This window comes from Ammodytes marinus (genome assembly GCF_949987685.1).
Source record: "Ammodytes marinus genome assembly, chromosome: 7".
Lineage (NCBI taxonomy): Eukaryota > Metazoa > Chordata > Actinopteri > Uranoscopiformes > Ammodytidae > Ammodytes > Ammodytes marinus.
The window spans coordinates 15,299,398-15,371,486 of record NC_137211.1 but is presented as its reverse complement, the minus strand read 5'-3'; the positions used below and the strand labels follow the sequence as shown (position 1 = coordinate 15,371,486).

General features: G+C 40.9%; 2 protein-coding genes across 2 annotated transcripts; both read right to left on the bottom strand.

Moving 5' to 3' along the window:
- Positions 1–58,464: 58,464 nt before the first annotated feature.
- On the bottom strand, positions 58,465–67,289 carry dhx35 (DEAH-box helicase 35). The gene is made up of 21 exons (XM_080031828.1): positions 67,241–67,289; positions 66,685–66,812; positions 66,479–66,571; positions 65,719–65,796; positions 65,481–65,585; positions 65,326–65,387; positions 64,962–65,031; positions 64,729–64,788; positions 63,752–63,864; positions 63,565–63,661; positions 63,231–63,389; positions 62,775–62,985; positions 62,502–62,626; positions 62,154–62,208; positions 61,825–62,015; positions 61,667–61,744; positions 61,359–61,488; positions 60,965–61,046; positions 60,777–60,848; positions 60,496–60,607; positions 58,465–60,173 (listed from the first exon to the last, which is right to left on the bottom strand). The coding sequence occupies exons 1-21, from the start codon at positions 67,278–67,280 to the stop codon at positions 60,135–60,137; spliced, it is 2,100 nt and encodes a 699-aa protein (XP_079887954.1). The 5' UTR covers positions 67,281–67,289; the 3' UTR covers positions 58,465–60,134.
- A 560-nt stretch (positions 67,290–67,849) lies between these two features.
- Positions 67,850–71,767, bottom strand: rab5if (RAB5 interacting factor). Its single transcript, XM_080030851.1, has 4 exons — positions 71,501–71,767; positions 70,174–70,277; positions 69,927–70,056; positions 67,850–69,370 (listed from the first exon to the last, which is right to left on the bottom strand). The coding sequence occupies exons 1-4, from the start codon at positions 71,606–71,608 to the stop codon at positions 69,329–69,331; spliced, it is 384 nt and encodes a 127-aa protein (XP_079886977.1). The 5' UTR covers positions 71,609–71,767; the 3' UTR covers positions 67,850–69,328.
- Between the last annotated feature and the right edge of the window lie 322 nt (positions 71,768–72,089).

Genomic DNA, 72,089 nt, shown 5'->3' with positions numbered 1-72,089 from the left:
TTAACAAAATAAACACTTTGTGACTTGTAAGACAAGGATGGTTTTTCATTATGTATATCTATATATAGATGTCGGTATGGGGACAGACATATAAATAAAGATGTGAATACGGAGACAAATGAATAAGTGGCAGTGTAGTTCTGGGTGTCTGATATTACTGCCACACTGCCAGCTCCCCATCCATCACTCGCTAACCCTGTGCGTCTGAGTGTGTGTGTGTGTGTGTGTGTGTGTGTGTGTGTGTGTGTGTGTGTGTGTGTGTGTGTGTGTGTGTGTGTGTGTGTTTATGAAGGAGGAAGAGGAGGAGGAGGATAAGGAGAGAGGAAGAGGAGAGGACATTGGAGGCCACAGTGCAAGTTCCTCATCCATCATTCTGTAAGCCCAAACTTCAGAAGCAAAGGAAGGGGGGAGGGAAAAAGGCAGAGAAGAGATGTTTTCTCAGAATGATACTTTGCTTCCTTCCCCTTTTTCCTCAAGTAATCAATGAGGCAAAACGGTGCCTGCGTTGTTTCTACAGCACGGCCAGGAATTCCTCTTTTTCTTTGACTCCTCACCCTCTCAGACCAACAATCATCCCTTTCTCTATTCTTCCTTCGGTCGGTCTACAGACAGACAGGGGGGAGGACGGAGAGAGACGGAGGGAGGGGTGAGTCACGACAGGACAGGGCCTTTAGTCTAGAGATCATTACCTTTACATAATTAATGTATGGCCAAACCACAAAGGACATTCAGACAGACAACGAGGAAGAGAGAAACTGCTTCCGTGCTCTCTACAGTGAAACCTAGAAGGAACTACTGAATTAAACTTTGTGCCCTGCCCCCTAACTGACCACACAAGACATCCATTTTTCCCAAATCTTTCTATGGATGCTTTATAACAAAATGATATCCATATATCTATATAATTATATAATTAATGCCTGGCTTGGTATGAAACCTGAATAATTTTTTGGACCAAATTTGTACATACAATCAAACTGGCAATTCAATTTTGTTCAAATGTTTAATATTTGCTCTTTGGAAAGTTCCTGAATTCAGTCACAATTTTGTTGAAATGATTGTGTTTTAACAACATTTAATGTTAAGAAGTTTGGCTTTCCAAAAGAATATGTTGAAATGTGTTGAAAAGGTTATACTATACTGGCATTAGTGCAGATTTTATATTATACAAATTTTATATTATTATGAATAATATTATGATCATTGATTGTTATGATTATAGATTGTAGGAAAAAAACTAAGCAGTTTAGTAGACACTCATATAAGATATTTATCAAAAGATAAATACAGTAAAAAAAAGTATAAAATTAAAAATTAAGTAAACATTGGCAAAAAGTGAATAAATAATAAAAACTGTGTGCATGTGTCCATGTGTCCATGTGTGTAGGTGTGTGTGTGTGTGTGTGTGTGTGTGTGTGTGTGTGTGTGTGTGTGTGTGTGTGTGTGTGTGTGTGTGTGTGTGTGTGTGTGTGTGGCAAGCCGGTTTGGCAGACACTGGTAAAGATGCGAGCAGAATTAAAGAGTGTGCAGTGTGTTTCATTAAATGCTCAATATATCTTGTGTTTTCTGGATCATTTAAGCCCCATTACAGAACAGTGGCACTGGTTTAATTTCTAAAGTGCCTTTCAAAAGGCATCACCTCAGGCACTTACTCCTGCTCTCTCACACACGTATGCATACACATACATTTTCTATGTACTATATGTCCGTGAAGTCGTATACACACTTGCACGCACACAGATGCAGACATTTGTGCTACCATTGCAAGAAATGGGGACGTGCCCACACACCTGCATTTCAATACACACATACAACAAATAAAACAAAGCTTACGTGGGACTACACTGTCTGCTTTTGTTCCTCTATGTGACTCTCTATGTAACAGATGACAGCATCCTTGCAGCGGTTGGGGCCTCTGTCTTGGCTGCCGGACCCATTTGACTTGCCAGCTTGGCCGGAGGATGAACCCCGGCACAAACTGGAGCCAAGGTCAGATTCTCTCGTTGTCTGTCTGTGTGTGTGTGTGTGTGTGTGTGTGTGTGTGTGTGTGTGTGTGTGTGTGTGTGTGTGTGTGTGTGTGTGTGTGTGTGTGTGTGTGTGTGTGTGTGTGTGTGTGTGTGTGTGTGTGTGTGTGTGTGTGTGTGTGCTTGCGTACATGCGTGTGCATTTCTTTGTACACAGGGATGCATTTGTCCATTTAGTTCAAGGTGTAGGTGCTGATAAAGACTCCGTACTTGGTTACAGTATATTCCCTGTACAAAATGTAACAGGACATTTGACTGAGTGCTTGCATGTGAAGGTATGTGAGAAGTGTGTGCTGAGCCAGCTGCAGATTGAAGGGAGTTGGAGGTAAGGGGAGTGTTGTTCAGAGCAATTGATACATTGCAAATAGAGCGGGCTTCCTGTCCGGGTTTTGTGGCTAAGGTGCTAAACGCTTCAGGAAACCAGATACACTTGCACATCCTCTAAAGAGATAGAGGGAAAGAGGGTAAGGAGGGGGAAACATGAGGTGTGGGAGAGAAAGAGTAAAAGAAAAGGGTAGAGGGAAAAGCCAGACATCCAACTGTGTCCTGTTACTGTGACACTACTTTACCTCCCTATAATCTGAGATTATTCAAACGGAGGGCACTTCAGCAGTAGTGATCGCAGTTTGAGGGGTTCATTTTGCAGAGAATGCTTTGGTCGTTTGTTCTCCTTCTACACTCTAATGAGATGGAATATGGCTAAATTAGCAGCTGAGAGGCAAAGCTTCATTTACAAGACAATCAAATGATCCTTTACAAAACACACTCAATATGCATTAGATGTCGGCTTTGTGAATATAGGATGGCCTCCTTATGCACTCAAATGGGTAGGGGGTGTATGTGGATGTTGCGCGTTGTTGAAAAATGCCAAACTGAAATCATCCATCACAATGCAAAAAAAAGGCCTGCAGCGCTCTGAGTGGGTGAGAAGAGTGAGATGTTTGTGTTGGCCCACTGGGTTTCCCTCGGTGAGGTAGGGAATGTGTAAATGAACGTGTAAATGTTAAAAAATGTTCTTTTTATTAGACGAATTGCATCATTAAATCACATTATAAAAACAAAAAATGCACCATTAATTTCCTCCCCAAACAGCCGTAAGTACATGTCTCTCTGTCCCTGTGCCCATCTCTGTGCAGCCCCATGGGGCGGCAATTCCAAAGCTATTCCATTTCATTATACAGATCAATCAGAGGAGATCTATGAACACATGTTTGTGGGCTGGATGAGTCAGAAGGCAAAAAAAACTGCTTCTTCTTAATTGTGAGTAAGCACGTTTCAGTAGCCCGGTTTCAATTTAAATGTGAAGCGAATCTTTTGAAAGTTCGCAAAAAAGAAAAAATGCCAATATGGCGTGTTTCTATCAAGTGGTTGTATCGGATAAACTACACTACTTTCTTTGGAGGATGGTGGTGTAGGCAACGTACCATAACATATATAAAAAGTTTAATAAGTAGCTGTTACATCGTAACCCTTACAGGAGCAATTCAATTAATCGCGGAACGTGCATCTTTTCGGGGACTTAGAAATCGATACAAAGATCCAATATTGCTAGTCTTTTGTGTCCATATTATATCCATTACTGACTTGGTATTCCCATTATGCAAGCCAGTTACCATTGATGGTCAAAACAGCTTAGCTAAGCTTACGTTAGCATTTCGCAAATAATTGTTTTTCCTTCTGAGATTGTGCAAATGTTGTGTTATAGAAACAAATAGTCTATTCTTACCCCATATATCTCTCTGTATTGTATTCAACAACTGTGTTTCCAACCCTTTTAGAACATTAATTAATCAACACAAGATCTACTTTAAGTATTAGGCATTTGCAGCACCGTGTGTAAAAGCGCTCACTCACGTCAATTCAAACTGACGGCAAACTGCGCCCAGCTGCAAACGTTGTTGGCGTTTTAGCGACGGCATATACTTAGTGCAAATTCCATTGTGAAAATGGTACTAAAACGGGGCAGATTGCGGGTGCGATTTCGCCGCAAATTATGGAGTTATTCTCGCGCAATCCATTCTTAGTGGATCTGGTCCTAACTCTTTATCACAAAAGCCCAAAAAAAAACTCGAGTGAGCATCAACATTTTTTGCGAATTAGAGGATTTTTTTTTCGTATTTTGCAGTTTCCATCATCCTTTAGTCATGTGATACTTCAAAATGTGCATAAAAGCAGAGTGATGGAAACCCAGCTACTGCCTACAAGCCAGAGGTCCCATCAAATAGGTATTGTCTCCTATCCACTTTTTGCCCTTCCTCTATCAGAACATGAAAGGTAACATGAATAATGTATGAGGGTGGTGATGAGATCAATCAGAGGCCATCCCTCTGGGAGATAGGAGTGGACAGAGTAGGACGTAGATCTGCACTGGACTAGAACAGCAGACCTGCTGTCAGAGATTGCGTGCAGAAGTGTAGATAAGCACTCTATAGACCTGGACAACTCGACTAGAGAAGCTTTATTGCAAATATATGCACACAGCAGAATGAGGAGGAAAGGAAACTGCTATAGCGCCCCCCCCCCCCCCCCCCCTAAAAAACATACATACACACACACACACACACATCTCATCATAAGCTTGCATCCACACCCCATCCCTGCATGCACTGACCCTCCGCACCTCAGCATCACGTTCTCACATCTGTGACAATGCCACCGCAGCATGACAAATGCAAACAAAAGGTTCACCTATTCATCACTGTTGGGGAAAAGGGTGGGGCTAATTATACAACTGTGAAAATTATGACACTCTGTTGTTTTGTTTGTCCTCTAAGATATTACAATGCTGAGGATGGAGGTGTAGAGGGGGGAAAAAATTGCCTCGCAGCTTCTCTGTGAAGAGGGCACATGACGGGGCGGACTCACACAACACAAGCTCACAAACACATGTGCACGCACACAGCTCGTGTCCCTGCCGCCTGTACCCCGTCTTTGCTTGCAGGCGTGATTAATCCAGTGCAGAGTGGGAAGATTTTGACCCTAAACAGAAAAGTCCTGTTGAGGCTGCGAGAGGCACTGATTTATTTAGGTAACACTCCATCCACATTAATTATCCACGTGCAGGTGCAGGCCCAAATTTCTCTTCCCCCAGCTGTAGCCCTAGGCTGTGACACACACACACACACACACACACACACACACACATACATACACAAACAAACAAACAAATAAATAAATAAAGTAAGCACATGCAGCCTGCCCCCATTGCCTTGCCAGGCTGTGCTTACAGTGTCTGGGTGGCACAGAGCATGCTGGCCGTCACAGTGGTGAGGGATAACGCCCCCAGATTTAGCACAAACGCAAATAACAAACCAAAAGCAAACACAAATACATGTCATGGACGCAAACAGAGCTTGTCCTGGAGGGTCCTCTCAGGCAGCGCAGGTTTTCTTGCTTCCACTTCTTCAGTTTCTCTTGCTCTGACCACGGCACTACAGTATATCCTTTACTTACGCAGCTACACGACAATGGAAACATACTCTAATACAAATTAAAGTACTGTACTGGGATTTCACATTGGATGTATATAGATGTAGGTTTTTGAGAGCATTAAACTCAGCTTTAAGATCCAAAAAACTTTAAATTAGTGGTTTTTAATTTTGTGAGCAGTATTTCAATATTTTGAAATATAATATTTTTGGTTCTGGTGTTGCTACAATAAACTACATAATATTCTCAATAGTAGTTTTAACTGAAGCAATCTGTTTTATTTTTTATCTTTGAATGTAAAATCTTACATTGGAAAAGTAAGAAGCAACTACAGCAGCTTGATAAAAATGTAGTAAAATATTTAGTAGTAGTAGTTATTTATCTGTTATATGTATGAGTAGAATTACACAGTCCACTATGTTCTTAGAAACACCCCAGTTCTGCTCTCTTAAACTTCATCCACCAAAACTTATCACCACCTGTGTGTGTGTGTGTGTGTGTGTGTGTGTGTGTGTGTGTGTGTGTGTGTGTGTGTGTGTGTGTGTGTGTGTGTGTGTGTGTGTGTGTGTGTGTGTGTATGTGTGTGTGTATGTTTGTTTGTGTGTGTGTGCCTGTGTGTGGGGGGCGTCTGATGTGTCACTGAGAGATCCACTCATTATGGCCTACATTAGCACCCTACCTCGCCCCGATTAGTCCCCTGCTGAGCTCTAATCCAAAGTGGAAGAGTGTGTGTGTGTGTGTGTGTGTGTGTGTGTGTGTGTGTGTGTGTGTGTGTGTGTGTGTGTGTGGCCGTGGGAGCCAAGAAAAGAAAATGAGTGAAAAAGAGATAGAGAGACCCTCCTCCTCTTTAGGATTAACACTGTCTCTCCATCCCATTGACAGCTTCCTCATTTCTCTAATACAAATGGCTGTCAGTGCTGGTCGGCATGCATCAGGGGCTTTGGGAGTGGGACCCATCACTGCTCTTCTGTCGCTCTCATTTATTACCCAGTTTGTTTGCACTCTTATCTGCGGCCTTGCCCTGCCAGCCCATCCATCAAAGACAGACAGACACACTTGGGCTGACATATACATATGTCGGCCCACTGACTGTCAGCACCTTGCCTTCCTGGACATTGAGACACGTACATACTGCTTTGCGCTTGCATGAGCCCTCCCACACTTGTCTCTACGCCCACATATGCTGCCCTAACGACACACACTTACACGTTTAGTTCAAATGGTAAATTCTCCCAGGGTTCTTTTTCCTGTCACACCACTCCATCATTGTCGTCCATTCTTTAGCTCCATTTCTTCCTTTATTCATTTTCTTTCTAGAGACACTTTCCCCCAGTCACAAATCCCCAAGAGGACAACTGTGTATAAGAGCTTGGCATTGATCAAATCCTAACTCATCAATATCAGTCAATATGCATAATCCTATAGATTCATCGATCAATACGTTTTACAAATGCTTGGGCCCAGCCTATTCGTGAGGGGGTCTGCAGCAAAATAGTACAAAACAAAATAAAACTGTGTAAAACAAGGCAACAAAAAGGGAAACCCCTTTATTTTGCAATTGCATCTTGTGGAAAACATTTTTTGAGGGTGACACATGGAGGAGACTCTAAGTTATGCTTACTTTTCATAGATGATCATACATGTAAACAATGTGGACCTTTTAAGCCCTTTTAAATCTAAAACTGACAGCATTCATGTTCATTTTGTGGCTAAGTGTAGACAAAACATCTCTAAAATAGAGCTGCAATTAATCCTCAATTATAAGATTAGTGGGATTGAGCGTTCATTTATGAGCAACAACTTTGATAAATCTAATGTAGTTTAAGTACTTTTTATAAGCAAAAATATATATTTATAACATATTTGGACAGTTTGTTGGATAAATCAACACATTTAATAAACTCCCCTTTGACTCAAGGAAAATCTGAGCTGTATTGCCTATTTTATTTCTGCTGGTAACAAATCTGGCTGGCAGGAATACATTATTATATAGGTATATATATTTGTGTTAGCCCTGGTTGTAATATTAAATTACTTCCAGTACTGGGCATAACCGTGTGTTTACCTGTTCAATGTATCTCTTATAGTAGATAGCGCTAAGGCCACTACATGGATTTTTACACTGTCTCGAGGTCACAGCACCTACTAAAACCCTTCACCTTCCTGTAAAATGCTACTTCGCTAATGCCATATTTATCTATTCCAGGGATGGGTAAGCCAGAGATAATCAATACTGTTAATTCTTACTGGAGGACTCACTTATCTTGGCACATTAAGTGGAAAATAATAGAAATATACAATGTTGATATCTTGAGTAAAACAATTTGCATAACCAGTTAGGACAAAACTTTGTGTTGGGTAAATTATCCAGTTATTCAAATATTTTTGTTTTATTTACTCTCATATGCAAGGTAGATGCACCAGGACATGTCGATCAAAAATACTTATCTGCTTCATTAGGCAATGAGATATTTTGACAGACACTCAAACAAACCACTGTGTGGGCGCGCGCACACACACACACACACACACACACACACAAACACACACACACACACACACACACAAAGGTTTGGGGGCCAGCTGCCAGCAAATGAAGGATCTCCCTCCCAATTCACTTGTTATTGTGCTGTCTGGGTGACAAGTATACCTATAGAGTGAGTATTTATTTCCGGAATGTTTTGTTCCGTTTTCCTGCAATGATGAATGTTTCTTTTATAAATCCATCGCCAGGCCTTTTAAACCATAAACAATATTTCTCCAGCCCAGATTCCTTGTGCAGCAGTCTTGGGGAACCTTGAGATTTCCAGGCTCTGATTTAATGGCTCGTAATTCTTGAAAGGCAATCCTTCTTCACCCTCCGACGCTCAGATGCACCATCCTTCCGGCAGCCCACTGCGCTCGGCCTCTGCTCCCCTCTGGATCCCCAGGCCAGTCCAATGGCCAGTTAAAACTACTCAGCTGGAAACAGCAGCATGCCCCTTCTGTCATTGGCATTGGATTATCTGCTATGGGCTGACAGTTCAGAGCATCCTGTTACAGTTTTCTGTAGATTTGTGAGTAATGCTACCAAGATCCAGGTCGGCTCTTAGGTCCTTTCTAGAATAGGTGCCAAGAGGCAGCTGTTTTGGATATGGGTGTTGTGATCTAAGGATATCTTGCATTCTCTTCTGGTTTTAACACTGATGAAAAATATCCATCAACAGTGTTACATTCATTAGGAGACAGGCAAATTCATGAATTACTGTGGAGCTTGTCTGCTCCTTTTAAATAAGTGTGTCCTTCATGATTTACTGTAAGTGGATTACTGTAGTGTCTTGTGTAATAATGAGAAGAGAAATAACATTACAAGGTACAAGTCTAGTACATCAAGACTCAGATTTAGTCATCTTTATTGTGTGCCTGACTAGACTTTGTACTGTACAGTAAATATACTGTGCACATGAACCCTGCAGAACATTGGGAGATGAAGAGATTCAACTCATATAGACCCACACATCAAGGTGGATAAGCAAAGTAGAAACTTGAATGTCAGGTTATAAGGCTGACCGTCAGTCAGATGCAGCAGCTGCAACTTTGACTAAAGTTGAGGACATTGGCCTAAGGTTATGCAAATTGCATAAAATCAAAGAACAAGAATGTGAGTATTTGGACAAAGATGAGATTTCTCTGCAGGGTGGCTGGGTATTTACAGGGCACAAAAGGTAAAGAAAAGATTTCTGGCTATGATATTAGTCATTTAAGGTGATTAAAATACATAGAATTACCATCCAGATGTGTCTGCCTAGAGAAGCAACAGGCACATAATAAGTAAGGGAAAGTGGTTCACCCATGACAGACTGCCTGGTAATGCTTTTAGACCCTGCATGAGCAGCTCAAAGAATTCCTAGAAAGCTCTGCTTGCAAAGTAGTATGTACTGTATGTACGGTATGTAAAAGAAATACTGTTTCTTTTGCAACTGCTAATATATTTTTTTAATAGAGATTATGAGTGATATGAGCTGGTGATGAGTTTGACCCAAAGGTCAGCCTTACTAAAAGTTACTCAAAACTAAACTCCCACCTTTCTTAAATGTCATATATCTACATGCTAAAAACAAGAAGCAAGCTGCAGAAGAACTATCAGCTGCAATGGTCAATATTTCAAATTGGTTAGCAAACTCCTGTCTGCATCTAAATGTTGAAAAAACTGTATGTATGTTCCTTTCAAAATCTGCAAACAGCGATCCAGATCCAGACGTGACAGTAGAAGGGAGAAGACTCAGTGGTCCAAGAAATCAAGTACCTTGGAATAATGATAGATTCTAAGCTCACTTTTAAAACACAAGTTAAAAAAGAATAATTTAACTACAGAGGCCTCAAGGTTGTACCTTCATGCTATGATTTTCTCACATACTAATTACTGTCTTACCAGCTGGTCACAGGCAGGACGGACCACATTATGCTCAGTTGAAACACGTTTTAAACAGGCCTTGAAAACGCTAGATAAAAAATCAAATTCATATTACCATTGTAAAATCTTGATAAAATATGATTTGTTAAACTGGGAAAACATGATTAAGTTGGCAGACATTCTACTTGTATATAAAATCTTTCATGGTATGGCTCCCCCTCCGCTAAAGGAATTTGTTAAACAAAATATAAACTCTTCCACCAGAGCATCCACAAGAGGGGATTGTAAAATACCATATAGAAAAAGTTATTTTGGGCAGTCAGCCTTTTCCTATCGAGCAGCACATACTTGGAATACCATACCCACAGAACTAAGGAACATTACATCACTCAAATCCCTCTCAAAATCTATAAAAAACTGGTTACTGACAAATCAAATATGCATCCATAATCATCTGGGATAGTGTGTTTGTCTTTGTGTTTACTAGTTGTGTTTGTGTCTGAGTATTGTGCTCCTTGTCTGTATACCCTTGTTTGTGCTTATGTGTTTTGTCTGCATTCATGCCACTTGTATGCTCAAATACTTATGTGTTTTAATCGTGTTATATGTTCATGCACTTTTATCTGTTTCTGTATGCTTCATGTTTTTCACACATCGCCAACCTGTTATGTGCTGGAGAAATCATTGTGTCGTTTTGTTTGTCTGTGCTTGTGTCATTTTGTTTTTGTGCTCATGTGTTGAATTTTTGTATTTTTCTTCTTTTAATGTTTCTTTTTTTCTTTCTACCTGCCAGGGACTACAGGTGAAAATTAGCCTGCATGGCTAAATCTGGCACATTTACATGTTGAACTTTGGTGCTCATGTCTATTAATGTGCGCTGTCCCTTTTAAATAAAGAAATCTAAAATGTGTTTCAGTGTGGTGGCAAGCAGAATAGGTTAAGCTCATTTTAAAATGGCCGGTACATGTACCCCTGCTATTCAACTAAGTACAAGGGAGAAACAACAGCAAGTTAAAAAAGCAATCATTAGGCTGGTATCTCTAATTGTGTTGCTTACTCTCCTCATGTATAATCCCTGGTTCCTCGCTGTGCCTTCATTAACAATGGATGAATTAATTAGAAACCTTCATAGGATTTCTGCACAGTGAACCCAGGAGATAAAACGCATCCTATCCCTCAGACCTGCTCCTTTCCTTCCATTTTCTTTTTTCCGTTCTCTCCTCCCTCTCTGCTCTTAATTGTATTGTTTGCTTGTTGTGTCGATAGCAGGATTAATTTCACTATAGATCAGGATTATTGACCTTCTCGTCAATGTTATTTCATTTCTGTAAGGTGCTAATTATAGGGAACAGGGGAAAGCAAATTGCACTGTAACTTGTCTCACTTGCTTTCCAATAAAACAGAAAGAAAACAACATTAATTCCCTTTTAGCTGCCCTCCTCGGTAAGCTAAACTCAAACACTTTCTCACTGTCTCTCTGTGGCATCTGGTAGGGAATCTGTTAGCAACTGCTGGACTTGATTGGTTGAATTTATATTAAAAAATACTGTTGACTGTTCTGACCCATACCGCACCACCAAATGCCATTCTTGTCACACTCACTGCTCTTTTCTCGGTTCCCTCACTTCATTTGAGAGAGGGGGAGGGCACAGTTCATAAACAATTAACCGGCTGGATAAGTGATACACTCAGGCGCTAACAGACCTGAAAAACATTGTGTTATAAATTCTGGTAATTGAGTGGAGGGAGGTGTGCACCGGGCCACAGAGACTGAGTTGGCACCGTCTTAAAGCATTTGCTAGAAGATCAGATGGTCGGCACTTTTTGATCATTATCATGTAATGAAAGACAAGAGAGGGCAAACATTTTGAGAGAGAATAATGTACCCCACTGTATGCAAGTCTTTCAAAAGAAAGTCAAACTAATCAAAAAGCTTTACAAGTGCAGACATTTGCCTCCATTATGTCCGTTTTGTGATCGCGTCTACTTCCAAAGGTCTACCCAAGTACAGCGAGCCCTAAGACCCTCTTATCCAGCCGTTTCTCCCTCTCTCCACCCCTCCCTTCTGCCACAGTCCTCTAATGAACTGAAAGGTCAGAGCACTAATAAAACTATTAGCAGAAATGAATCTCTCAGATGTGTTAATGCACTTTTAATTCCTGTTAGCAAATTTCATCCCCCAGCAGTTTGCTGGCCGCTAATGAGAAATAAAACGCCCCGCTCTAGGGAAGGGGGATGGGGGGGAATGGGTCGATGCTCCGGCTACTCCAAAGCAGACTACATAGACACACGCACACACAAGCCATATACACTAACATTGCACCTTACACACACCCTGGATGTGCTGGATGTTATTCACGGACCGAGGCCTGTTTTCAGCCCTGTGATTCTGCAGGGTTAATTAAAGAGCACATCTCCATCTGTTCTCATTCAGCCTCAGCTCAGTGTCTTCCCCATCAAGCACACACACACACACACACACACACACACACACACACACACACACACACACACACACACACACACACACACACACACAAAAGGAGTAACACTTAATTTTTTTTCTCTCTTTTGTCATGAGCGCAGGGACAAAAGAACTTGACAGTAAGGTGTTCACAGGACGCAGATACACATGCTCTGACTTAAAAGACATGATCTGGCCTCTCCCCCTGCTTGTCTAGTGACCTGCCTAATGAGGTACAGATAGGGCTTGACCCTGATGTCTAGAAGCCACCAGAGAATATCAAGCCATTGTAGGCAAAACATTCAGTGTGTTTGTGTAAGTCAGCTCGCTGACCCCTCAGGAAAGTCAAGGTTCAAAAAGTATTCCGGGCCAACTTTTTTCCACTTACAAGGTGCACATGCTAGTGGAAAAAGGAAAATTCCAGGTCCTCAATTAGAAAATAGTTAATGTATTAATTTTCTCTGAACTGTGTGGATTATGTAGAGAGAAGGAAATAAATAACCACAAATGCCATACACACATCACCAGAGTGCATAATTGTACTGATGTTTTGGAACAGTGAGCAGTCTTCTTTGTGTAACACATTTTGATAGAAATTAAACAACAGAAAATGTAGTGAACAATTATAGAAAACAACTGATCTGCAAACAAATGTAACAAAGTAACACATATGCTATATTAATTTGGAGAAAGTTGACAAGTTGACAGCTTCATGGTCACCAGTTTGAATAAATAGACCAAATGATAAACTTTGGAGCATGGATCTACCTTCTAATAGCAACCACCTCGGATTGATCCCAGTGACAGTAAATAGTGAAATACCAAACAGGTTCTGAATTCAATTTACCAGTTCTGAATGTGTACAGTTGTATGGATGGGATGCAAGTTGCTGTCATTTAACTTGCCCTTCACAAACAAAAATTTAATAAATAAAAATGTTGTTGCGTTTATTTGTAATTTCACATTACTATTACTGCTTTCACACGCACATAAAGACACAGATTATATAATCTTTTTTAGTGTAGCTAGCTATACAGTTTACATCATTACGGTTAACCATCTATTTATCCTTAGCTATAGAGGGGGAACTGATTTTTTTTTTTTTTAAAGCCAAGAAAAGCCAAGCCAGGAGGGACAGAGACATTCTATTACCAAACTAAGCCTTTTAATCAATAAAGAGATAAAATATATTTTAATGAAAGACATATTTCCTTGTTTGTCTTAATGCTTCTGCCGCCACCGTGCACATAATCTTTAAATGCTGAAAAGGATGCATAATGCTCTCCCAGAGAGCCACTCATCCATATAAACACAAAACAAGAGCAGTCAGCAGAAACACACACCAGCCCGGCCCAGTGCACAGACACTCCATAGACGCCAAATTACATTAGGATGGCCATATTAAGGGGAAATTGCATCCTGTAAACTAGAATATTATTTCTACACACAAACACGCTGCTCCCACACACACACACAAACCATTTTTTTTTTTTTTACAAATTCCCTAGCCCTGTGCTTACGATTCAGTAACAGATCCATATAAGTATCGTTTTATGCAAGTGCGTGAACACACACACATACACACACAAACTAAACATAAACCCAAACAATGATGCTATTAGTGTGTGGGCCGTTTGTCGGACATGCAGGCATCCGCTAGCCGTGGCTAAAACGCTCCAATGAGATTAGAGTGGAAACCGGAGCTCTTCCAGGACCACTGAACTGAGCTCACACAGGGCTAACAAGACCAGAGGTGGTGGGCAGGCTGGATCAGGTTCCAGGAGCTAATGGGTAATATACCAACTGACACTTAATTGAGTGATAAAGTGTGCACATTTAGGTGTGTGAATGAGTTTGTGTCTGTGTTACATTCCAGTATTTAAAGATTTGTTTTATAACAACCTAGGTATGTATGTATGTATGTATGTATGTGTGTGTGTGTGTGTGTGTGTGTGTGTGTGTGTGTGTGTGTGTGTGTGTGTGTGTGTGTGTGTGTGTGTGTGTGTGTGTGTGTGTGTGTGTGTGTGTGCGTGTGTGTGCGTGTGTGCGTGTGTGTGTCGTACACTACTGTACTTACGGTGCATCAGAGTTTGCACATGTCTGCCGAGCATCGGGGAGCAAGCAGCAGCTCCAGTAATAGTGATTCATGCTTTCCGTCAGGCCCCCTGACAGGCCGGGTTCGATCCCCTGCTCAGCGCGCTGTAGCAGCAGTATCAGACGCCGAGGCAGGCCCAGGACCACGGACATCATCATAACTGCTGAGGGAGTGTTGGGCTGCTGACATATTGATCGGCCCTCAGTTAGAAGATTTGATAGATTGACCTCAGACTCTTGACTTTAAACAGTAAAGAAGAGGAGGGCGAATTCAGAGAAAAACAATTGAGGCAAAACCGGAAACGAGAAATACCAATGACTGAGATAGTTATTCTATGTTTCGTTTAGGGCTGCAACTATATACTTTTTTCATAATTGATTAATCAGCCCATCATAGTCTAATCAATAGATTCCACTTTTTGTCTAAAAAGTGTCTGGAAATGTATCACCATTTCCTGGAGCCCAGGGTGACATCTTCAAATAACTTGTTTTTCCAACAGTCCTTTGCCGAAAAACATTCAACTAACAAAGATATCAAAGAGAGAAAATGCAGCAAATACTCACATTTTGAGAAAACAGCAAATATTTGTTTTTTTCATAAAAAATTTAATCAAGGGGCGCCCTTAGCTCAGTTGGTAGGGCGTCCCCCCCATGGGCCTCGGCCAGCAGCGGACCCGGGTTCGATTCCAGCCCGCGGTCGTTCTCTGCATGTCACTCCCCTCTCTGCCCCATTTCAACTCTGTCTCTACACTATCAATAAAGCATAAAAATGCCAAAAATTTAATCAAGCGATTAATACTGTATATAATTGTTGAAAAAACATTTTGTTTCAATAAACTTATCAATTCATCAAATGCTTTGAAATTGATTTCAGCCTTAAAATATTTAAGTGAAGTATGACCCTTGATGAGATCTTCATTACCCCTTAATTATGTATAACTTTGCTCTTCATAAAAAATAACCTACTTTCTATCAAAAGCTCAGTCGCATCGCATGACCAGAACAAATGTATTGCGTATAAAACAAGCAAAGAGACAAAATATTATATCCATGAACCCACATTCCTTACTCCCTGCCCCCATACCAACGGTCTTCGAGCCAAGCAACTTATCAGACCATCAGGCTAACCCTAACCCCAAGCCTCTTTTGGGACCAGTGGGACTCAGGGGCCAGGAAAGACCAGAGAGGGTACGAGCTCACACTAACGATGGAGGAAACCGTGTCCAGTCGGCTAGAGCCTGAGACGGAGCAGAAGACCCTGCACTATTGTTCTGCCAACACGCTGACAGCTGGTGATTTAGGACCGGGGCTGCCCAGGAGCGTTAGGGGAGGGACAGGAGCGAGGGAGGTCAGAGAGAGGCTCCACAGGCACCCTTCAACAATCCTACCCGAATCCCTCCATCCATGAGATGGCAGAATGAATCATGGCTGACCCAGCGCGAGGCCTGGGCCTGGCCCTCTCTCTACCACCCCCTATCCCCGCCATCGACCCCCTCTGCTCCCTGGACAAACATGACAAATCTGGTGTTTATTTACTTAAAAAGACCTGGAGAAAGAGCAAAGGGGGGCAGATAAAAAACTGTGTAAAATCAATACAGAGTTAGTAGTTCCTGCCCTATTGCTGGTCCTTCCTGTCTGTGCGGCTGAAGAAACCTAGGTTTGGTTCTAATAAGGACCCCAGGTGGAAAAGCGACGCAGGTGGCTTAAGTAAGCTGCACATAACAGGAGGGAAATGTGGGGTAAAAATGGCCAGTAGAGAATGAGGAGCTTGTATAAAATTTACCTAAAATGTACTTTGCTAAAAACCAAACCAATGACTACTAAATTGCACTCTACTAGTACTATTTCATTTTATTGACCGTCAAATGACTCCAGTCTCTAGATGAATTACACATGCTGAGCATTGAATGATGACATAAAGGAGGAAAAACAACAGCCAAAGACTAAGCTGTGGGTGATGTATGTGTGTAGTTGGAGAAATGTGAGATAAAAATTGCTTTCCAAGTTAAGAGTCCAGACAGGAGAGCATTGAATCTACAGAGCCCTCTGCCTGCCCCACATGACAGGGAGAAAACAGATAAGGCTTGCTCTCAGGGGAGAAGGAGGGTGGCCATCAAGCCAACCCCCTAAAAAGAAATAGCAGCGGCGAGCTGTCAAGGTTTCTGTCATATCCTACATCAAGACAGCCGCCCAGTCTATCCCATCGCTGGCAAACCATGCACGCTGTTGTGGCCAAGGATGAAAGTGCTGGAAAATGGGAGTCATTGTAAACCATTTTCTGCCCTGGAGCCCCCACCACCACCACCTCCATCTCCACCCCTCTTCTTCCCGACTGCTCTTGAAGACAAATGGGTCCAGGGCAATGACAGAGTGCCTGGTCCACAAATCACCGGCGGCCGGTTTGCTCGTCCAGTGCTTCCTCCTCCCCCGCTGCCTCCCCCTGCGCCCAACCTCGCCCCTCCCTGTCCCCTGACCGTCCATTAGTCATGTGCACATGGGTAGCAGCCAGCAGCCGTAATTAGACAAGGACAAATCGCCAGCTACGGACACCGACGAGTCCGGCCGCTAAATAAGGCCCCGTTTCCATACCGACCGGTGTGCGGCAAGTAGGGCCAAGGAGAGGACTGGGGGGAGCGAGAGAGAGAAGCGAGAAGGGGTCGGGACTGTCCCATACACCTTGCCATCTTCTTGGCCTGGCCGGGCAACTCATTCATTATACTACAGGCCCATAGCTTGAACCCACCTCTAAACCACTATCCCAACGTCACCTTACCCCACAATCCCATTCCCAATCGGAACCTAATTGTATTCATGTCCAGACTGTTCTTAGTTCAAAATCTTTCTCTGTATGGTTTGAAATGGAATGGCCTATGACAGTGGTTCTCAACCGGTGGGGCGCGCCCCCCCGGGGGGGCGCGGACACTCTACCGGGGGGGCGCGAGGGGGATGGTAAAAAAAATAAAAATAAAAATCTTAATTTTTTTTTTTTTTTTTTTTTTTAGTAATTTAAATTTTTTTCCTGATATGTAGCCTAGTTCAGAGATGATATGTATTTTTTTTCTTAACTTTTTTTGATAGGTAGTTGCCAAGTTCATCACACAAACACTCCAATCCACTGATATGAGATCAGTTTGCAATTTTCAAGTACTGAATTAATGGTAGAACTGTGGCCACTAGAACTGGTCTCTGGTCAGCAAAGGTCTTGAAAACAGCATAAGTGTGCTTGTGACATGCGTGCCACCCATGCATGTGTATGGGCACGTGTCCCAGCAGATTTTTGAAATCTGAATAAAAAAATGTAAGTTTGTAGTTAGCAAGTTTAACATGTTCTTAGGGCAGAATTTCATAAATAAAGGTTTATTTTTTTAGCAAGATATTTGGTCAAAAGCTAGTGGTCATCCGTCCCTCTGTGCAGTTGTTAGGTATCTGGCTGCTAGCAAGTTATGTTGTCTTGCTAATTTTACTATTCATCTGAACTGAAATAAATATTGACTTTTTCCTTTATTATCTTCGCCAGAATGCACCAGAATGCTTAGATTACATGTTAAAAACACAAAAAAATCTTCTGGGGGGGATGCCCCCAGACCCCCCTTCAGGGGTTTAGTTTTCTGACAAACATTACAATGGATACTAACATGATTTGGGCATTTGGGATTATAAATCATCTTTGAATTGGTTGTACAGCATATCACATGCTATTCATTCAGGGGTGCGATGGCCACCCCACTCTAGCTCTGTGGCCCACCTTGGCCACCCCCAGTCAAAATTTCCTGGAATCGCCACTGAGACACACACAACTCCGCGTTCAGGCTGCACAGCACATTAATCGCAGGTAGCATTTTGAGCTAAATCTGGCCACTTTCCAAATCCAAGACTCAATAGTTGAAACATTCTCTGAACTGGGTTGTCAGACAGCAGTGTTTCCCATTGATCATAGACTTTGTTTTGTGAAGCTTTTTCATAACAGGTATACCTATTGTAGAATTTATTCTGTGTATGTTCTATTTAGGCTACTATTTTCTTCTCTTCTAAGGAGATTTAAAAAAAACAAAAACATTTCCTCAGTGTCTCATTGATACAATCTCATAATTAGCTTTTAAAGTGCACCAGAATTTAACGTTAAAATATAAGAAATGTCCGGACCCCAACCCTAAACCCAATGTTCAACTCAAAGGTGCGCCACTGGCCTAGCCCTTGTGATAATAACAATAATAGATTATCTATCTATCTGTGTAGGGTGGTGTGTGTGTGTGTGTGTGTGTGTGTGTGGGGGGGGGGGGGGGTGTCACGGTCGGTGGGGGGGCCCAACTGCAATGACCCAGCTTTGGGGGGGCCCAGCTTGCAGAAGGTTGAGAACCCCTGGCCTATGATATGTTTTGTGTGTGGCTGAGTTTGGAAAGCTATCATAAACTAAGATATAAATTGTTTTTAATTATTCTTCTTAATGGCCAAAAGTGTAAAAATCAAGATTTGAGTTGTATACTGTATACAGAATCTGAACACAATCAATCATCTTCGAAGACATGGGCGAGACAGAAACCTCATGCAACTCCCTCACATTCCTGTCAGTGAAACACCACTACGTCACTTGTTTTTGTGGTGGAGAAAAAACAACTCTAAATAAATAAATTAAGTAAGTAAGGCAAAGCTGAAGCAATAAAGCGCAATAAAGAGGTTTCAGGGTACATTAGGTGTAACATTAGAAGGATTGAATTAGCAAAAATGAGAACCCATAGAATCAGATTACACACGGACGGAGAAACCGGCAGTCAACAAAATATAAATTACAGCCATATGAGGGTTGAGCAGACTGAATCCACAGAGGAGTATCAGTAACAATTGCTTTGGCCAGGTCAGAGCTGCAACACACTCCCTGGGTAGAAGGGAACTGACCGCCCCACACGCACGCACGCACGCACGCACGCAAACACACACACACACACACACACACACACACACAGAGCATGCTCCACCAGAGCAAACCTTATTGATCTGCCTCCTAATTTCCTAATTAGTTTTTATTGGATTTCATAATCGCCATCAGGACACATCAAAAGAAACTCAAAACCCCAGCAAGATTTTCTGCCCTACTCAACATTATTTTTTTCAAACTATGAAAAGGAAGCCATGTATTCAATTCCAAGTCACCATATGTGGGAGCGAACCTGATTTTCTTTTTTTCTTTCTTTTTTTTTTAAACATCCCCACCAAAACTTCTTGGATAGCAAACACTGCACAAACACACCATTTCTCCCATGCGCAGTAACTGATGTTTAGCATTGCACATTTTCTGCATGATCTGCTGCTATTTGTCACACTTCTGCTTTCTCCTCAGTCGCCTCTCACTTGTAGAACTTATTAAACATACTGCAGAGCAAGGCGCAGAAAAATGTGGGGATAAAAGAAAAACTGACGCTGATTCTGGTCATTGGGAGTTATAATCATTCGCTTCCCGTTGGTCTTTCATGGCCTATATAACTTCTAGGGCTGGCCGAATTATAAGAATATCCGAGTATTCATTTGTTAAATTAGTATTCGGAGTATTCGTTTTTTGTTTTTCAAAAGTACCTCAAACTGCAACATATTTTGTCAGCAAATAATAGTTATACAACAATTGTAAAATACAAATTAGACATTCACTTGAAATATATTATCGTATTATTTGAACTTTGAGCTAGTTGGCCGCTGACCTTTCAAAGCGCAACCGGTGATATCAGCTGTAGCTACATGATGTAACCAGAGCGAGGTATGGCTGGGCGGTATGACGGTATCATACCGTGGACGATATGAAAGTGTCTACCGGGAGAGATTTGGCCATACCGTTTATATTGCGGAGAAAAAAAGTTCATGTGGCGTATTACGATTTCGACTATACAGGTCTAATCTAAATGAAAAGCTATTATCAAAAGTCTATGAGTTATGTCCTCTCAAACTCCTGGTAACCAACTTGTGGCACAATGCTTTAATTGTCTATCATTCCTCTACAAAGAAAACTCTCCGCTCACCATAGTCCCCTGTAAGAGACGCGAACCCCGGCCTCCTTGTTTAAAAACGCGGCATTTACCCTCTAGACTAACCTGAATTTTACGTCTAAATAAAGTACAATGTCCAATATATAACACTGTGTTTAAAAATCCCTATTTTATCAGAGTCACCTCTGCTTATAATAAGGTCGACCTCCGCTAAACTATAAACCTTTTCTAATATTGTTATCAGAAAATCCTTCTCCCGTGTTCACGGAAGGTTTCAATATTGTGTATAAGTTATTAGAAACTTATTTTGTAACCCACCCTCCTAATAAAATAGAACAAATATACTATTTTCAGAATATAAACATCTAGTTTAATCTGGGAAGGTATTTATGACCTATTCTTTTAGTTTAAAGATTAGGTGTATCAACATATTCTCTCTTTACAGAGAAGTTAGTTGTATGAAGTTGTGTGTGTTTTAAATCAGTAATGTGCCGTCGTGTAGAATCATACTGAACTTACCTCCCCGGGGACAAACCATCTCTTTGAAGAAAAAACACTATACCTAAGGTCCTGCTGTTCCAGTTATAAACTAATTCACAACTGAGGCTTTCAACATTTAAGGGATTTTATTTACAAAATACAAGAGAGTATAGATAATACATAAAATGGACCAGAAAGGAAAAGAAAAGAGGGTGTATGCCTATAACTCATTTAATAGAGTTAGTTTGACTTGGTTCTCGTTTCTAAATTTGTTGTAACTCTTGAAACAATATCCAAACACTTACGTGCCTGTACATATCGTTCACCGCGCTACAAAACTTAATGAATTACAAGGAGTTAGACAGATATTGTACAACATGGCGGTACGCACTAGCGCGTACAAGTCCCAGTGCTACGGGCTCCATATGACCATCAATATCAGTCTATCCCTTTGCAGAAATGTTACAGTGAGTTAAACAGACACTATACACATGGCGGTACGCACTAGCGCGTACAAGTCCCAGTGCTACGGGCCCCATATAACCATTAGTGTCCATCTAACCCCCTGCATCTCAGTCCGTTTTTCTAGTTCTAAAAAATTCTTGATCAAGTCATTCTTAGTGTCAAGAGGTTCACAGATGTGTTTTTAAAAGACTTTGCCTCTAAGTACTTTGGAGTATTTTGGACTCACAAAGTTTTTCTAAGTTTTTCTTCTGCCTCCATGGTTAAAGAGACAGATAGAGTCTGCTGGAACAGAGAGTAACACACAAAAAGCGGCCCCAAAAAGCCTCAAAAAAGCATCAAAAAGCCCTATCATCTCCCAAAAAGCCCTGTCCTGCTTCAAAACAGGCTCTTATATAGTGAACTGAAAACCAATGAGACTTGGGGGAAGGAGGAGTGAAAAAGGCACAGCTGTTTGGGGGAACCCCGGTAGCCCCCTCCCTCTACTCCTTGCTACTGTATGGCCATATAAGGTCCTTCCCCCTATTACTTCCTGTGACCCTATGGTCCTCCCCCATCCTCTGGTCAGAGGAGCATTTTACATTCTATTCTGTTTCATTAAACATTTCCTACTTTTACGTATGACAAAAAGAAATACAAATGTCACAATATATGCACAAGTAAAAAGTTACATCACGTTCAATTATCACTTCACCCTCTCATGAAACTTATTACTTGTAAATATTCAACCATCATCCGGACATCAAACACCCTCATAATACAAATCAAAAAAGAAATAACAAAAAAAAACTTTTTTCTTTTTCTAAACTGATCCATAGAAAATTGCCTTAAATCACAAGCATAAAATAGAATACACTATCCAGAAAAAAGGATCTACAAAAAAGAAAAGCATAAACGTAATAATATAGTAATTATAATATTCATAACGATAAAACCCAATTCAGAGAGCATAAACACAACACCAGATCAAAAAGTTAAAATAAGTAAGTGACGGATTACCAAAAACCTGTTCATAAAAAAAAAACTAAAGATAATATAAGCAACCTCAAAGGATATAGGCCTACACAATACTAAAAGACTCCCCTCAGTTACATAGGCTAATACAACCCTGACACAACCGTACAGATGAAGAAACATTTAGCAGAACACATTAGAGTATACCTGTAAGAAAACCATGACATCCTGACACCATTCAGAGTAAAGAGTTCATCAGACAGTACCATCAAAAGTTCATAAGTTTGTAATGTCCAAAAAATTTAAAAAACACAGTCCCACGACGATCGTAACTTTAAAAAGAGTCTTTTAGGCCTTTTGAGCCCTTTCTTCAATCACAGAGTATGTAGATTAGTCAGTTTTTGAGTGTCTGCTCAATATGCAAGATGGCAACCCTTGTCTCCAGGTGTACACACTTTGATATCTTCTCCAAGCTTAGCATAAAGGACATCTTCCCAACAGTCCCCAGAACTTCTGATCTTAGAATAGTACACCTGCCCCTGGCCCACATCATAGAAGACTTGTTGCTCCCAGTTTGAGAGCGCAGGAAGACAGGCAGATGCAGAAAGGCCCACTGCATGACAAGAATGACGCCACAGCAGGATAGAGTTGATGGCCCCCACCGACTGTTAGGAGTGCCATGGAACACAGCACTCAGCAAGCGAAGGATTCTTCCCCTCCAGGAGATATGGTGTAGTTCACCCAGATGGAACAGGAGATGGTCAGGTTTGGAGGTGTCACAGCCTGAGACGTAGCTATCAGGTCACGCCTATGTGTCAGAGGTCTAGTAGGCCCAAAAGTCTCCCAACTTCTTCTGCAGACTAAGAGTCTATGGTTGTGATATAATAGACTACTCAATGTAAGAGGAAAATGCAATTCACCAACTAAGGCTGCTGATAAAGTTGTATTTAGGGCTTTTAGAAAGGATCCTACGGATTCGTATTGGAATATAGAGATAGCCTAATGCTTAATGAAGAGGCACTACAGCCATCTGTCATAAGGAGAGTGAGAATGTCTCACCATTGAAACTAAAAAGAAAAGTAGCAAATCAAACTTAAGTAATCCATCAAAAAAATAAAGATAAAAATAAAGATAGAAACTGGTGTTATGCTCGTATGCTATATTCATAGGGTACTCACATAATATCAGGTAGTAAAACTAAAATCTTCTATAATAGAGAACAATAGAAATTAGCAAATCACTCACAATTTCAGTAGTAAACAAAATGAAGATGAAAATAAAAGTAACAGTGAAACTAATATCACTGGTATAACCCTTTTATCATTTATTTCTTCATCTAATTCAAAAAATAAAAACATCTAGGTAAAAAGCACTTAGACAAACAAGCCCTCAGATTGTATTTCAAAAGCTGAGATTTGCAGTAGATTTCAGGTTTTTGGGTATCTATTCCAGACATGCAATGAAATAAAAACTAAAAGCTGATACTCCATACTCATGTTTTTAGCCACTAAGGTAAAACGAACATAATAACTTATTCTCCCAAAGGCACACATCTTTAATTAAGGCGAATCACCCCAAGTGAATAGGGATTTTTCCCTGTCTTTTAAACCAAAGAATCCTGATGTTGAATGAAGCCAGAGTTTAGAACTTTAATTTATGTTTACCACATATTAGTCTTTAAAGATTTTACACCATAGATTTCGGACACAATTTCCTTGTATTTAATAAATCAAAAAATACTATGTAAAAGCTTACGTTTTAGAAATGCACCGTTGGCATGTTTTTAGGAGGAAAATGTCTCATAAATCAAACTAACAATATATAAACAAATGTTTGTGTAAAAACCTCTTAAAATAGGGCAATGAATGACACTGGGAAGTCTAGTAGATGCCAGTGGTTTGGAAGCCGAGACATTTTATTCAGACTCGGAATATTGAGAAAACTTGATCAGAGAAAACTGTCGTGAAAAAAAATAAAAATAAAAACGTGAATTCTACTGGTAATCACCGATTTTATCTACAATAATTTAGTGAATTAGGACCATACCCCTCAACACCGCTGCTTAACATATAAACTATGCTATGGCATAACAAACATTTTCATCCACACGCTAATTAAAACATGATACATTCCTTATGAGCCACTGTGGCTGTAGCCGCAGCACTCTCCCCTCTCTCTCCCCCTCTCATGCTCTATTAGACTGTATCTCTCCGCCGTGATCGATCAGAATAATTTACATGTCTTTAACACTTCTCCCCTTCAAAAGGCAATCATCTAATGTCCGTATCCACATAAATCAGTCTTTATTTTGTGTTAGTTTGGAATATTTTCGGCGTTTTTTACCATTTTATTTTGTGATTTTGAAACTACCCGCGGCAACCAAAGCAGGTCACGTGATGCCTTCTGGCGAATCAAATCAATACGCGCACCAGTCAAACAGGTTGCGCTCACTGTACCAAATCACTCCTCACACTTTCACTATTTGTTGCTAATCAAAAGCAAATGTCCATATTATGATTCGATAAGATTATACTTGAGATACAGAGCTTTCTAACAGTACCATGGTTATTAAGAGTCAGACAGCGGTCGCGCTGCTGTATGTTACGTTAAAATGCTCACTTTTGGCAAAACCTTGGAGCAAAACTCAGACGCCAGGAAAAAATAAAAAATAAAACTAGAACTGCAAGCAGTTGTGAACGGGGGCCAAGCCTCCCACGCGACTCGGGATCGGGCGTTGTCGTCCGCGGCGCCGGCCCCTCGCTTCACGGAATCCGGAGATGTAAAGTTTTTGAATGTGCGATGTTCGGTGTGGGAGTTATAGCCCCAAACGCGTTTTCTTTGCTTTTTGTGGTTTTGGCGCCCCCTATGGATGACATTCGCAAAACTACATTAGATAGAAAGATGCAGCTCAATGTACCAAACAAGTGGATGTCAAGTTTTTGAATGTGCGATGTTCGGTTGGGGAGTTATAGCAAAATGAAATTGTCAACCTCTCCATTGTAAAGACACTTTTTTGAATTTTCCCATTTTCCCGCCTAAAGACTTAGAAAATGGCGAAAACAGGCCAAAAAATTGAAAAACTCTTTTTTTTAATAAGTCCGGCCCACATAAAAATTTCTTTCCCATATTTTTGCCATAGGCTCAGGTATGCCCCATGATAATCTCCCTTCAGTTTCAAGAAAAACCCCTTTTTTATTTTTTTTAAGGAATTTTCGCGAATCTTTAAAGCGCTACCGTTTGGTCTTCCGATAGTCGTAGAAAAACTATTTGACCCACTTTTGCTCGTGGGAGTCAGGAGAGCATAATGCTTTTGGTTTCGTCTAAATCGGGCGAAAACTGTAGGAGGAGTATGTTTTGGTGACTGACACAGTTTTTGCGATGTAGCAAAAAATGTATATATACGCAAATGGGCGTGGCCTATCTCAAAAGCTGCAACTGACTTGTGGGCATCTGTGGATATAAAGTTTTTGACTGTCGGACTTTCGGTGCGGAAGTTATAGACCCAAACGTGTTTTTCTGCTGTTGTAGCGCCACCTAGTGGCAGGCATGTCTGAATTTTTGTGTCTGCGTACGGGGTACGGACCTGGATATGCCCTGGAAGTGGCATGTCCCAACCCTTTACGGTTTGGGCTGCAGCACCACTTTTACGCGGAGAAAAATAATAATAACTAGAACTGCAAGCAGTTGTGAACGGGGGCCAAGCCTCCCACGCGACTCGGGATCGGGCGTCGTCGTCCGCGGCGCCGGCCCCTCGCTTCACGGAATCCGGGGATGTAAAGTTTTTGAATGTGGGATGTTCTGTGTGGGAGTTATAGCCCCAAACGCGTTTTCTTTGCTTTTTGCGGTTTTGGTGCCCCCTATGGATGACATTCGCAAAACTGTGTTATGTAGAAAGATGCAGCTGACTTGTGGGCATCTGTGGATATTAAGTGTTTGACTGTGGGATGTTCGGTGTGGAAGTTATAGCCCCAAACGCGTTTCCTTTGCTTTTTGTGGTTTTGGCGCCCCCTATGGATGACATTCGCAAAACTACGTTAGATAGAAAGATGCAGCTCAATGTACCAAACAAGTGGATGTCAAGTTTTTGAATGTGCGATGTTCGGTTGGGGAGTTATAGCAAAATCAAATTGTCATCCTCTCCATTGTGAAGACACTTTTTTGAATTTTCCCATTTTCCCGCCGAAAGACTTAGAAAATGGCGAAAACAGGCAAAAAAATTGATAAACTCTTTTTTTTAATAAGTCCGGCCCACATAAAAATTTCTTTCCCATATTTTTGCCATAGGCTCAGGTATGCCCCATGATAGTCTCCCTTCAGTTTCAAGAAAAACCCCTTTTTTATTTTTTTTAAGGAATTTTCGCGAATCTTTAAAGCGCTACTGTTTGGTCTTCCGATAGTCGTAGAAAAACTATTTGACCCAATTTTGCTCGTGGGAGTCGGTAGAGCATAATGCTTTTGGTTTCGTCCAAATCGGGCAAAAACTGTAGGAGGAGTATGTTTCGGTGACTGACACAGTTTTTGCGATGTAGCAAAAAATGTATATATACGCAAATGGGCGTGGCCTATCTCAAAAGATGCAGCTGACTTGTGGGCATCTGTGGATATAAAGTTTTTGACTGTCGGACTTTCGGTGCGGAAGTTATAGCCCAAAACGCCTTTTCCTTTGTTGTAGCGCCACCTAGTGGCCGGGATGTTTGAATTTTTTTGTCTGCGTACGGGGTACGGACTTGGATGAGCCCTGCAAGTGGCATGTCCCAACCCTTTACGGTTTGGGCTGTAGCACCACTTTTATGTGGAGAAGAATAATAAGAATAAGAATAATCCCTACAAGAACAATAGGGTTCCCTGCCCCGCAGGGCTTGGGAACCGCGTTGCTCTGCAAAACGCGGTCCCAGCCCTACTCGGGCTTGGCCCCCTAACTAGAACTGCAAGCAGTTTTTACCGGGGGCCAAGCCTCCGACGCGACTCGTCGTCAACCGCCGCGCCGGCCGCTCACTTCGCAGAATCTGTGGATGTAAAGTTTTTGACCGTGGGATGTTCGGTGTGGGAGTTGTATAAGTATCGCTGTTTACGGATGAATTTCGCGAAACTGCCACGGTGGAACGATAAAGCTCAATTCACAGAACAAGTGCATGTCAAGTTTTTTAATGTGCGATGTGTGGTTGGCGAGTTATGAGCAAAAGTAGATTGTCAGCCTTGACAAAATGGCCGCCGGAGCTAATTGCACAATGTAATGTCAATGGACATGCTAACATTCCCGCCTTTTTTCTTTGACGGAAAAAAAAAAATCTAATTTTATTAAAAAGTCCCTTAAACATTACTATTTCTTGGCCATATTTTTTATATAGACTCGTGTATGCCCCTTGATGGTTTCCCGTGAGTTTTAAGAAATTTCCTCTGGCCAATTAGGAGATATGAAATTTCCTAATTTATGGCGCCCCCTTATGGCGAAAATTTCCAAATTTTTTATTGAACGCAATTAAGGGTAGCCCCAACATATGTCTAAAATTTGGACTTAATCCGACTTATGATTTTGGATTTATGAATTTTTTCGTAAAACGTAGCTAATCAACAAATATTTAAAACGCTACCGTTTTGTTATCCATGGTCGGATCACAATTCTTTCGAATGATTTCTTTCCGTGTGGGTCGGTAGATGTTCTGTGCAAAGTCTGGTGTCAATTGTCCAAAAATTGTGGGAGGTGTAGCGAAAAATAAGTTTTTCAGTTTTCGCGATTCTGCGAAAAATCTATAATATCGCAAATGGGCGTGGCCTATGCCAAATGATGCAGCTGACTCCAGTGCATCTGTGGATATAAAGTTTTTGACTGTGGGACGTTCGGTGTGGGAGTTATGACCCCAAACGCGTTTTCCTTCGTTGTAGCGCCACCTAGTGGCCGGCATGTCTGAATTTTTGTCGTATGCGTAGTCCGGACGGACCTGGATCTAGTCATGCAATTGGCATGTCTGCACCCTTTACGGTTTGGGCTGTGCACGCAGTTTTAGGGAGGTACAAATAATAATAATAACTAGAACTGCGAGCAGTTGTGAACGGGGGCCAAGCCTCCCACGCGACTCGGGATCGGGCGTCGTCATCCACGGCGCCGGCCCCTCGCTTCACGGAATCCGGGGATGTAAAGTTTTTGAATGTGGGATTTTCGGTTTGGGAGTTATAGCCCCAAACGCGTTTTCTTTGCTTTTTGTGGTTTTGGCGCCCCCTATGGATGACATTCGCAAAACTACGTTAGATAGAAAGATGCAGCTCAATGTACCAAACAAGTGGATGTCAAGTTTTTGAATGTGCGATGTTCGGTTGGGGAGTTATAGCAAAGTGAAATTGTCAACCTCTCCATTGTAAAGACACTTTTTTGAATTTTCCCATTTTCCCGCCTAAAGACTTAGAAAATGGCGAAAACAGGCAAAAAAATTGAAAAACTCTTTTTTTTAATAAGTCCGGCCCACAAAGGAATTTCTTTCCCATATTTTTGCCATAGGCTCAGGTATGCCCCATGATAGTCTCCCTTCAGTTTCAAGAAAATCCCCCTTTTTTTTTTTTTTAAGGAATTTTCACAAATCTTTAAAGCGCTACCGTTTGGTCTTCCGATGGTCGTAGAAAAACTATTTGACCCACTTTTGCTCGTGGGTGTCGGTAGAGCATAATGCTTTTGGTTTCGTCCAAATCGGGCAAAAACTGTAGGAGGAGTATGTTTTGGTGACTGACACAGTTTTTGCGACGTAGCAAAAAATCTATCCTATCGCAAATGGGCGTGGCCTATCTCAAAAGATGCAGCTGACTTGTGGGCATCTGTGGATATAAAGTTTTTGACTGTCGGCCTTTCGGTGCGGAAGTTATAGCCCAAAACGCCTTTTCCTTTGTTGTAGCGCCACCTAGTGGCCGGCATGTCTGAATTTTTTTGTATGCTGAGAGACCGGGGGTCTGAACTAGTGATGCAAGTGGCATGTCCCAACCCTTTACGGTTTGGGCTGCAGCACCACTTTTACGTAAGGAATAGGAATAATAATAATAATCCCTACAAGAACAATAGGGTTCCCTGCCCCGCAGGGCTTGGGAACCGCGTTGCTCTGCAAAACGCGGTCCCAGCCCTACTCGGGCTTGGCCCCCTAATAACTAGAACTGCAAGCAGTTGTGAACGGGGGCCAAGCCTCCCACGCGACTCGGGATCGGGCGTCGTCGTCCGCAGCGCCGGCCCCTCGCTTCACGGAATCCGGGGATGTAAAGTTTTTGAATGTGGGATGTTCGGCGTGGGAGTTATAGCCCCAAACGCGTTTTCTTTGCTTTTTGCGGTTTTGGTGCCCCCTATGGATGACATTCGCAAAACTGTGTTATGTAGAAAGATGCAACTGACTTGTGGGCATCTGTGGATATAAAGTGTTTGACTGTGGGATGTTTGGTGTGGAAGTTATAGCCCCAAACGCGTTTTCTTTGCTTTTTGTGGTTTTGGCGCCCCCTATGGATGACATTTGCAAAACTGTGTTTGATAGAAAGATGTTGCTCAATGTACCGAACAAGTGGATGTCAAGTTTTTGAATGTGCGATGTTTGGTTGGGGAGTTATAGCAAAATCAAATTGTCAACCTCTCCATTGTAAAGACACTTTTTTGAATTTTCCCATTTTCCCGCCTAAAGACTTAGAAAATGGCGAAAACAGGCAAAAAAAATTAAAAACTCTTTTTTTTAATAGGTCCGGCCCACATAAAAATTTCTTTCCCATATTTTTGCCATAGGCTCAGGTATGCCCCATGATAGTCTCCCTTGAGTTTCAAGAAAATCCCTCTTTTTTTTTTTTTTAACGGATTTTCGCAAATCTTTAAAGCGCTACCGTTTGGTCTTCCGATGGTCGTAGAAAAATTATTTGACCAACTTTTGCTCGTGGGAGTCGGTAGAGCATAATGCTTTTGGTTTCGTCCAAATCGGGCGAAAACTGTAGGAGGAGTATGTTTTGGTGACCGACACAGTTTTTGCGATGTGGCGAAAAATGTATATATACGCAAATGGGCGTGGCCTATCTCAAAAGATGCAGCTGACTTGTGGGCATCTGTGGATATAAAGTTTTTGACTGTCGGACTTTCGGTGCGGGAGTTATAGCCCCTAATGCGTTTTTCTGCTGTTATAGCGCCACCTAGTGGCCGGCATGTCTGAATTTTTTTGTCTGCGTACGTACCATGGACCTGGATAAGCCATGCAAGTGGCATGTCCAAACCCTTTACGGTTTGGGCTGCAGCACCACTTTTACGCATGGAAGAATAAAGAATAATAAAAGTCCCAGCAAGAACAATAGGGTTCCCTGCCCCGCAGGGCTTGGGAACCGCGTTGCTCTGCAAAACGCGGTCCCAGCCCTACTCGGGCTTGGCCCCCTAATAATAAAAGGCCCAACAAAAACAATAGGGTTCCCTGCCCCGCAGGGCTTGGGAACCGCGTTGCTCTGCATTACGCGGTCCCAGCCCTACTCGGGCTTGGCCCCCTAATTAAAACATATAGTAAGAAATAAACATTTAAAACGCTTATTTTTGGTCCCTTCTTTCACATTAATATGAAAGAATACATGCCGTGGAAGCCAGAATAGACACAAATCTCAAAATTGACCCGTGCTAAACAATAACCCCCTACGTTTTTTCCTGTCGTATCTTGAATTAAACAAAAGAGAAAGGTTGGACTGACAAAAATAAAGATTAACAGGTGCTCCAGCCAACCTCACAATGGGCTGTCGGACCGGAGACAAACTGCCTATACGTTTTCTAAACTCAAACCAAAGCCGCGAAAACAAGTTAACCAGTCCCATCCTTTCTAAGAAACAAAAAATAGCTGAGTAAAAAAACTTTCTACGATAGAAAAGACTGTGATTATATAAACAGACTAAGATAAAAAGAAAGAACACACTTGACTATACTAAAGTAAAGGCAACTTGTTAAAGTTTTAAACTCAAAGAGCACACGCACCAGCTGTGTCTTCAAAGGTAAGCTCAGAGTGTGTAGAAGGAAGGAAGGATAGTACCATAAACTAAGGCCACTACCGTTAATGCCAATATGGTCTTCCTGTTTTTCCTCTAAGGTGTGAATTCCCAGGCACGGTCTGTGGGAACCTGTAACAGTTTTTATACCCACGGTCTACTTCTCCTCTTTACACTCCGAGACCAGAACAAATGTACAAATGTATTAAACATCTAAATAAAATAAAAATAAGAAATCGGTCCCCGGGGCAGACAATATTCCACACGGCATTGTGTAATGTATATTGAGCTAAAAAGGGTTCAACACTGAATCAAGGAAGCATGAGATAAGGTGTCTCCACTTTATTTAATTTCTCAAAGGAGTATTCTCAGTTGTATCTTTAACTCATCAACCAAACACAGTGTTGACTCTTTTAACTCTTGTGTTGTATGTGCATTTCGGAATGAGAACAAAGTTCTCTTTTAAAATGAACCACGTTTATATGTGTCCAGTAAGTTCTACAAAGTTTGTGCACCAGAGTAACTTATCGAGGCCATTTCAATGGTCACTCAGGTGTGTGCATTTTCTTACTCTTGATGTAAAATCAAAAGTTTTCTAGCCATATTTAGGCCTTTCTATTCCTATTTCTCGGTTACCAATAGACTATCCTGTCTGACTGCTTTAACAATCATTTTTAGAACATCTATTTCTCTCATTGAAAACCCAAACCATAAAACCTTAAACCTATATTAAAGAGATTACTTCACCTTTGTAGGCTAAATGACAAAGATTGTCTGTGAATATTTTGCCAGTAGTTCTACTGCGCTAATTTCAAACTGTTTCTATAGCCTACTGCTGACTTGTTGCGTCTCTTCTCTTTGCTCTGAAATACCATTTTCCTTTCTCTACGAATGTTTAATGAAAATAAATGCCTGAAAGACTCCCACTAACGTTCATGAGGTTTTTAGTGTGAGCGCAGCAAGTAATAGTGTAAATGGAAAGCTTTGTCTATTTTTACCATTTTTAAATCCACTAAAACAGAAGACATGCCTATAGTGCGCTTCATGTGAAAAATTATATTCCTGTTTTTATCTGCTTCAAAATAAAAGCCTACTGACGTCTGCTATTAATCATGCTTTTTAATGTGAAGGCGCAAAGGAAATACCCCGTTTGCACAAACGCGAACTTTACTGTGGTAACGTAGAGCGCACTATCTAAAATGAGAGCCGTGGCTGTCCCGTTTACAAAATGTAAGAGTTTGTTAAATGTTAAAACACAGAGAGCACCTGTTTCCCCATCTTATCAACGGATGGACTCAATAACTTACTTGTATAAGACTATTTTACCCCATATTTGTCGAAAGTTGATTTTGAGCTCTCAAAGCTTTCTCACTGTAGTCTAGAATTGCTTTTTTTTTTTTTCTGACAATTTAGAAAACCCTGGTGAAATGGCTGTCACCTCTGCTCCCCCATTTTATGACTCCCTAGATGCAGACTCCATTTTGATTTCCCTGGGTGCTGCACTCACAGCCTTTTTTCACACCCAGACGTGAAATGGACGCGAAATGGAGGAGAAAAGGAAGAATTACCCTCTCAAAAGTCCCTATTTAGAAAATAAATTAGGCTACTACCACAATGGTTTTCATCGGGCATTGGTCCTAATAGTTTAACATGTAAATCTATGTGTACCATTAAATTAGTCAGAAACTTTAAAATCTACTATTGTTTTGTGTAAGAAAAAATTCTTAAAGAGGTTGCTCTCTCCTCTTTTGGAAGCCGTAGGCTCTCTCTCTCTGTTCCTGTATAAAACAGAGTTAAACCGCATCCGTCCTTAATTGTAAAGTAAACTACAATCTAGCCACTAAAAAACAAATGACAGGTGAGTAAAAGTGAAACACTTTTTACTATATATGGTGGTAACAAGCCTTTTAATTCCTTTCTTGGATCCCTGAGTCGTACACTAACTTGATCAGATTAACTGGACTTTCACCTGTTCTGGACATCGCCTTTTTCGATTCCAGTGAGAAAGGGGAGGTATTATATACTTATCTTTTTAAATATATCCTACCGCCTGGCTTCGATTATTACAAACTAATAACCACAAGTACTTGTAACACCTAAACTTAGTACGCAGAAACAATTGAACTATCTACTAAATCCCTTTCCGTCTACTTTGAGTTTTATCTCAATCAGAAAGCGCTTTTTTACTGAACCTAGTCTATAACATCTTACCTAAACAGTTTTAATCTCCCCATTTTAAACAGACGATTCCTACTTTACATAAGAAAGCCGGCCGAGTTTTTAGAGGAAGACCAAATAGCCTCCTGTCCGTGTATTAGTTACTAGATTTAAGTAAAGCAGAAGAAACAAAAAACTTAATCTCCAATGGTGCTGGTTCGTGCGTTATATTTTTATTAAAGGAAATTTAACGCAAATTGGAGACACGTCGTATTTTTATTCCTTCTGGCAGACTTCAATTATTTCCTCGGCTTGTTTTCGCCGGTTGAAAAAGACTCTATCCCTCACGGGAGTTTCAGGTCCTTGTATTTTAAGCTCGGAAGAAAGTTATTTCTCTATCCCTTGTACTATAATACACAGTTATATGAAACTAACAATCTAACTCGAGCCCCGCGAAATTGGGCGCCATATTACGATTTCGACTATACAGGTCTAATCTAAATGAAAAGCTATTATCAAAAGTCTATGAGTTATGTCCTCTCAAACTCCTGGTAACCAACTTGTGGCACAATGCTTTAATTGTCTATCATTCCTCTACAAAGAAAACTCTCCGCTCACCATAGTCCCCTGTAAGAGACGCGAACCCCGGCCTCCTTGTTTAAAAACGCGGCATTTACCCTCTAGACTAACCTGAATTTTACGTCTAAATAAAGTACAATGTCCAATATATAACACTGTGTTTAAAAATCCCTATTTTATCAGAGTCACCTCTGCTTATAATAAGGTCGACCTCCGCTAAACTATAAACCTTTTCTAATATTGTTATCAGAAAATCCTTCTCCCGTGTTCACGGAAGGTTTCAATATTGTGTATAAGTTATTAGAAACTTATTTTGTAACCCACCCTCCTAATAAAATAGAACAAATATACTATTTTCAGAATATAAACATCTAGTTTAATCTGGGAAGGTATTTATGACCTATTCTTTTAGTTTAAAGATTAGGTGTATCAACATATTCTCTCTTTACAGAGAAGTTAGTTGTATGAAGTTGTGTGTGTTTTAAATCAGTAATGTGCCGTCGTGTAGAATCATACTGAACTTACCTCCCCGGGGACAAACCATCTCTTTGAAGAAAAAACACTATACCTAAGGTCCTGCTGTTCCAGTTATAAACTAATTCACAACTGAGGCTTTCAACATTTAAGGGATTTTATTTACAAAATACAAGAGAGTATAGATAATACATAAAATGGACCAGAAAGGAAAAGAAAAGAGGGTGTATGCCTATAACTCATTTAATAGAGTTAGTTTGACTTGGTTCTCGTTTCTAAATTTGTTGTAACTCTTGAAACAATATCCAAACACTTACGTGCCTGTACATATCGTTCACCGCGCTACAAAACTTAATGAATTACAAGGAGTTAGACAGATATTGTACAACATGGCGGTACGCACTAGCGCGTACAAGTCCCAGTGCTACGGGCTCCATATGACCATCAATATCAGTCTATCCCTTTGCAGAAATGTTACAGTGAGTTAAACAGACACTATACACATGGCGGTACGCACTAGCGCGTACAAGTCCCAGTGCTACGGGCCCCATATAACCATTAGTGTCCATCTAACCCCCTGCATCTCAGTCCGTTTTTCTAGTTCTAAAAAATTCTTGATCAAGTCATTCTTAGTGTCAAGAGGTTCACAGATGTGTTTTTAAAAGACTTTGCCTCTAAGTACTTTGGAGTATTTTGGACTCACAAAGTTTTTCTAAGTTTTTCTTCTGCCTCCATGGTTAAAGAGACAGATAGAGTCTGCTGGAACAGAGAGTAACACACAAAAAGCGGCCCCAAAAAGCCTCAAAAAAGCATCAAAAAGCCCTATCATCTCCCAAAAAGCCCTGTCCTGCTTCAAAACAGGCTCTTATATAGTGAACTGAAAACCAATGAGACTTGGGGGAAGGAGGAGTGAAAAAGGCACAGCTGTTTGGGGGAACCCCGGTAGCCCCCTCCCTCTACTCCTTGCTACTGTATGGCCATATAAGGTCCTTCCCCCTATTACTTCCTGTGACCCTATGGTCCTCCCCCATCCTCTGGTCAGAGGAGCATTTTACATTCTATTCTGTTTCATTAAACATTTCCTACTTTTACGTATGACAAAAAGAAATACAAATGTCACAATATATGCACAAGTAAAAAGTTACATCACGTTCAATTATCACTTCAGGCGGGAGGCACTTGCTTCCCGAGTCCCTACAGTTACACCGCCGCGCCACACGGGGGCTCTGCAGCAGAGTTCTGGGCTGTAATACAGCTTCTTTACCCTCAATAGAAGAAGCCTGTTGCTCTAGCTCTAGCTCCGGTGCACAGTCACTACAGTTAACAAACCAACTCTGTGTCACGGTGGCAGAGCAGCTGGTATTAATGGTCAAAAATGTCATCGGGCAAAGGAAACTTGCTGCTGTGTGGGGCACTTCAGCATGCTGTTGCCGTGACGCAGAGTTGGCTTGCTTTAAGCCGCAAACTACATGGGTTAGCTCTCGTGAGCTAGCTGGCTAACAATGACATCTTGTTGGTGGAGACAGCCAGCAAGGCTGGTTTTATGTAACTTTAAAACATGTCAAACTTGAAAATACTATTTGTGTTGAAGCTGGAGTGAAAGTATTACCAGACATTTGCTCACTAGTTCATTTTGACAGCTTTTTTAAATGAAGATGAGCAAATACTGCTGGAAAATTCAAGTCTACTACTACTATCAATTGGAAAATGTAGGCTATTTGGTTGATGCTGTCATTTTTATTTTGCACTGACTGACTAAAGCCAGACTGGTGTGGTATTTTGCACCAGTTTCTCTTTTGTATGGAAATTTAAATTCGAAGCAAAAGATGAAAATAATCTAATGTGATTAAAGTTCAGTACAGTTATTGTAATCCATTGAATTTAAAGGAAAAATACTATATCGTGATATATATCCGTATCGTGATATAAAATTACCTATATCGTGATATAAGATTTGGTCCATATTGCCCAGCCCTAGAGCAAGGCAAACTAAAAGTGGCACAAAGCACAGTAGGGAGAGAGAGATGGAGGAAGAATAGATTATTTGTTCCACTTAACTCTATACCACAACATTAGCGCAATTTTGGAAGGTAAAGTAATGGTTGGCGTAAAGTTAACGTTAGCTTAGCTTCGCTGGTTGTGTAGACTACGTTCGATATGCAGTGCTGCTATTGCCCCGTTCACTTCCACGGTGAAAAAGTAAGGAACTCCGACTTTATTACCGTTCGAAAGTTATTAAAGCTTCAACAAACTACTCAGCTTGCTGTCTCGGCTCACACACTCGGTTTCAGTGAGTACATTGGTATTATTAATGTTAGTTTTGATGGTGTGTTTTTTTAGAACGAGTATTCGAATACTCGCTCGGAAAATCCAACGAGTATTCGAAGCCTGTAAATTGGTATTCGGGCCAGCCCTAATAACTTCCCTGTCTTTAACACAAAATTTTAACTATCCAGATTTGTTTCATGCTCTCAGCCATCGGTAGTGACACTACCTCACTACACTATCCAGTTGGCATTTTTGCTCAACACAGGAAACTTCATTTGAAATCCTGTGAATAGCATAGCTGCTGGCACATCAATATGTTGAAAGATTGAACATCCAGCAGTGACCAGAACTTTCCAAGAACTACAGCAGCTGGCTGGTGGTTGTTACACTTTTTCAATGTATTTGTAGTGTTAAGTATATGCTGTTGAAAGATATACGGAGTACAGAAAGCAAACAAAGTCTGGAGGGGATTCGAAGACAAAGGACATCCAATGTCCTCATTCACACTTAGGGGACAGTTAGTTGCTGACATCTTTTTGAGAAGAGATAAATGCACTCAAAAACAATGGAGGAGATTTTGAAATTACTGGAATGAGTGTCCCTTTGGACCACAGGCCTCAATGCCTCTGTTAGCACCTCTGCTATGATATCTGTTCAAGATAATCCTTTTTGCAACATCTGGTGTGCAATAAATGAGGACACCAGAAGAGAAATGGGAAAAGTGTTACAAAACTGTGGTCTGTATAGAGATTTACACCACAACTCCAACTCTAAAACACTAGCAAGAAACTGTAATAATACTAAAACCCTCCTTTTCTATGCCTTGCTACACTCGTTAAATGTCGACTGCCAGATGTTTATCAGCCACAACAACTGATTTCCCTTTTTTTCTCTTTGTTATGGCCCATTTTAAGGAAAACCTCTAGCGTGATGACAGCAAGAGAGCAGCTTTTAAATGAGGGCAGACGACGATAAAGAAAAGTGAGAGATGTCGCAGGATTCTTATTGTTATTGACAGCAGAGCACCAGTTACAGTTGATGAGGCGAACCCCAAAATCTTCCAAAGCTTAAAGCGGCAGTTGAGAGTTGTTTTACTGTAATATTTGGCAAAACTGTCATAATAGCCATTCAGCTATATGTAGGTGAAGTGGTCTGAAAATATTTTTTTATCACTTTGCTCCCCCCTGCCTCTGTGTGCTGCCCCCAAAAATGCCACCGCTCATGTTAATTTTGACCAATCAGAGCGAGGTCAGATTCTCCGTTCTTATTGGCTGTGGGACCTTGGCAACGACGTTGATGCGTCAGTTGCGTGAGCGTTCACGACCCTAGCAGTCTGACACTAGCCTACTGTTTGGTACAAGGCTACTACGGCGGACAGCGTGTGGCAATGTCTTCACAAACAAACCATATATTTACCATTCCCAGGATACTAACAACTAACACCGCTAAGACAGCAAAAAAACGAGGAAAGACGAATATTGAAAAGTTAACTGCTGAAAGGGAGACGGAGAGAGCTTGAAAAAAAGTACACCGGCCATGTCTTCTTGCCCTATCACATCAAGACCTCTCCGACCGCGACCTCGCGACTTTTTTTTTCAAAACAGCGACAAGCGACAAATCTAGCTTTTTTTCTGGTGTTATTGGTGACTTTTTTCGCCAAAGCAAGTATCATCTCTTCTCAACGAGCAGCAGGAGCCCCGAGCTGAGAGGTGTATCTCCTGCTCTGACCGCAGCTGGGAGGGGCTGCTGCGCAAGGACCGGGCCGTCTGTCAGTGCTCTGTGACGGGGGACAGGCCAGGAGGCTCCCGCTGCTCGTTGAGAAGCGTTAAAAGTGATATTTGCTTCGGCGAAAAAGTCACCAATTACACCAGAAAAAAGCTAGATTTGTCGCTTGTCGCTGTTTTGAAAAAAAAGTCGCCAGGGGGGCTGAAAAGTAGCTAAATATAGCGACAAAATCGCTAAGTTGGCAACACTGTCCGAGTAGCCCCTCCCAGCTGCGGTCAAAGCAGGAGCATAGATAGGAGATACACACACACCTCTCCGCTCTGTTACAATTAGTTTGCTATCTTGCCTGGCTGTTACAGCTACTTTTGTTAGGCCTACCAGCACACTTACAATGATTTTAAGCTAACATACATGGTATGTCTGTGATTAAAATTTATGCTCAATATGTACGTAGCCTATGTAGTTATCATTACTAATGTTTAATCACCTCGGAATCGGACATGGTGTTTGTCTCCTGTCAATGTAACTGAATTCACATGAACGCGCAAAGCTGTCGTTCAGAGGGAGGAGCTACAGCAGGTAGAGCGTTGGGAAAACAGCCGTTGGGATCCCAACGGCTCAAATTATCAACTGCAGCTTTAAGGCCCCTTTTTGTACCATACATAATTCCAATCCTTTTGCAAATAATATCTCATTCCATAGCAACTAATTGAATAAGCGTTTTGCATTTACATTGTTTTAAAAAATGCATCAAGCCAGGTTACTTCCGGAAATTCATTAAAATTATTCATTGTACATAGGAATAGAACTAAGAAGACATAATTAAGAAAGTCAAAAATCTGATTGTAAGATGCAAAGATAACAGTTGATGTCACAAAACCGAGTCATGCAGTATAATGAACTCTCAGTGGATCTCCAAGATAAAACTCTAATGGGAAATTGTATTCAAGAGGGTCGTTATTATTGCCAACAACCTTCGGGGATATTGAACAATGTACTTATAACAATAATGACACTCAAGATCACAGCCTGGCCTGTATATTATTTTTGCTTTACTGGACCCTCCTAAGTAAAAGGTATATGAGGGCCCACATAGAGACAAACAGCACTGGAACAAGATCAAGAGGAAAGCAATTCTCTTGTCTGATGAGACTGAATTACAACTTCTATCAGAAAACAGTCACTTCAGTTAATCATTAGCACACAGCTGCTGTATCACTGTACAGAGAAGATTATCAGGCTGTATCTGAACTGTTGTATATCTGGCCACTGTTTAAATGTGATTTTATCTTTTTTGTGGGACTAACAGCCAGGTAGCTTTGAACAATTGTCTGGTATGTTACGTCTTTATTTAGTAACATCCTTGTCTGCATAATCACTTTAGAGTTTCATTATAAACCTACAATTACTGAGTTGTTATCACTGTATAAAGAATATTCATATTTGTATGAGGTCAATGTGTTGTGCTGTTAAATGCTAGTGTTACAAACTAGAATATTTGGTTTATTGTTTATTTTTATTCATCTCTGAACGTCAATCAATCCAAAACCCCACTGCAATTACAGGAACCACTGAATAATGCCATTCAATAACAATACCTTTCTGATGTGACAGAGACTAATAAGGAAACAAAAAGAAAGAGAAATGGATATCTACTGACAGATAAGACATTGCTTCTGCAGTTCATTGGTTGATTGCAGACACTTCAAATAAAAAGTTGGAAACGTTCATTAGTGGTGGAGGACTGGAGGTACATACATTTCCACTAAGTAGTGTAAGATCATCCACAGTTGCAGCTTGTTTTCTTGTCGAGTGTGCTGTCCTGAAAATATTTATTATATTTATAATATTGTATTCCTGTTCACAGCAAATTATATGTCTTGAGAAATGACCAATATTATGGGAAATGACAAAAAAGGTAATACTTGTGTTTATTTAGGTGCACCTTAATTAATTAAAAAGTAGGCACAGCAGTGCCAGGACCATTATTCTGGACCCTGATTTTGGAAATGATAAGCAAATTATGTAAAATCTGCATCTCATCCCATATCTGAACTTTTCCCTTCCACCCCACTTCATGCAAATCTTCATAGTACAGCGGAGACGAGCCCGGCAGGCCTCTGAACTGACCCTGAAACTTCCAACACACCAACCTTTGCTCATATAAGGTGTGTAAAGGGGGGCACAAGACACGAGAACTGAGCTTAAATCCCAGTGAAGATGTTTTTGGCCTTGATCACTGTGCCCATCGATCCCTGGCTGATTCCCACTCAGATACGTCTTATTTTATTAGTGGCTTCGGCCTTCTGCCGCCCCATTCCCCTGTGATCAATACCAGCATGGGGATGGCCCATATTTTTCTCACTTTTAGTGCCTTAACGCTGTTTAACCGTGTCACCTGATAAACGACAAGCCCTCCCCAAACACTGATTTCCTATTGATTTCTCCCTCATTCAGCCATCCCTCCCTTCGTCACTCTCCCATTGTTTTTATCTCCAGTTATCTCTTCTCTCCTCCCTATACCTTCACCACCACCAACTTAAGAAGAGGATGGACCTGCCAGCCACCTTTAAACTATTTCAACCACAGATACCCATTCTGTTAAGAGTCATTTTAAGTCGGGCTAAATGGGGCGTAGTTCACCTCTTTTAATGAGACTTGGTGAAATACCATTAAAAAAAACTACCAGTTCACCTTATATTACATGTAAGACAGACATCATTTCAAACCTCCTGAGGTTTCTGCTGAAAAGTAGGTTTGTGTATGTCATTTTCCATCATTACCCACCCAACGGCCCGTTTACAAACATTGGTGGAGACCTATCGGTGTGAATGCAAGTATCAACCGAGCATGATACAGTGAGCACCATGCAACAGATGCTATGACAACCTGGAGGGAGACAGCTCCATCCATCATCCGCTGAAGTCTTGATGATCAGAGCAGGGTTGGGACTATGGAGGAAAATGCACTGAGTTTCAGCAGGGCATTGTACAATCCACTTAAAGGGCTTTTATTGGGCTATAACTGTATAAGCCCATTTGATATGTGTACAGTAGATGGCAAAATTAATGTTGAAATGGATGAACAGCAGTGATGAGGAAACTAAATTATGACTTAAACAAAACCGTGGGGAGAGATAATTTGTGGACATTTGAGATAAAATTAAATAAACTGTCTGAATATTGAAGAAAACAAATTACAAAAAAGAAGGATCGAACTGGTATCTGGCTGCACTACCTCTATCTCCGTTTCTCTTCTCACACTGTACATTATTTATGCAAAATTAAACCTGCTCCTATTCCTGCTTAGTCTGGCTCATCCACTCAGTTACCTCTTTATTGATCTCTGATCTAAGGCACTTCTGTAAATCCAGTCAGTTCATCCTAGCCTTCCTGCCATTAATGCCATTAAATATGGGTTCCTTATCACCAGATACTGTGAAGATGTTTGGATCAGCTGTGAGTGACTGGAGGAGCCTGGGTCACAATAGTGATTTCTAATTCACATGATAATACAATTATCGTTGTATTGTGTTTATGTATTGTAGAAAAATACGCTGTTGCAATGCTCTGTGTTGTTTAGCTTATGAGCTTTACACTTTACAAAATCTAACCTCCTGTAAGACATTTTTAAAATCTTTTTTTATTCTTAGAAATCTGGTAGAATTTCAGGTTGACGCAAGAAGTCTGAATAAGTAAATAGACAACATTAGCATCTGTTAAGAAATCAGATAACATGCCCTGGCACTTTTTATTAGTCCGCTCACCCTTTAACAATGGGTTAAGTGATAAATTGACATTTACAGCACGGCCTGCCAAGTAACACTGGGTACACAGCACACTGAGAAACTGACCGTGAAGTAATAACGAGTGAGTGGGCAAGGGGAGAGGTTTTCTATTAACGCAAGGGGAGAGAAGTTGTGGGCTATGAAAGGACCGGTTTCTTGAACAAAACTGCCCCGCTGTAACAGCCACCCCACCCCCTACATTTCTCCAGCTACAGCCGTGGGAGAGCTTGAGCACCAGCTAGTGGTAGTGGTGTTTTACTGCCGAGACGCCCCACACCAAACACATTAATCATGACCAGGGGAGTGTAAAATTCAATCGGCTCCTTCCATCCATTTCATGTGAAGCAGACTGAAGGCCGGCCTTGTAGTGCCTGAGAAAGGAAGGATGAAGAAAGGGTGGAAAAAAGAAAGAGGAGCTCCCTACACTTCATCAGAACCCCGACTTCATAACAAATGGAGTGTCTCTCTGGCGGAGGAGTGCCATCAGAAACACGCGTTCTCTCTATCCATTTAATTCCGGCAGTGGAGGAAGGGTCAGGGAGGGAGCAGTGGGAGCGTGTTCTGCTCTCCGCTCGCCGCTTCCCCAGTCACACAGTAAACTACCTTTTAGGAATTGTTTCTCAATAAGAAATGATCAGTCCATTTATCTGCACCAGGCGGGCCTGTCTCCTCACCCAGACCTCCAATATTTTTCGTTTGACCTGATCAGGGCTATAAACTAGACCGAGACACTTTCAATTTGTCACCCGAGGAGGCCTCTGCGAGTCCCATGCTACTGATTGCATCCTCCCTCCCAAATGTAAAAATTCCTCCCCGCAAAGGAAATCCCTTCGATTTTTTTTTTTCATGCATACTTGGAAAGAGAGCATTTTCCCCATGCTCTAAAAATGTTCTGAGAGATAATCACATCCACACACCATTTCCAGAACATGATGTTATGTCTGTTAATAAATAGTCGGGCCAAAACAGGATTACATTAATTATTTAACAAATAATTTTGCAGGTTAATGCAAAAATTATTTCACTTCTCCCTCAATAAAGGACATTAAGAAACTACAATTTTGGCTTCTTTTTTCACTTATGAATATTGTATTTGAAATTAAGTGTACGTGTATGTTATTAAAAATCATTTTGGATCATTTACTTATCACCTTTTTTTTGTCTATATGCCAGGAAATAAATGCTTAACTGTCCAAGCAGTGACTCCTAACGGTATGTGAATGACTTCAATGACCTTGAATCTCCTGTACATATACTCATCATGATTAAATGTAGGCATAACATCCTTTATTAAGTATAGGTATTGTAATGTGCTTCTGACTGAAATGTCAATGTTTTTCTAATCCAGCTAATTAAATACCTGACATATCAACACAATTTAACATATAAAAACATCATTCTTGAATCAGTCGTGTGTCGGTCATATTCTACAACATTGCCCGTGACGGCCATACACAACCAAACATTTAAAGGGGATAGCAAATGTATAAGGTCTGTTGGTATATATCGTCATACACCATAAGTCTAACACTAGCATCATATGGAATATAGAAAATAGAGATGCACTGTGAACCGCTTCAACAAAAACCACCATCAAAGAACTGGAAAAAAAAAAGCACTTATCCATTGAGGGGCGAAACATTAACCACATTGTTTTCTTTCAAAACATGTTCAAACTTTGAACAGGGGGTAATTACAATTAGCACATGACTTGCTTTCCCATCAAACCCCTTTAAAACAGTTAAACATTCTTTGAATTGGATAGAACGTGTCAATGATTTTTTTGACAGAGCTGAGATATTGTGAGGATCACTCAACCACGCACACACAACCTGTTCAAACGGCTGCCTCGTCTGAGTCACATGCACGCGATAAATCACTGACACCTCCGGCTGTCGTGTTCGTGGTTACACAACACTAATGGGCAACTGAGTGGAACTGAAAAACACATGTATTAATTTTTCTTACTTGTTTTTGTCCTCCTTAAAAGACATCAGGTGGGGAAAGCCTCCTTCCTGTGGGATGACAAAAGGATTAATGCAGGATCACTTAAATACATGAAATACAAGACACAAAGCACATAAGATCATTTACAAATTAGGACACTGCCTATTAGCAAACGTTATTATGGGTAGGGTTGGGTATCGGTTGGGTTTTTTCTGATACCGGTTACTACCCGGTACTTTTGAAACGGTTCCGGTGCTTAACCGGTACTTTTACCGGTACTTTAAAGCCTCAAATTGCACACACTTTGTCAAAAAATAATGCCCTTTTATATCCAGTGCCAAATTTAACACAATTAACTTTAACAATATAATTACGAGTAACTTACAGATAAACTATTTTAAAATGTAAATAAAATAAAATTCACACAATTTACATACTATCTAATACAACAATACTGTTTCAAACAATATAATAATGGAGATTAATGTGGAGACTACCAGGTAATCTAATCTCCATTTTAAAACTTTAGCTAAAAGTAATCATTTTGATAAGAAAGAGTCCTTATGACCTAAACAATACAACACCTTAAAAATTAAAATAGATACACATATAAAACACCCATATGAAATTAAATGCAGTATTGGATTTACAGTAAGGAAATAAGTACACCCAATGAGAACCACAGACTGAAAACAGTCAAGGAAGAGCGTTAGCCTTTTGGAATATTAACAGTGCTCATTTGCATTTAACTTGAAACAAAATTCAACTGACATAAAAAATACAAAGAAGTCTTCTGTAAAGATAAGACCACAGGACTTCCGGTATGCAACTGAGACGATAGGCAGCAAACGAGAAGAGCTCCCGGCCAATTAAGCAAAAAAACGGAAAAAAATCCTAAAGCTGCAACTCGAACTTTGAAGAATAGACGCCATGAGTAATTCTCAAAGTGGAAAGGGAAAGGAGAAAAAGAAGAAAGCGGAGAAACAGACGGAAAATATGTACAACGAGGAAGAAGACGAACAGGTGCTAGGGGCTAACGCAGCGATAGCTAGCAATGCCGACCAACCTAGCTGGGTGTCTGAGCTACAGGCTAGCTTTCATACTGGTATGGACAAGATACATGCTAAAATTGATAAAGGCCAGCGTACGATGGACGCCAAACTGGACAAAATTGGCAAGCAAATGGAGGAGATGAAGCAAGGGCTGGATAGCCTCCGAGAGGAAACTAATACAAAATTTGAGTCCGTGGACGTCGACATGCGGGCGCAAAAGAAAGAAATCGACATCCTAGAAGAACGTACAGTTGAGGTGGAGGAATGGACTACAGAGGTACAGGACATTCTCACTGCTTCACTGGAACAACAAACTAAGCTTCAAGAGAAACTGTCCGACTTGGAAGGGAGGTCAAGGAGAAGCAATATTCGAATCTGGGGGCTGAAAGAAGGAGTAGAGGGAGACTCGGTCGCTGAATACGTGGACAAATTAATTCATAAGGAGCTGGGAATGTCGGAAGATATTAAACTGGATATTCAAAGGGCGCACAGGGCGTTAGCACCGAAACCACAACCAAACAAGCCCCCGAGAGCGATTATTGTCAACTTTTTGAGGTTCGAGGTTAAAGAGAACGTCCTCAAGACGGCCTGGCGATCGCCGCTGGAAGTCGAGGGTCACCGAGTGACTTTTGATCATGACTACGCAGCAGAAGTGGCGGCTAAACGTCGGAGATATGCGGGTATCAAAAGAATTCTAAAAGAGAGGGGGATTCGATTTCAATCCCCAAGGGACACACTGAGAGTGCACTGGACTGAAGGATTCAAAGTATACAACAGCGCTCAAGACGCGGCGAGGGCGATGCGGGAGAGAGGATGGCAGGTCCCGGACCCGGGAGAGGAGAGACCGACACCGCTGCAGAGACTGGAGGCAGCGCGCAAGTGGACCAAAATCGGGAGATGATCGTACGGGTGAGAACAGAGGACGTGAAGCGCCACGGTGACCGATTGGGAAAGAACATGGACACGAACACAGCTTCAAATTTATAACTTTTGAATAAAGCCTATTATTTTGTGGCTTGACGGTCCTTTCGAAAAACCGCAGTGGTGAGTAAGAAACGTTTTCTACGAGCAAACTTTAACAGCATACAGCTGGTACTGGCTCATTTGGGGCACAACTAAAGTTTGCACGGACTTATAAGATCATTTGTGGCAATTTTTTATTATACCAAGGGTTAAAATAATGTATGGAAAATGCACATAAAGCTCTCGGCCGGGAGCTCTGGAAGTTAGATGTTGGACACTTATAGTGAGCTTGGGAGATCAACGCCCGAGGAGATCTCCGCCACTAGGGGGGGCCCTCTCACTATGAGAGGCTTAACCCCTCACCTACCAACAGGGAACAGGGGGACATGTTTGAAACCCCCGAATGCCTTGGAAGTTCATGTTCTGATTGTTAAAATGTGTTTTTTAAGTTCAGCGGTTGCTGTTATTTTACATATTGTGTTCTGTGACATGTGGAGAACAGAAGAATGTTTCAAGAGGAATTACTATGCAACGTAGGGGTATTAGAATGGTGTCATTAAATGTTAATGGTATGAACAATCCGATAAAAAGGGGGAAAGTTTTAACAAAATTTAGAAAGGAAGAGATGCAGGTTATTTTTCTACAAGAAACTCACTTGTCATCACAAGAACATGAAAAATTTAAAAGATATGGATACAACAATACGTTCTATAGCTCATTTAAGCAGTCTCATAGGAGAGGGGTGGCCACACTTATTAAAAACTCAGTGAAATTTGAAACAAGCAAAGAAATGTGTGACAGGGAAGGAAGGTACGTGGTGGTTAAGGGAAAAATGGAAGGACAAATGGTTACATTAATCAATGTGTACGCGCCACCTGATAGCGATAAGACATTCTTTAAGGAGCTTTTTGATATCATAGCTGTGGAAATGGATGGGATCCTGATTTGTGGGGGGGACTTCAATGTGGTACTAAATCATGATTTAGATACGACGAGTACAAGAAAAGCTAGGGCACATATCTCTAAGTACATGAACATAGAACTGAAGCAACTGGGAATTACAGATATATGGAGGGATAGGCATACACTAGATAGAGACTACACACATTATTCACATCCACACTCGAACTATGCAAGAATAGACTATTTTCTCATGACCATGGAGGATAAACACAGGGTAGAAGACTGTACGATAGGTGTTACTGACTTGTCTGACCATAGTGCAGTATATCTGACAGTGAATCTAACCGCTAGAAGAAAGAACACAGTCTGGAGGTTGAATGTAGGTCTACTGAATAACAAGGAATTAGTGAAAGAAATAAAAGGAGATATAACTAGATATAGGGAAGAAAATGATAATGGAGAAGTAAACCCAATTATTCTCTGGGACGCTCTGAAGGCAGTAATAAGAGGGAAGCTCATAGCACAAACAGCGCACCTTAAAAGAACCAAACTGGAACTGTATCAAAACTTAACAGGGCAACTAAAAGAGTTTGAAAAACAACATAAAAACACAAATGACCCGGAGGCACTTGCGAAGGTCAAAGAAATTAGAGGCAAGATAGATAAGATACTATTGTCAGAGGTGGAGAAAAAAGTGAGGTTTGTAAAGCAGACGTACTATGAAGGAGGGCCAAAAGCAAATAAATTATTGGCCAGAAGGATTAGGGTACAACAAACACTAAGCACTATTCATAAGATTAGGAACCCCAAAACTAATGAGTTATTAAAAGAGCCAGAGGAAATAGAGGGAATATTTGAGGAATATTATAGGACACTATACACACAACCAGCAGCAGCAGATGAAGAGAGTATTGAAACATTTCTAGAGGGGATAGACTTACCGTCGATAGGGGAAGGGCAGAATAAATTCTTCAATTCAGATATTACAGAGGAAGAGTTTGGGAATGCAATTAGTAGAATGAAGAATGGTAAATCACCAGGTAGTGATGGATTCCCATCGGAATTCTATAAAGTATTTAGGCAGGAACTTAACCCCTTATTGTTAGCATCATTTAGATACTCTATGAAGGAGGGCAGGACTCCCCCATCCTGGAAGGAGGCTATTATTTCTATAATACCTAAAGAGGGCAAGGATAAAGAAATGTGTAGTAGCTACAGACCGATATCCATGCTTAATGTCGACTATAAGATCTATACTTCAATTATTTCAAAAAGATTTGAGTCGTTCATGCCTGATATTATAGATGAAGACCAGACTGGTTTTATAAAAGGAAGGCAGGCACAGGACAATATAAGGAAAACCATTCACATAGTAGAGGAGGTTCAGAGGAGGGGAAATAGTGTGGTCTTAGTGAGTTTGGATGCAGAAAAGGCATTTGATTGTGTAGGATGGACCTACTTGTATAAAGTCTTAGGAAAATTTGGCTTTAATGGGGATTCTATCAAATGCATACGGTCACTGTATGATGAGCCAACAGCAAGAGTGAAAGTGAATGGTAGTCTGACGGATCGGATTAAACTAGAGAGGTCGACTAGACAAGGGTGTTGCCTATCTCCAACACTTTTCGATATCTTCATCGAACCACTAGCTCAAGCAATTAGACAGCATCATAATATCAAAGGGGTGGAAATGAGAGGATCAGAACACAAATTGGGTCTATTCGCGGACGACGTGATTGCATACATAGGACAACCAGACATGAGCTTTCCAATACTTATGGATCTACTGGAGGAATACGGGCACTATTCAGGGTATAAACTTAATGTGGCAAAGACACAGATTTTGGCTCTAAATTACACACCAACAATAGGGATCAAAGAGAAATACAAATTGAGATGGGACTGTGAGAAGATTAAATACTTAGGAGTGAATATTACAAAAGGAGTAGACAAATTATATAACTCAAACTACACACAGATCAATCAGAGCATTAAGGGGGATTTAGCAAGGTGGTCAGGACAGGTCTTGGACCTCAGTTCAAGGATCGAAATTGTAAAAATGAACATATTGCCAAGGTTATTGTATCTCTATCAATCTTTACCCATACCTATACCACAAAGTCAATTTATGGAGTGGGACAAGTGGATCTCAAGGTTCATCTGGGTGGGCAAGAGACCCAGGATTAGGCTTGCAACACTACAGTTACCTAAGGAGAGAGGAGGAATGGCGGTGCCCAGTTTCAAGGATTATTACTATGCAGCACAGATCAGAGCCGTTGCATGTTGGTGTAACAGTAACTACGTAGCCAAATGGAAAGATATTGAAGTGAGGGGGGAGGGATATCAAATTCAAGCGCTAGTGGGAGATAATGAACTATTTAAGAAACAGGAAGCCTTGATAGACCCAATATCTAAGTTTACTTTAAACATTTGGAACACAATAGTAAAGAGATACAAATTAGGAAAAGAGACGAAGATTTTGAGATGGCTAACACATGACAATAAATTTCAACCCGGAAAAGATCAAGGTTACAAGAGATGGGAAAGAGGAGGCATCACGGCAATATGCACAATGGTAAAAAAGGGGGAAATGCCAAGTTTTCAAAATCTAAAAGAGAGGTTTGACTTAGAGAGGGGTGACCACTTTAGATATCTACAAGTAAGGGATTACTATATAAGGGAAATAAAGATGGATAAGGCCACCGAACAAAATGGAGTAATTAAGGTGCTGACTGATGCATATACAGAGGGGAAGAGCAGAGTGATCTCAGCCCTATACCAAGGTCTGCTGAAGAGTAGGGGGAACTCTACTATGTATGTAAAGGAAAAGTGGGAAAGAGAGCTAGGGATCGAGATAACTGAGGAAGAATGGTATAATGTGTGCAGGATACAGCACTCGACAACTGCTTCCAGGTTATGGAGGGAGTTCGGGTGGAAGAACATCATAAGATATTTCATAACTCCAAATATGAAAGGGAAGTATGCTCCGGAACAGAACGCATGTTGGAGGTTGTGTGGGCAGGAGGGGGCAAACCACGCACATATATTTTGGAAGTGCCAAAAGTTAGAGCAATATTGGGAAGATGTTTTGAAAGAATTAAAGGAGATAATTGGTTATGAAATGCCTAACACCGGCTTGGTGCTGTATCTGGGGAATCTGGTTCAGGAAAACGTTGAGGGTGGGGACCTATATCTGATAAAAGCTCTGCTGGCAGCCAGCAAGAAAACAATAACAAGAGCGTGGTACAAAGCAGATCCACCAACAAAGAAGCAATGGCTGGGTGTAGTTGATGAAATATACGACATGGAAAGATTCACGTACATATTGAGGGTCCAGGAGGGGAAGTTTGATTCAAGATGGGAAAAATGGGTTGAATATAAAAGAAAAATTAATGACACCACAGATTAGGAGGCTCAAAATCAGATCATGATGTTGCATTTCAAGTAAGGAAGAACGCTTACATGTCACTGTTATTTTCATTTATTATTTTTTTTGTCTTTTACTTTCCTGTTTTTGTTGTGGCTTTTGATTTGTCTTTTGTTTCCTTTCAATGTCTTTTTGACCTAAATATATGGGTATGTATGTATAACAATTGTTAATCCAAGCACATGCAGCTCTATTTGAGACTATTCTTTATTCTGGATGTATTTTTGCATATATGTGGTTTGATATTTGTAAAATGTGCAAAAAACCCAATAAAAATTTAAGTTTAAAAAAAAAAAAAAAAAAAAAAAAAAAAAAAAAAAAAAAGATAAGACCACAACTATTAACTTATGACATTTTTTCTGCACAAAAATGTCATGTTTGCCTTTTCAGGATGGATACGAGATCTTTAAAGTACATGCTGTTATAATGTGCAGCGCTGTTTATTATTAATATAACGGCCCGTCATCAGACACATGTAGCCTACCGGATGGTTTTATAAATCGATCGCTCCATAACGTTATCCAAGTCAGAGCTTTTTGTATGGGCAGAGATCATTATTTTAAGTGTGTCTTTATGAAGTGTCTTGTTAAACGTTTCCATATCACCGGGCCGCCGTGTTCCGCTGTGTGTTTTTTGGGTTTGTCTCCACCGCCGTGCGTAAAGGCAGCACTAGAACAGCTGACGGGAGGAAGCGTGCAGGCGGCCGCTGCCTCATCGTCAGCCTACACGTGCCTAATACATGCGTGACAATACTGCTAGATCGCGTGTCATTTGCAAAAAGAAATGCATTGCATTGACGTTCAACAATAGTCTGACATAAAGAGCGATCAGTCTGTGAAACTGCGAACGTGAGCGAGTGTTGAGCACTCGTGCGCGCGCTCCTCGAGACGGTCGGGCTCGTTCTCGTCACTCACAGCTGCTCTCGGTGTACACAGAACAGCATCCGCGAGCGGACATGCTTCATCGATCATGACATAAAGAGCGATCAGTCTGTCAAAATACAAACGTGACTACAGCAGGGGGCGGCACCCATGGACATATAAAGAAAGGCGGCACCCATGGACGGCGGCACCGAAATGAGGCACCGAAACTTTCATTCTTATTCGGTCTGGTTACTACCGCTTACGTCGGCACCGGTGCCATACTGGTACCGGGTTTCGGTGCCCAACCCTAATTATGGGCACATCACAGATTCCGTGATTTGTTTCAATACAAAGTAAATTGGTTCTGATTTGGTTAGTCAGTTTGAGGCATACTTTCGCAACACATTAACATAATAGCATTTGCATTACTGAATAACATACAAGCTGAACAATTTGATTAGAAGCCTTTGGTTAGTTACAGAATAAATCGTCATGTTTTATTGATACATTACTGATGATTACTCCATAGCTTGATAATGAAAAGGTGATATCAAGAATGATGAACCATATTTTCAAAACACCAATGTTCTTGTTGGTTCTCCCTCACTGTTACAGACAGTTATAAAGGATGTGGCTCAGCATCACAAGTGATGCAAAATAAAATATAAAGATATAGTAAATGCATGAAATGTAAATGTATTTACATAAAATTAAATGTTTTAGCCCACCTCTTCTGTTCCATCGGTTTTGTGGCTTTCAAATCCCAAACTGGGTTTTCCACCAATGAAGGTGTGCAATACACAGGAATCATCCATATAAAACTATATCATGATTGCATGTGAGCAGCCCATTGCATTGCTTCTAAATTGACACAGATAACGCCTAATTAGTGGACTTACTTTGGGTTTTACTTATAACCATTAGTTATCAGCTGATACAAGAAAGATGCAAACAATTATTTTAAGATTGTCATACTCATACATACTATAGGGCAATAGATGTTGTGTTGGAATCATACTGAGGTTTAGGCAGATGTTTGTTTAACAGAAACAACCAAATATATCCCGAGGAACATGGTTGACATTACTGCTGCTGACCCAAGTCTCTAGATGTAGCCTATGTATCCTCATCATTTACACTTAACACTAATTCTGCATGTTGGAACCCAGTACTGGTTAAGAGGCATACTTCATTCAATCAATATTTCTTAATCATTTTATAGGTCCAAACACTGGGCCAAAGACTATAAAAGTGCAAGATTTACCAAAAAGCACTAGTTTTCTAGTTCTACCATGTCAGAGTGTCTCCTCTTTCCCTGAAGAGCACTGAATCAACCTTTCTACAAACAACAGTGAATAAGCCACAATCTCAACATTACAACATACAGTATCTACTTATAGGCAATGGACATACATTCACTTTGCAAAGGAACACAATGGCAGATTACACACTGGGAAGTTCCAGACTGATTCAATTGTGCTGCCAAACTTGTTATAAATATATGCTTGTGCCACTAAAAAAAGAGAAAAAGGTCCTCCCCCTTCTTTTTCTGGAACTAACTAACTCTACCGCCCTCAGTTAGCCTACTGCTCAATTTTGGTATTTGAAATATAATGACTAAACAATGTAAATAATGTAAGACAGAGGATGGATAAAAAAGCTTATTCAAAAAATATTAAGTATGCACCACAGGTAAGTAGGCAGTGAGAACAGAAATCAGTTTGCATAGCAATCAATAAAAACAGCTTTGTATGAATTCCTGTGCACTGACACCTGCATTTAAAAAAACAAATGCAGACTGACCTTGCACCATCTATCTGTTTCTTTTGTTTGTTGCAGCGACTATGAGCACTTTGTTTAGGTTTATTTTTCCACCCTTTGGTTCAGAGGTTTCTTTGTTATAATAGTGTGAAGAAAAAAAAAACCATAAAACTAAACAAAACAAGGCTATAATTTTAAACCCATCAAAACAAATGTGTCTGAATAAGAATTAACAGATACCTGGGGGTGGCCACTCTATTTTGGCTACATCCTCCTTCCTGTGTGGAGGAGCCTGAAAGCAAATCAAGCATAGGCCATTTTTATTTCCCATGTAATATCAGAAAGGGCTACACAGTCAAATGTTAAGTTTCAGTGCAAGCTGCCAATAGTAAAATGTATTTAGCTGATTCTGGAGTTATTGTTAAAAGCAAAAAAAACTGCAATTACATTGTCAGTTTGGCTAACTATATAAATATGTAGTAAGAGTACAAGTAGGTTAGTACCTTCTCTTATAATAGGTCCATGCTAGTACCACTTGCGGCTAGTAACTAGCTAGCTAGCTCACTTCAGGAGAAATTCAGTCAGTTCAATACATTGTTGATATACACACCTTATAGACTTCTCACACAACATTTGTGTTAATGTTAACATTGGTGAAGCTGAAGCACACACATGTGGTAGCAAGCTACTAGCTGTCCGCGGACGGAGTGCTCTGCAGAAGTTGAAGGGAAAACACCATGGAAAACACCACTCTCGCGGCGGGCGGGGGCGGAACTCAGGTGAAGTTGGCGCGTTTTTTCTACCTCAGGTCGGTGCTGCTTAGCAACCTCTCGCTCAATGCTTCCTCTCGTGGCTGAAAGTTGCAGCAGCTAGTAGGCCTACCCGGTGTTCTATATCTATGCCCTCTGGGGGGCCCCCAAGCCCCCCCTGAAAAAAAAAAAAAAATTATTATTATTATTATTTTTTTTTTATAAATAATTATTGAGCAGGCTACCGGGCCATAGGCCTCATAGTAACTTTTCATGTTGCATTGTCAAAGAGCTCAGTCACTCATGTCAATAACAGGGTCCAAAAAGGAATAAGCCTAAATATAAGGAAATAAATCATCATGGGCCCCTCAACTAGTAGGGGAGAAATACAAAAGCATAAGAAAACAGCATTAGTAGCTCTGTCTGAGGGGCTTCATGATGAGCCTTTAGGGCCCCCACACACATACAGGAATACGATTTCTATGTGTAAATTCTATGCTGTTCATAAAAAGTAGCTATCCACCCTGTATCTGTTGAAATGAGTCTCTCCATCATAGAACATGAGTCTGCAGACCAATCTGCTGTTTTTACAGTAGCAGAGTAAAGAGTGCTGCCTGATTAAGAAAAATCTGAAAAATAATGTTCCTGCTGCATCTCAGGATTTGATATAGCCTCTAAATTTTCCCCTCAAAGTGCACCAGATTGATGCATTTTAATTCAAAAGGCACACATTTTCTTCCGGGGGGGATGCCCCCGGACCCCCCAACAAGGACCAGGGTCCCTCCCACAGTATCCCTAAATCCTGTGAGAAAAACTGACTTCATTAATATGTTTTTACCATTAATTGTATATGTGCTGTGTCACAAGGAGTCGGGTTGGTTGAAAAATGAAGACAAAATGGCTGAAGTTGCAAAGTCATGAGGTGCTTTTATTTAACAAAAAAGGAGTGACAAAACTACAAAAACGGACGTCCAAACAAAGTAAAACAAAGGTTCAAAAAGATTGATCAAAAAGGTGTCTTCAAAAATAACTCTACCGTCACACACTGACTTTTCAGACTGAACTCCCAGTCACAAATGTTTGCAGGCTTTTAAAGGCCTAGCCCCTCCCCTTAGCCAAACCATTCACTTAACTATCAATCAACTACAAATTGACCCAGTTTACACTCTGGTTAACATTTATTTACTACAACACATTTTCCCTCTCCCTGTATTGATTATGTCCATAATCACATCTTCCATAAACATGTTACTCTACACACAAGCTCAGCTACAATCACATGTCACCCCTGGGCCAACATCAGATGGTATCTCCCTGTGTCTGATTCACCTGGTTGCCACCTGGGAAGAGTTGAAGATGTTAGGTATACAGGATTGAATAAACAATAATTGTGTGTGCGTTAACTCACTGTCTTAAGTGACATGGGCTTTATGTCACACTACCACCCTCCTCTCCTGCAGCGACAACGTATGGCAGTCGCGATAGGTAGTCTGCGGTGACATTCTCCTTGCCTGCTTTGTGTCGAACACAGAACTTGAAAGGTTGGAGCTCTAGGTACCACCTTGTTACCCTGGCATTCCGATCCTTCATTGTCTGAATCCAGGTAAGGGCTCTGTGGTCCGTCTGGAGGTCAAACTCCCGCCCAAGCAGATAGTACCTCAGGCTATCCAATGCCCACTTGATGGCAAGGCATTCCTTTTCGATGGTGGAATAACGGGTTTCGCGGGGAAGAAGTTTCCTGCTGAGAAACACCACGGGACGTTCTTCACCTGATTCCCCCTGGGCCAGTACTGCTCCAAGCCCCACTCCTGAGGCATCCACCTGGACCAGGAAGCGTCGTTCAAAGTCAGGACTCTGCAACACGGGTGAAGAGCATAACCTCTCCTTCAGCCCTCGAAAGGCCCTTTCACATTCCTCACTCCAATCCACTGGATTGCGGGCCAACTTGCATGTAAGGTTTGTCAAGGGAGCTGCAAGGGTGGCAAACTGAGGGATGAAACGACGGTACCAGCCCACCAAGCCAAGAAACGATCGGACCTGCGTCTTAGTACGTGGTCTTGGGCTTCTCATGATGGCCTCCACTTTGTCCACCTGAGGCCGGACTTCGCCTCTCCCCAGCCGATAACCCAGGTAATGCGTTTCCTGCTTGGCCCACTCACATTTCTGTAGGTTGAGTGTAAGTCCTGCTGCATTGATTGCACCTAGGACTCGACGGAGGTGCTCCTGGTGCTCCTCCCATGTCAGGCTGAAGATGACCACATCATCCAGATATGCGGCACTGCAGTCCTCACAGCCTTGAAGCACTTTGTCCATAAGCCTCTGGAACGTTGCCGGGGCTCCATGCAGGCCAAAGGGCATCACCGTGAACTGGAAGAGGCCTAGTGGGGTCCTGAAGGCAGTGAGGGGTCGGGACTGGCTCTCCAGGGGGACCTGCCAATACCCCTTACAGAGATCCAATGTGGTAATGAAGTTTGCTCTCCCAATCCTCTCCAGCAGGTCCTCGATCCGGGGCATAGGATAAGCATCAAAGAATGAGATGGCATTTAGTTTCCTAAAGTCAATGCAAATCCTCAGGGATCCATCTTTCTTTGGCACAATGACAATTGGACTACTCCACTCACTCTCAGATGGTTCGATGACTCCCAGCTCCAGCATCAAGCGAATCTCCGTCTTCAATGCTGCCACCAACCGCTCTGGTACTCTGTAGCAGGCTTGCCGTACTGGATTCTGGTCAGCTTTGAGTCGTATGGAGTGCTGCGCCTTATGGGTATGGCCAGGTTTCTGTGCAAGCAGTTGGGGGAAAATGTCAAACATAACTTGTAATTCAACTTGCTTCTTACCATCCAGGTGAGAGAGATCCACATTTCCTGGCTGTTTCCAGGCCTCCACTACACCTTCAGAGTCGTCTTCCTCTATCACCTGGCGTGCTAGTAGTGAAGTAACGGACGTTGGACTGCTTCGCTCCTCCCAGGCTTTCAACAGGTTAACATGGTATGTCTGCTTCGGTTTTCCCTTCTCCGGATGCAAGATCTCATATGTTGTAGGCCCCATCTTCCTATTGACTTCAAAAGGATCCCACCACTGCCACCAAATGTCACAAGGAGTCGGGTTGGTTGAAAAATGAAGACAAAATGGCTGAAGTTGCAAAGTCATGAGGTGCTTTTATTTAACAAAAAAGGAGTGACAAAACTACAAAAACGGACGTCCAAACAAAGTAAAACAAAGGTTCAAAAAGATTGATCAAAAAGGTGTCTTCAAAAATAACTCTACCGTCACACACTGACTTTTCAGACTGAACTCCCAGTCACAAATGTTTGCAGGCTTTTAAAGGCCTAGCCCCTCCCCTTAGCCAAACCATTCACTTAACTATCAATCAACTACAAATTGACCCAGTTTACACTCTGGTTAACATTTATTTACTACAACACATTTTCCCTCTCCCTGTATTGATTATGTCCATAATCACATCTTCCATAAACATGTTACTCTACACACAAGCTCAGCTACAATCACATGTCACCCCTGGGCCAACATCAGATGGTATCTCCCTGTGTCTGATTCACCTGGTTGCCACCTGGGAAGAGTTGAAGATGTTAGGTATACAGGATTGAATAAACAATAATTGTGTGTGCGTTAACTCACTGTCTTAAGTCAGTGTACCTGACTGGATAGGTAGGAGTGGGGGGGGGGCCTTTAAGAGTCTGCACCCAGTGGCCCATCATCTCATAAAACTCTACAATCTGCATGCACAAGAAATATGTATTAAAAAAAAATAAGATTTTTTTTTTCAAGAAAATACAAAAAAAGTGGGGGGTCACTAGGTCTTGAATGGGGCCCCCAGATCGTTAAGGCCGCCTCTGCCTTCAATAGGCCTACCTGGCCCATGGACCTGGCCCTAGATTTGCTCAATGGAAATTTTACTAAACTCATCCAGTTATGAAATAGGCTTTGCAACCTTGGAGTAGCCTAGGCTATATCCTAGGCCATATCCTAGGCCTACTAACTAAATTAATCAATACAGGGATCTGAAGATTGGATTTAAGGTTAGGTAGGCTAATAAACTGTGACCCACTGTAAGGCCCTTAGGCCTATATCAATTAATATTGTGCTTTAGTGTTGATTAAATTAAACATAGAACATAGCCTAACATAGAACCCTAACTATCTCTTGACCTGCACATCAACGTTGGACGACCAGACACAATATAAAACACAAAATAAGTGTATCTTGTAGCAATGGCTTACCATTCTTAAATATTTGATGGATAACAGATCGCTGCAGTTATGTCCATATGCTCACCATATTTCAAATGTAAATGAAGTAAGGATCAATAAGTCCCAACAGCAAAAAAAAAGGTTAAGCATACAACACAAGGAGAACTATATACATATTAACAGACAATCATAAATGACCTCAGTTACCGATGATCTTCTGAACGTTCAGGGTAGGCAGTTTGTGGTAAAACAGTGACGCCTCCTGGCAAAGTTGCACACTGCATACAAAGTAGGCCTACATTAATAATGGCTAAGGTTAAAAAATGAAAAGAAAAAAAGGAAAAGCCAACACTCAGTGCATGACAATAAGGCTTTATTTGGGGATGTGAGGAAGAAATGACAAGTGTTTTTTTTATCTCAGAGGTGAGCAATTACACAGACCTACAGATTAGTGCATTGGCTGCAAACATACTGAAGAGTATTTCAGCAAAAATTACGATAAAGAAGTCATCTTGCAAATGCTTTCATTTGCAATAAGTCTACGAGGTGATGTTAAGTGTATAGGTCTATCAGAGTACCGTTAAACATGCAAAGGTGCTAAAAATTTGTATATCCATCTAATTTGAGTTGGTGTACCCATCTACGCTATGGTGTTTTGTTCTGTGGCTGATTAGTTTAACTGACTCTAAAGTAGTAACCTCAAGAACAAGATCTACGAAATCCCATGCAGGTAGAAGCAAAATTTGGTGATAGTGACCTACTGGTTTGAAAGCAGAGTAACATGACAAACCTTTTATATACTGCTCAGTGACACTTTCAGGGCCAAACAACTCTGAAGAGAAACAAAACCTTAAAGTCCATATAAAAATAAAAACAGAAATGTATAACACATGCGGTCAGTATGGAGTGGACTGGCCATTTTACTGAACATCTGATCTATGCTGTTGACAGTCAAAGGAAACAAACAGTACAAGATGGCTTTTCTCAAACCGTTGGATGAAAGGCTTTTATGATGTCCAAAGAGTAGAATGAAATCTGTTCAATGTTAAGGTTTCTTTGAGGTTTTGGATGCATGTCTGAATACACTTCATGTCATCACAGGAACACATGGCACTTTTTAGTTATAATTCACAGCTTTTCATTTACAATGCTTGGGTGCATTTACACATTCCATCTGAGTATGAAATGTGAAATATCGGCTGATAAAACAAAATTGGCACAGAGTGGTGACAAGGCCACAATGTCTGAGCTAGACTGTAGTTAAGTGGCTATGCAGAGTGGAAATCAAGGATCAAAAATTAAAGCAGTCTTTTCACAGTATCATTGTCGAGAATATTAGACCTCCTGCAGCATATTTATGAAAATATAGATACCACTACATTCTGTATGAAGTTAAATAAAAACTAAATTGGCGATAGAGTGAACCAATCAAAAGCATAAAGGCACCCAGGCTATTGGCAAGAAAATTAACCAAATAAAACTAAGCCATAAGTCTCTCAAAGAGAAACATCCTCACAGTCCATCGTCTTCAATTATTTGTCATGCAACAGGATAATACCGCAATTAAAAAAATAATGAAGCCAAGAACCAGGTAATGTACGGGCCTGTGGTACAGGAGCCGTTCCCTGGACCTGAGCCTGCTATTACTATGTACAAGTGTGATTGAGGTGAACAACATGACCACGCTGGAATGGAAACTAGTCAGGCACAGCCTGGCCTCTCATCTCACATTTATCTACTACTCTCACAGACCAAATATAAGCAACATCGCTGCCAAAAAAGCAAGACGGATGCTTTCAAGTTGCACGTTTTAAAGTCAAAACTAAAAATGTATTCTCACGTTATCCCATTCTAGCATGGCCACATAGTGTGGTGGGGTTGTGCTGGTGGCACATGGACAACAAATATATATAACATCTTTATATACAATGAAGAGAGGGGCACAGTGGCAATTTGAGAGTTTTTTTTCTTCCAATTTTAGCTCAATAAGTCTCCCTGTCTTAACGTGGTGAAGGAATGGTACGGTCTAGAGGACCCGGGACCTCTTGCTGGCCAGTGAACCATGCTAAAAGAGAAACAGGAAAGGACAAGGTCAATGGTTAATCAAAATAATCCTGTTAGTAGACTATTGAAGGAGTCAATAAATGGTGCTGTCAGAAGCCCAGAGAATATGATGAACACGAAAATGTTTTTAACATATCAATATAACTGGGGCTGCAGCCACAGTGAACTTTTTTTTTTTTTTTTTTTTTTTTTTTTTTTTTAACCTTTATTTACCCAGGCAAGCAAATTAAGAACAAAATTCTTATTTTCAACTGATCATTTTAGACAACATTCACAACAGCCAGGTAAGAAGGTGAGGTAAGGGGTTTCTTTCTCTAACCTACCTTAGCCTGCTTGTAAAAGTGAGGGGCCAACTCAACCAACCAGGACGACTCAACAGCAGTCACGTCCCGCATGTAGTATTTCGATGTCTGCACCACTTCATTGAAAACAACCCTGTATGGGAGACAATGGAACCATTTTAAGTAGGATAGCATATATTATTCTGAATGTATGTACATTCTCTCCTTCATAGTATGCGCAAGAATAAGTGAGCATAAATAAAAACCCATGTTTAGTGTAAAATACATGAAGATATTAAGAACATTGGGGGAAATGTACTGACCATTTTGGAGGTTTCTCTCCGAACATCACCGAGTTTGGGTGGACGTGAAGCTCACGATCATCACGTAAAGTCCTGGCAGAGCGAATTAAGCAGAGTATGTCATGTGATTAAAGACATACAAAACAAATCTTTCTGCTGCTGGGAAAAGTTAGACTAGAAGTGAGACAAATGGCCAAGAGCACTCTCACCTGTAGGACCCAGAATGGTGAATGCGGGCTGCATTAGCGAAAAAACCAAATACAATGCACTTCAAGATCACATCGGGGTCACCTGTGCAGAAGAAAATAGCAATGAACTAATGTCAAATTACCATTTTACAGTTGTGTATAACACTCACAGTGACGTAAATGTTGTTTGAGGGCTGTTGTCAGCAGACTTGAACCCTTTTTCAGATTGAAGACATGCTCGACAACATAATGTCTTCACACTACAATAAAGTCTCTTCAAAGTAGCACACATTTGTAGGCCTAAGATTAAGAACAAGTTTATCGCTACTTCTTTTGAACACGCCACTGTCTCAGTCTGCCTGACTGAGATGTGACAGCTGACACGTTACATAAAATAAACATGATACATACGTGCCTTCACTGGAGGTCCGCGGCACCTTAAACTTGTTCATCAGACGCCGGAGTTGCTCTCGTACGGTCACAGCCCGCAGCAGGCCCTTGTAATGGAGGAAGTGTTCCTGACACCACTGGGAGCTCTTCTGATGCTGCAGGGAAGAGGGAAATGGTTCATAAATTTGATCAGTCAACTTTTCTTTCCCCCTGACTTTTGCTGAGTTCACAAGCCCAAACTGTTGTGTTCACTGTCACCGAGCTATACAGTACATGGTACATATATAAATATGTACATGTAAATATATAGATGCTCACCAACACACACTATACCTTAATGAATGCTTCATACACATTCAGCATGGTGAGGTGGTCTCCCTCTGCAACTGCAAATTTCCTGTGCTCTCGGGCCTGCAGGGTGCAATTGGATAATTGTTATGCTGATGGAGCGTTTCTGCCAAATATACAACATGACTCTTTTTTCTACTTACGGCAGCTTTCTTCTGATTGGTCGGCACGACAAATATGTTCTGAATCTGCATCATTGCTGCTATGGTAACAATCTCTTTGGAGCAGCCGAAGCTCCCCGACTCCAGGAGCATCTTTGCAAACATGGGGCTGAGGGGAAACTCTGCCATCCGCACACCCATGGGATCAGTCAAACGGCCGTAATGGTCAAGACCTGCCAGCAGACAGACAACTGTTTAAGATTCTGCATCATGTGCAAGGACACCACCGCTAGAAGATGCTTGCAGACACAGAATTTTGAACACTGGACTTGCAGGACTTTTTCATTTTACCACTAAGCCTTCTTTCTTACCTCCCAGAGCGTAGAGCAGCTCTAGAGCCTGGACCATGGTCTGAGCTGGAGGAGGCTGCAATATTATTTTTATTTTTTTAAAGAATCAAAAAGAAAAGCATGTTAAGTCAAACAATTACAACATTGACTTTTGAAAGAGAGAATCAAGTAAGAATCTGGTGTACTTCTCATTACTACTTTAAAAAAGGACAAACATACAATGGCTGCATAAATTCTATGCTTTCTATGCATTTCTCCCCAAATAGGCTAGAGGCAATGTTCTCTAATTAAAATGTAAACTACAATTCCTTTCACAGTGGGTGAACACATCACAGCCACCCCCGTGGATGCAAAGGGAGAGCTACTCACGGAGAGGAAGCTGAACCGCAGCACGTTGTCAATGCCCAATGCTTTGAGCTGCAGGATGACAGGGGCCAAATTGGTGCGCTGCATCTCTGGCACAGTAGAGGCAGGCAGTTTCTCAAAGTCCTCCTCTGATGAAAAGGAACCGAGGCAATAAAGAGCACAGGCAGAGAATGACAAAGAGTGACAGGCAAAACAAGGCACAGAGGGTGGAAGGATTCCATTAAAAAAGGAAATGTTATTGTCATGCTTCTTACTTCCCTGCAAACTCAAGCTTACCTGTGTAGAGTCTGAAGCATTTCCCGGGTCGGTTTCGTCCGGCTCTCCCAGCCCTTTGACTGGCTGAAGCCTTGGAGATGGGAGTAACCACCAGCGATTCAATGGCAGTGCGAGGATTATAGGCTCGCAGCTTCACAAACGCACAGTCGATGACGAATACGACTCCATTTATGGTGATGGAGGTCTCGGCTATGTTAGTTGCCACCACAACCTGGAATAAAAACAAAGACCGGAATTAGATAAATGTATTAGTAATTTGCAAGATTCTAACCTAATAAGGATGCTATAACTGCAAGAGAGCTCATATATGGAAGTCATGTTTTTTGCACTTTTCTGTATTGCTTAGATTTCGGAATATTAGAGAAATAATATGAGAAATGCAAACTTCACACAGACTATAAAATGACACCTGTTTATTCCCATCTGCGTGTGCAAAAATTCAAAAAGGGCGTTCACCTTGCGAACAGAGGAGGGCGCCCTCTCAAACACCTTCATCTGCTCGGCGTAAGGAAGACCAGAGTACATGGGCAAAATTCTCAGGTGTTTCTTCATGCCATGTCGAGACAGAGACCTGGCCTGCTCCTGCAGAAGGGACGCCACTTTCTCCACCTCGTCCTAAAGGGGAAGAAGAGTACAAGGAACAATGACATTGAATGAGAGGCAAAGTGGAAGAAGGAAGAAAAGGCCACGCCACAATGAAATAACAAAAAGTGTACTGGCGTAATCATGTACAAATGACACCCTTTCTGTCCAATGGAAGTTTTAAAAAGATATGGCCACCATTACTAACCTGCCCAGTTAAAAATGCCAGGACATCTCCGTCATCTTCCGTCTCGTGGATCTTCATCACTGTCTCCACGGTGGCCTTCACATAGTCAGGGACAGGACTGAGAGCAAAACAGACAACATGAGTTCACACAACAAACATGAAATTGACACACCGTTTTCCTCAGAGTGGACTTCCCTGCATCGGCTACCTGACGGTGTAGAAGACGTCCACTGGGAAGGTTCGTCCCTCCACTGTCAGAATACCACACGTGTCCTTGGTGGGATCGCCAGACTCGTTCAGGTTGAAGAAGTCATGGAATTTCTTCAGAAGGAGAAGGTGTTAGTATAGTCAGTGAAGGGGAACTTGATGAGACCATTTGTTACCATAACTGTCAAGCCCTTTCTTTCGCTATAGAAAAATCGGGTAACAAGAAGATAAAAGTCAACTGAGAACTCATGAAAAGTGACATTATATGTGGATTCTTAGAAAATGCTTGTTGTCAATATAACCTGTCAAAATCTGTGGTTATATCTCCTTACAATCTGCTACCTGTCCGTACTCTGTGTGCACTGAACAAAAAATCCAGTGTTAATACACAGCCTAGGTTCTGTAAACGGGCATGTTGCTAGCTTCGGTGGGCCCCCTTTTTGTACATACTAGTTTAGAGAGCATAGGTTTAGTGTAAACGGATTTGTTTTCAGCGCGAACACGGTACGGACAGGTAGCAGATCATGAGGAGATATTAACTGATTTTGACCAAAACAGATTGTGTCAACAATCTTTCTCCAGAATCGCTGACTGCACCTTTAAAAGAATGAAATGATTATAATAAAGTGCAAATCCTTGTTTCGCAGCAGCAAGGCAATGAAATACTCGTTCTGCACTAAATCTGACATTCAAAATAAAAAGATGTAACTACTCTGGTGTAACTAAATAATACGCACACGGAGATGAAAGCATTTTTAAAACAGAAAGTACAGTAGATGTCTGATATGGCATTTCAGCTGACTTGTTTAATGCTGAGCACAGTCGTGGCCTGATTGTGTCTGTCTTTCATCAGTGTATTTCTCACATGTCAGTGCAATGGGATGATCTGACTTGTCATCAAATTTTCCCTGTCTGTCTGTCTGTCTTTGTCTCTACTCGCTAATCGAGCATATCTGTTCATCTTTATGATGCAGTCACCTTGGCATCCAGAGTGGCAGAGGCCACAATCAGCCTCAGGTCTCGCCGCTTCTTTTGAATCTACGGAAAAAAAGGAACCAGCCAGCACGAAATGGTTGGAGTTCAGAGAAGCAGAGTTGGGATTAAAATTGGGAAAGTTGTCGGCACTTTTTTAAGATTCTTTTCATATGGCTAGTGAAGTATAAACTGAAATAGTCATATTTTTCCCACTGACAACAACAGCTGTAAATTACCTTCTTAAGCAGACCAATGGCTATGTCTGTGTACAGGGTTCTCTCATGTGCTTCGTCTAGCATCAACACACTGAGGGCAACAGCACAATAAAAAAACAACAACATGAGAGTGAATCCAACCCAGTATTGATAACAGAAAAAGAGGTTTACATATCCAATAGGGATTTAGACATTTTGACATGCCACAGCAGGGCAAGCACTTGTGTAAACAATAATACTGAAAAATAATGATGGTTGAATTCCATACAGCTGTTTCAGTTTCAGGTCCAGGTTCTCGTTGCATGCTGGCTCACTGGGCCACTCGAATAGAACAGAGCCATCGTTACTGTGCAGCGATAATGTCCCTATTACAACAATCACGCACCTGTATTTTTTCAAAAGAGGATCGGCCATCATCTCCCGCACCAGCATGCCATCTGTAAGGAACTGAAAAAACACAGGTGCAATCAATAACTGAAAGAAACCAATCACGTTGTCTTTTTGTAACAAAGATTTTGCACAACCGGGAGGCGGCAGTACCTTGATCCGTGTGGCGTGGGGATCAGAGCAGTCATCGAATCGGATGGTGTAGCCCACCTCGTGCCCCAGCAGGGCCCCCCGCTCCTCTGCTACGCGGTTAGCTACCTATCAGTAGAAAAGGGAGGGGGATAAGGTATATGTGAAGCGGGCGTGTGTCTTTCTGTGCGAGCTTAATGTCTTGCAGTGAGATGACGTTGGCAGAACAGTGACAGCAACAGGACATCACTAGAAGGCTTACAGAGATAGCGGCCACACGTCGCGGCTGCGTCACTCCAATCACCTTCCCCTCGGCTGCCCAGCCAGCCTCCTGCAGGTACTGAAAGGAGTCAGATGAGAGGAGAGAAGGTAGATCAAAAAAATGAAAAAGGAGAGGAGATAGAGAGACACTGATGTTGCAGAAAAGCAGACTCTGCAGAAATCAAACACTAGCTGATATGGTCCAAATTCTGCTAAAAAAGACCAAAAGAGACAACTAAGCATCAAGACAAGGTCATGTAACAACCACTACGGGGAGTTAAGCCGCGTGAACGGTAGCAGTCCACTGCAGCACAATGGCGCATATCTTGAGGGTAAATAACAAATGCAATACACCGGTGCACCAGTTCAGACCCATTTTTAAACCGTGTTCTAAAGGTGGAGTCAGCGATTCTGGAGGCGGCTTGTTGTCAAAATGACTTCTTGTCAAATTCAGGGAATATCCCCTCATGATATTCTACATGCTGTAAGCTACATGTGTGTGAGTAAGTCCATTTTAAGACCTAGCCTAGGCTCTGTAAATGGGCATGTTGCTAGCTACAGTGGGCCCCTTTGTTACGTTTACAGAGCACCAGTTGTGTATTAATACCAGATGTTTTTCAGTGCACACAGAGTACGGACAGGAAGCGGATTGTGAGGAGATATTCACTGATTTTGACGTAAGAAAAGGATTTTGACAAACATGCGTCTTGAGAATAGCCTACTCCACCTTTAAAGTAGAGATGAGTCGACTAACTACTAACCTGAGGTATCTGTGTTGTCTTCCCACATCCTGTCTCACCAACTATAATGACAGTCTGGAAGCTCTCCACCAAGTATAAGATGTTGTTTCTGTGCTAAATGGGAAAATAAGAAGAAAAATAAAGTTCATAATTAACAATTGAACATCACTGACGGACTAACTCCCTCATCCTATTAAGATGCATGTCTAAATGGGATGATGTGAAACCTTGAAAACGGGGAGTTTCTGCCGTTGTTTCTCTATGGAGAGGGCGGTGTGAGGGTTGAAGAAGATGGGGGAGCCGGTGGTCTCTGTGTTCAGCTCCCGCTCCTCGGAGATGCCCGGTGCCTCAGCGCCTGAGGGCAGAGCAGATGGTGAAAGTTGGAGACAAGATATTTTATTTAAATTGAACAACGGTGGTGGGGGGAGATTGAAGATGATGAGAGCAGCCAGGATTTCTGTGCAACGCCCCTGCCATTAAACGAATTCATTCTACATTGAAAACTCTTCACTGTTGCCATTTTGATTGCGTGTGTCACGTAGTTGTCATACTTTAAGCCACATAGTCTTGCATGATTTGTGTTCTGGCAGGTTACACTTTGATTCCGCAGAGCTGTCGTTATGACTGTCTATGGCTGAACCGCAGGGAAACCACGCTGCTCCCGTGAACGTTGCTGCAGCCAAACCGAGACCGGCTCGCCTACACCGGCAGCTATTCATTAATAAACGTACACGTCGAAAACATGCATCAAACGCGTAATTTCTAATGTTTTTTCGTACTTACCCGGCTTCCAAAATTTCATCGTGGAAGGGGGAGCCGCCATCTTGGCTTCTACGTCACGTGTTTTTTTTCTCTCGTACATGACGTCATGATCTGGGCTTTCTGCATACGGTTTTATGAATGATGTCAAACAGCTATGAATTCATAGATAGATAGATAGATAGATAGATAGATAGATAGATAGATAGATAGATAGATAGATAGATAGATAGATAGATAGATAGATAGATAGATAGATAGATAGATAGATAGATAGATAGATAGATAGAAAAGCAAAATATATCTACTCAATATTTTAGTAGGCCTAAGGATTTGATTTATATATTTCTAAACCATTGGTGGAAAGTTAACAAGTACTTTTACTCAAAAGCTGTATTTTGAAGCACTATACTGTATTTCCATATTGTGCGTTCTCTACTTTCTTTGCCACTACATATATTGCTTTTATATGAACTAATCGCCTCTGGGTAAAACCAGCAGCACCCACAGTTCTTTTGCTAATCACTTAATTAATCACACTTGCAAAAAAAGCACTGGAATTTCTTCTACTTTTCTATAAAGATAACAGCAATCTTTTCAATAAAAAAACAGCAGATACCATCTCTTTGAAAATGGAGGCCAAATAAAGCCCATGTTTAATGAAGCCCAAAAGATTTGATCAGAAAATACAATCCTTTCAAACACCAGCTGCATAAATATTATAACAGTATCATTACAAGAACAGTTTTATTTTAGTTCTTCACTATAAAATACTGAGAAATATGTTACATCAAACAAGGACTAACATAAGTACAAATAAATCTGTAATACAAGGTGGTTTTTGACAAATGGGACATTGAACAGAATTTACACACAATTTTTAAATTAATTAATTAACAGGTAAGACTTTGATCTGGAAGCTACATGAGACCAAAAAAAAACAAAGAAAAAAAAAATTCAGTTATTTCTACCCTCCTTACTAATGCCATTAATAAGAAAGTCATGGCCGTCCACAGACAAGTTATGAGCTTAAATCTGTGCACATTTGCATCTGAAAATGGCATGCACGTTTCCTCCCGCTTTGCTTTGAGGAAGTCATATGGACAGATAGGTGAGATGGTTATTAGTTCCTGACTGAAGAAACGGCACATTGATACTACTTGAAGATACTGGCATCAGGACTGGATCTCAGGTGGTGTATATGCATTTGTTTGTTTACAATATTAAAAGTTAGCACAAGAGATATCAGCTGTTAGCTACGGTTTTTTCACGTGTTGGACATCAGACCCTTTCGAAGAAATAAAAATTGACAGATTTCATTTGAAAATGTTTTGCTTATACATATTTCCAATGAAGCCCGTCAGTTCAAAAAACAGATGAATCCACCCTTTAATCAACAGATGTATTACTGTAGCTGGAACTCTTAATAGTGACCTATGTGCCTTTCATGACGCTTTTTTAATTAACTATTTAGTCAGCCCAGGTTTCTTTTTTCTTAAAACTTAAAATTTAAGTGTAATTTTAGAGGGTTTATTCAGCAAGTACACCACAAAATGTATCATTAACTGGTAGTTTTATTAATCAAATGTGGTATGTTTTGCCTCTAAATACATTTTAAAAAACATTGATGAATACACAATGGTTGGTAATTTTTTCATTTAAAATGTGTTCATTGTACACTTCTAAAACAGGAGAAGGCCTTTAGAAAAAAAAAAGACAAAAAAATGATTCCTCTGATTTACATGAGTTTTTTTTCCCCCAATTGTAAATAAAACCGCAACCAATCTCAGCTAATTTATTGTCTTTCTATGTTTGTTAGTGTTATGTCAGAGATGGTGACGATGAAGTGAGGAAGGATACATAACATATGGTAAGTTTTATGGAGGGTGCTTTAAAATAGCCCAAAAGATTTGAGATATGTACAGTGTTAGAACATGTTCATTGTGGTGGTCTTGCAAGATCTTGATAACCGGACTAGGATTCCAATGATACACACTGAAAAAGTCATACTGTATGTAGGAGTATTGACACCCCTCAAAGCCATGGAGTTCCTCTGTCTTGACGATTTACTTTAAACAGAAATGTTTGTATTCAATGTCCCACAAGGATTACTCAGTCGTGATGTAGAGCTGTGTAAAAGATTATCCACACCACCTGGTGAAGAGGGAAAAATAACACAGTTTAGACTTGGACTCCAATTATCAAATCATATGTTTCACAAACTGCTGATTAACTAATTTCATAAAAAGGTAGGCAAAGTGAAAATCAAAAAAAACAAAGACTAATAATAAAATTAATATTTAATGTAAGACAGAATGTATTTCCACTATTGATCATACAACGAGAATAATATTTCAAGAGTATTACATGCCACACTGTGAAATGGGTTTAACTAAATCTGGGTTATAGTCCATGTCCAAGATGGATACTAAAAATAACATGTATAGGCCTATCAGATGCATCAAACATAAATCCTGGTTAAATGTAGTGCTACAATAAATAAATAAAATACAATCAAAGTTTATTTCTTTAATATCTTATAAAATTACACCATTCACCTGTGCCACTCTCATGTTGAAAGTCTAAATAGGGAAGTATTACCAAGTAGGGTAGAGTAGAGACGAATGAACAAACAACAACAAGCTGAACAGATTTCATCATCCTTTGCAACCAAAAAGGCTATATGTGTCATACATATTGGCATACCCACCAAAAACAAGGCAAAAGATGTCATGAAGCCTTCTTTGGTGAGTTCCCACGTGCCGCCATACTCTTCCTCATCGATCTGCTGAAAGCTGCTGAAGTATACATAAAGCACTCCAGCGTTGATGATGCAGAATCTGACGAGGGAAACCCATGAAGGTGTTAACTTTTTAGTACAATGGGATATAAAGAGAGAGAACTCTAGGCTTAGGTAAAGATGGAAGAGGTCGAGACGGCCTGTACAGGATACTTACATGGCTATTCCCAGAAATCCTTTGAACGGTGCGACGCCCCATATCACACCGAGGATTATCGCAATTATTTGCCGAACCCAGTATATCACATCTAAAAACTCGTCCTGTGGAAAGGGAATTGTGGGTTAATGGTGTATTTAGGGTTAACTCAGGTCAGGTTATAGTGACACTGAGGGTTGGGTTCAGGTTAAGGTTAGAAGGGAAACTGAAGTTAACACAGAAAGCCTACTAGAGTGCCTATTAATTATTCGATTAAATCACTGAAAACATTAATTAAACTAAATTAATCGCCTCAGTCCTTTTTCAAGTACATATGACTCACATTTCCTTGCTCAAGTCTCTAAAATGTCAGGCTTTTTCTGTATGTTATGACATTTTACAGACAAAACACGATGATCAATTATAAAAAAAAACACACACATGTTAAGTTGAGAGAACAAACAGGAACATTTAAAAGGCATTTCATTGACATTATCCCTTGAATTAAATGGAGTTAGGGAGTCATGAATCTCAGCCTCCCATACATTTTATCGACTTTCTTGTTTTGTGTTTAACTATTTGCCCAAAACCGCCTAGATAATTAGCGGTTTGACAGCAAAGCCAGGGCTCTTACAGCAGAAGAGAGGTTAGATTTGAAGCTCTCTAAGACATTTTAATGCTTTTAAAACCTAATTTGAAGAAAATACAACATCTGTAATTTCTTTGGGATAGGGATAATTTTTCCCAAATTTTATTGTAACATAAAACATGATTTTTTTGATCTGGTCCAGTGGAAAAGTTAGATGATCTTCTTTAAATGTTGAAAATAAAATTTTCTTTTCTTTGTTACATATATTTTTTTTAAATTTAGAATGCACATTTTTCTCTCGGTTCAGTCAAAATACATATTATATAATAATAATAGCAAATAATAATTATAATGTCGCTACGTGACTATATTGGATGCCACGTAATAGTAAATCATTTAAAAAATAGATGCTACCAATTATTTAGTTTTTAAAAAGGAAATACAAGGAAGAAAAAAACAATTAATTTCATTAACTTCGTCTTATAATTTGACAGATTGATTTAAGAAATGTATACCATTATGGTCTTGTTTTTAAATTAATTCATAAACTGCCTTTTAAGACTTTCTAAAGATCTGCAGGAACCCTGTGAGCTAACCGAGCTATGTCTAATCCTTAGCATGGCAGCTAGCTCCAGATAGTCTTGCTCAACACCTGCGCCAACACATCAGACCAACTGGGAACTTTAAGGGGAAACTAAATAGCGACTTGAACAACAACATAACGTCTGTGCTGCATGTTTTAAAGGGCAACTGACTGACCTTCTCCTCCCAAACGGCATTACTGTTGAAGACTTTGCTCCATGTGGACTGTTTTACTCCCCCATTCAGCAGATGACTTTCCTCTTTCCGCTTTAAACTGTTCGTCATTCTTTGTCTCTTCGCTCCAACACGTTCAAAGTTCAAATCCAAATCGGACGAAATGTGCAGCTTGATTCAAGCCTCCGGCGCTGACTAGGGGAAGAAACTTCAGGGCAATGTTTGAAGGTATTAGGGGAATGTGTGCTCCGCTGAACTGACAGATTTTCAGTCGCTAACCGAAAAAAGGGACATTTGAGCATGCGCAAGGTTGTTTGACCCGAGCCACCAACAGCCAATGAGAGAGTGCGACGTTTCCATCGGAAAACATCTTAGAAAGCTATAGCGGACCCCAGTGGTCAAGATATGCAAGTGCTTTTGGTTTCAAGGAGAGAGAGAGTCAGATAGATAGATAGATAGATAGATAGATAGATAGATAGATAGATAGATAGATAGATAGATAGATAGATAGATAGATAGATAGATAGATAGATAGATAGATAGATAGATAGATAGATAGATAGATAGATAGATAGATAGATAGATAGATAGA

Bases quoted from the DNA above. Each gene is read 5' to 3' on its own strand.
- dhx35 (XM_080031828.1), bottom strand. From the start codon at position 67,280: ATGGCGGCTCCCCCTTCCACGATGAAATTTTGGAAGCCGG. The intron at 65,797-66,478 runs GTTAGTAGTTAG...GACTCCTTTCAG, and splicing joins AGACAACACAGATACCTCAG to TACCTGCAGGAGGCTGGCTG. The intron at 62,016-62,153 runs GTAAGAAAGAAG...GTCTGCTGGCAG, and splicing joins GCTGCTCTACGCTCTGGGAG to GTCTTGACCATTACGGCCGT.
- rab5if (XM_080030851.1), bottom strand. From the start codon at position 71,608: ATGACGAACAGTTTAAAGCGGAAAGAGGAAAGTCATCTGCTGAATGGG. The intron at 70,278-71,500 runs GTCAGTCAGTTG...CCCTTTCCACAG, and splicing joins ATGCCGTTTGGGAGGAGAAG to GACGAGTTTTTAGATGTGAT. The intron at 70,057-70,173 runs GTAAGTATCCTG...TTCCCTCGTCAG, and splicing joins GGATTTCTGGGAATAGCCAT to ATTCTGCATCATCAACGCTG.